Source organism: Apus apus, chromosome 25, assembly GCF_020740795.1.
Source record: "Apus apus isolate bApuApu2 chromosome 25, bApuApu2.pri.cur, whole genome shotgun sequence".
NCBI classification, from domain to species: Eukaryota; Metazoa; Chordata; class Aves; order Apodiformes; family Apodidae; genus Apus; species Apus apus.
This window is the reverse complement of record NC_067306.1, coordinates 830,037-890,915: the sequence shown is the minus strand read 5'-3', so window position 1 is coordinate 890,915 and position 60,879 is coordinate 830,037. Positions and strand designations below refer to the sequence as shown.

The following is a 60,879-nucleotide window of genomic DNA, read 5'->3' as shown; positions in this document are numbered from 1 at the left end:
TTTACTGGCTCTTCTACCTATTCTCTCTGCTTCAATAATAGCACCCAGACTGTGGTTTAGCAGTTATATATGCTAGATTTTCTTTTCTGCTCTTTCTAAAATGGCTTCATTAATTTTGTATCTACATTATCAAGGCAGGCAGTAAGCAAAAATTTTGCGTTCTACAGAAATGTCTCATTCATAAATAAGGAAGAAACCTGCCAACGTGTGGCCACATCACCAGAAAGAATGTGTAATGAATCACACACGCCGTGACTGCATTACCTCACTGCAAACTTCTTCCAGAGGATCAACAATGCACTTACCAAAGCTGCCTATTGTAATAAGCCTTAATAGGTTTTTTCATTTCTACAAGTGAAATGAGCTGTGACTCATACACGTTCTGGAGTGCATTCAAATCTGTTATAAATCACGTTGGAGGATTATTTAGCGCAGGACTTCCTTAAATGGCAGGTGAAACTGCAAGGAGTGATATGTGAGTGCTGGTGGTTTCAGCCTCCTTTTATAGATGGTGAGTTCCTGTCCTTGTTAGTTTGCAAAACCATTGTTACATCATTCGCTTAGACTTAGAAATTACATTCTCTCCTATTGGTGTTATTCTGCTATCCTATTCCATTTATGGGAAACAGAAAATACTCATTTTGAGTGTGTTAATTTTTATGATACTTCAATTTTTTAAATTGCAGTTTCTCTGGGCCTCAGTCAGGCACTACCTTAATATTGACACAGCACTTCTGTATGTATTTAATACTGAAGTAGAATGAATTCCAGCTAGCAGAGTTTGAGCAGTTTTAATACAAGGAATTAACAAAATAATTTTTCAAGCAATGCAGTGTCACACTCCTCAAGATTTCCTTCCCTTCCAGAAACTGAGCGAGACTAACAGAAAGCAGCATGTCCACCATCTCTTTTTTTCGAAATTCCCAAATACTGCAAAATCACCAGAAACACCCAGGCCTTGTGTTCTGTACAAGACCCATTTTAGTAGGGCTACCGGCACATGTAAACTGAAGAACATCATCCAAGTATGTGCAGGGTCCTGACTAGCAGCACACACTTGAAATGAATCAATCCAATTTTCTCTTCAGAGCCATCAGACACACAGTGTTGCTGTCACCAGAGTGGCTCTTGGCAGGAGTTGGGTTATCTAATGGCTGGAGTAAGTGGAAGCTGTGAAGTGACGAGTTCTAATGTAGTCACTACCAGTGACTTTCTTTGCAGCCTTGAGCAAGTTGCATCATCTCTTCTTCCCATTTCTCAAGGAATAAAATGGGAATGATAATACTACCCCTGTTCATTATCTCCCTAAATTCATTTCTCTCCATGTTATGAGAATATAATGTTACCAGTGCATGCAAGTGGTAAATATTAGTATTATTGGTTTAGGGTGCAGGCCTACCCTATACACAGTTAGACATACATGGCTTATTTACCAGAACAGAAGTTCAGAAATAATGGATAACCAATATACATGAGGCAACAAATGGCTGGTGATGCAGTGTCACAAGCTGTTCAACAAATAGCAGATTTGCAATTATATATAGTATTCTAAACCCATGAAAATTATCCAGAAAAAAGCTGTTTCTGCTGTAGAATATTTGCTTTAACTTAGAGAACAGAATGTAGTGTAGCTAATATTTACATGTTTAAGGACCAGTTGGTTTACTTATTAAAAGACAGCAACTGGAATGGCTGTGTTAGAGCCACTGAGTGTGAGGATGTTAGTGAACTGGGAGGTCAGTGTTGAGAGTTGCACTGGTCTAACCCTTACAGAATGCAATGACACAGCTGGAGGATGAGGTTCGAATCATCAGAGCCATAGAGTACAATGGGAATTCCTTACATCTGAGCCAGAACCAATTGGACCATGGCTGAGAGGAGCACAGGGAGTGCATCTTTCACCTCTGCGTGAGGGGACCCTGGGACATTGCTCAAGAATGTGAAACGAGGACAGGTGTGTTCTGTAAAGCACTTCAATTTTTTGTGCCTTCTTCTTTCCTCATAGCAAAGCACAGCCAAAACCTAGATCTGTTCCTTCAATGTAGTAATAAAGGGCTACTTAGAAGTTTTTACAAACTATTTGTATCACAGCAATGTGCTTATGTTCTGTACATTTGGTAAATAAAAACAGCTTTAAATAACACAGGAGATTGTTCAAGAAAATCTAGGCGTGTTTTGTACAGATGCTACAAACACCAGGTCTGGCTTGCTGGATCTGGTGTGCCAAAAGGAAGGACATTGTTCATTAGCCAAGAGTTACGAATCCTGTGTTACAAGTTTTACCCAGTTTAAAGAAACAATTAGGTAATCCGTTCAATGCTTTTGGGATCTTTGTGCAACAAGGGTGGAGAGTTGGGGGGGCAAAGGGGAATCATGAACTAGTCCTAACATGCCAGTAAGAAAACATTGTATCATGGAGATGGACCTTGTTTATTTTAAATCTGCATTTTCTTTGAAATTTTCACTTTCTTTTGTGAGCCTTGTTTCAAGGCAAAGCAGGTAACAGGAACCCTTTATGAACATCCCTTATGAGTAGGTATGAAGGAGCACAATGACAATTTTGCTCATGCATGTGAGACTGCCCTGAACTCCCTGTTTTATATGCAGACATTGACTTAGGAATGCAAATCCTTGCAGACACTCATTATGCTCCGTTTTGTCGTTCTTCATTCTGCTTTACAGTCTGCCTCATCTGAACACTCCTAATAATAGTTTTCTTGCTCAGTTTTCAGCATCACATATTGCTGGAAATTTTCCTTTTGCTTTTGGGGCTTCCTGCTGAGTGGGTGATTGGGCTGATGTGAGAAGGGCGAAGAAGCTTGGATTTGGCTGAAAACCTTGGGCCTCTCCCTTTACGTTAGCATGCATTGCATGTACCAGTCTCTCCTGACTGCAGAACACATCAACAAAACCAGTGAGCATTAATATAAAAGCAAATAACTGAAATGTTTTTTTGAATTAAATGGGTCACTGAGAAAGAATGAGAGTATCTGGAGAAGTACTTAGAATCTTATATAAGTGTGTACATATATAAGTGTGTAAAGACAGTTAAAGAAAATTTCTCTAAAGCTGAAGAATAAAGAAATGTTTCTAGAGTGACTATTTTAGTAATACTAATAATGCTGTTTTACATGGTGACGTTAAAAAGTTGTATATAGGGAAGTCTAATAGTCTTGCTTATGTAAATGTCACCTGTAAACTTGTGTCACCTCTTTTCTTCTTTTTTGGGTCCTTCCAGTTTTATACCTCCTGAAACAATGAGGCTTTTGCAGTCTTGACCTATGTCAGGAGCACTGCCAGGGCTGGTGCATATGTAAGAAAGAGCAAAATCAGAAATTCCAACGACTAGAACAAGTAATGGAAAAGAATTTATTTGCTGCAGTGAAGTTTATGATGAGAGACATAAGATCAAGAGAAAAGCTGAAAGATTATTCACTTTAAATTATAGTTAATTTGCAGAGCAATAAATGAATCACAGATGGAGATTCATGCCCCAGTGAGATGTGCATAATACATATATTACCAGCTCAGCCAGTAATTTTCATTAAATAGCTTTTCTTTGGTGCTTTTATGACTAAAAGCTCTTTAAACTAACAGTATCAGCTATAGCTAGCTCTGTGTGCCACTTTTCATTATTAGGCTGCAAATCATTTGAGGAGAGAGTTCACTATAGTATCCCTGCTTTACAGACAGGGAGACTAACATAGAGCACTTGGTGGCACATAAGGGTTGTCAGTGCTGAGCCCACGGGAAAGCCAGGAGTTGGCAGAACGTTTCACTTCATGCTTGCTGGTGGATCTCGTTGATGGTGGAGGAGACCACCTGCCCATTCACACTGTCATGGACTATTGCTTTGATCTTTCGGCTGGTCAGTTCTGAAAGACAAAGAAAGGTTAATTAGACAAGAAGCAGTGCTGAGGCAAGATGATGCAGGGAAAGCTTCATTTACAGTAATTTACCAGCTACTGATTTATCTTTACATGTTTCCATTTAAGTTAATACTTGTTGCTCTTTGTGAAATGCACTGCCAGAAAGTCACCCAGGTCAGGGCAAATGAATAATACAGCAACATCCCAGCCAATGCAAATCTGACTTCAGAGCAGATGAACCTAAATGTCTGTAAGTCATGTTCATGCCAGAATAGGAGTTTCCAGACATGCAGATTTTCTGTTTGCTTTCCAGCCCTAACACTTTTTTAGTCACCAAATGGAGTCTCTATGACTCTTCATATACCATGAACCTTTAGTCTTGGGTCTGAGCTTTGCACAACGTGTTTGTCTAACCAGGGCCAGTCTGAAGACAGTCCATGAGTGGGCAGATGCAGCAGAGTGTACTCTGAAGAGCAGCTCTTCACAAGACTGATGAATCACTGAAATTATTCTCAAGTATGGCCACGAGAATTAACTGCCATGCAAATCTCTCATAGTTCATTCATGTAAGGTTAAGACTCTCAGTAAAATTTTACTGAAAATGGCAATAATTAAGAGTCACTATAGAGGACAAAATAAGGGACTTTTACCTTTGGCTGTTGATTCAGATTTTTGTGCTACCCTGCAGAGATAATAAAACAGAGAAAAAATAATAATTGTACTAATTTCAGTAAGTTATCAATCCCATTCTTCTAACTGATTCTAAGGAGACCTCATACTACTATGAACAGAGATTAAAAAAATAAAATAAAATAAAATGGTTCTATACCATGAGAACTCTTCCTCTTCAGTAGTCACAGGTACAGATAGCCCCACCTTCACCTGTCCCCGTGTACATTCATTATTCCTCCACTGTGGACAGCTGCATTGTCTCTCCTGTGTTCTGTGTTACTCAACTTGATCCCATTTTGGCTTCTGACAAGTAACCCCATACTTGGTGCTACACTGTCCTGCCAAACTGTCCTTAGAAAGACTCTTCCTTTTTCTGATTTTGTACAAATAACACATACTCTGTATATAAGATGAGAGGATTAGGAATAGAGAGGCCCAAAAGTTTCTGAATGCAGAGATTTCAGACAAGGCAGTGATGGGGAAACCAAACAACCCATCAGCAGAGGGGCACGCTGTACGGACCTCATGTGCTGCAGAGTCTGGCCAGAAAAGATCTAAACTTGTCTCCAGGCTCCTTTTGATCTAGAACTTGTTTTGAAGATTGGAAGTTACTATTAATTTTACTGAAATAGGCATTTTTTCCTATGCTGAGGTAGGCATGCTGTGGGAATGCAGAATTATTTTTTTTAATAAAAAGTTATATTAATTTAGGTAATCCAAATTACATGGGTGCAAGTTTCTCTGTATACTAAGTGGCTCAAGCTTTTTATTACGATCCATCACATTAAAATGCCAGCCCTTGATGTAGTATGGAACTCACAAGCTTTGATTAAGCATAAACAAACAAATAAATAGCCCGAATATGAGAACTCTCTTCTCATCTATTCCAGTCAGGGCAGCTTTGCCTTACCTGTCAACATTCCCCTCCAGCAGCAGGCGGTAAGTGGAAATTTCCTTCTCCAGGCGAGTTTTGATCCCAAGAAGCACCTTGTATTGGTTGTTTTGCTGCTTAATGTCATGACGAACCTGGCTTAGCTCTTCCTCACATTTGGAGATGATCTGTTGCATATTTTGAAGTGCAACAGCGTAGTAATTCCGAGCGTCAGCCAGGGTGTCTTCCAGCATGTGTTTCTGACAGAGCAAAGAATACCAATACTATGATTAGTGTTCATATGCAGCTTTGGTCTCTAGCTAGAAGATTACAAGATTAAGACTGTGGAAATTTAAGCACTTATGCATTTGCCTGACGATTCATGTGAAGACAGCAGAATCGTGAAGCTGTGTTGTGTGAACATAATGAGAGGCAAAAACTGAGTCATTTATCCGTGCCATATTAATCCTGCCCCAAAGCTGTGCTCCTCTTAACAGTTGGCTCTTCTGTCAGTTCTGCGTTTGCTGGCCAGAACTGCTCCGCAGTCTCCAAGTCATGTATATGTGAGCTTTAACTACAAGAGCTGAGTAATATTTTTGAAGATTCCCCACCAACATTTTTCACAGTTCAAGTATTTCATGCATTATAATAGGAGAGACAATAGTATTTTTACTTCTTGGTGATAGTTGCTGAATCTATTTTGCATATTCTGGCATGGTCAAAATCCCAGTTTCTCTGATACGATAATAACTACAATGAAGTAGGGATTTAAATTAAGAATTGGTCCACTGCAATCTCTGAGAACAAGTGAAGTAACAGTGACCAACCAGAGATGCCTACAGTAGCTACCTTAGTCATCTGTGCCTGAAGCTCGATGTCCAGGGACTGTAAAGTGCGTCTGAGATCCTTGATCTCGTTCTCGTTGCGCTGGATCTGTTCTGGATTGGGGACTGCTGCAAGAGACGTGGTTGTGCTCTGGAGAGCAAGAGGGAGAGAAAAGCTTAGGAATGCTGGCCACCCATGTGCAGCAACAGGGATCTTTGCAGTGAGCAGAAAATAGCTGTTACCTGTTCTTTGTACCAACTGTCAAGGCTTTGACGATTCTTCTCAATTATGGCTTCATAATCCTCTCTTATTCCTGCTAGAATCTTGGCCAGGTCCTCGGGAGGTGCTGCGTTTACTTTTACATTAACTTTGAAGTCTTGTGATGAGCGATTTGCTTCCATATCCTGTTCATACATGACCAGAGGAAACAAGCAAACTTGTTTATGAAAGTAGAAATGTTTTCATGCCTGTCTTGTCTACTTCAGTTCTATCCTCTCACAATACACAGAATATTTTTTTCATCGTGGCAGGTTAATTGTTATATATTCAGTTAAAACTATTTGGAAATTTTATATATGGATAATACTATATTGTGACTTAAACCAGTGATTTACATCTGCTTCTGTGGCAGAACTGTGCTAGAGAACTCAATCAAAAACATGAAAAGATCTTTTTGTATAATGTTTCTGGAAGATAAATACTTAATGAAGAAGCAGGGACATTTTTCATTCCTTTATCTGTTAGGAACCCAAAACCTTTGTTGAAAATCTAACAGTCCTTTCATCTTTCTTACCATGTATGTTAATATTTATGGAACTATAACTAAGTTTACAAGAGAGTAATGTAAAAGTTCTATGCAATTGTTAAAGGAATAGTTGGATTAAAGCATATAATTACTGTGTAAACAACATAATTACAGGGCAAGTCAAGCAGGTGGGGTAACATTCCTTTCGGTGTAGCACCATCTCTGTGCTAGGTACCATTTTCAGAAGTGGGCAAAGCAGCATTTCAGGGAATGACATCATGGCTTCCAAAATGCAGATCAACTGGACATACTGATGTCTCTGTTGGTTGTCCTTCTTCCAAGAACTATTTTATCAGAGCTGTTCAGTAGTATCCTTGGCTATCAGAGGATCAGCCAAAGACAGCCTCACCGGCTGCTATGGAACCCTTACGTTTCTGTTCTCCTTGTTAATAATCCACAGATACTGAGTAGGATGTTTGGTTCTGTGTTAGGTAATAACTGAAAACAACATCAGATCAAGCAAAATGAAAGCAGCCTGTTGTCAAGCAGTGATATTATGTATGTGGGAATCACAGAGACCACGTGGTATAGCTCTGTAAGAATTCAGGGCAGGATGGACTTTTGACCATTATTACGTATTACCTAATTATTGTGCTTAGGGTTTGGCAAGAGGAAGTACTTTAATTGACTTCACCAACCACTCTTTTTAATTTTGATCCTTCAAGAGTTCAAGATCTGCTCAGTTTGGGTTAGCCTGCTCCAGGTGACCCTGCTTTAGCAGGAAGGGTGGACAAAGTGACCTCAAGAGATCCCTTCCAACGTCAACCACTCTGTGCTTCTGTGATTCTGTTATGTGATATATTCAGAATCGAGGGGAAAGTCTGTGATCAGTAAAATCCAACAGCAACCAGTGATGTTTGCTGTTTGCTTGAAATCTCTGTGTATTTATACCTAAGTATTTTTGAGAACATTTCTGTTGAATATGTAAGTTACTGTTAGCTATGTATGGCAGATGGGCATGTGACTAAGAGTTTGGAAGAAAATACAGCAATTTGTTATGCTTTCTGAAATCCCAATTTAACTGGTAAAGTAGTACACAAACTTTGAGCCTCATCTAACTCTCATTGGCTTCTTCTGAAACACAATTAGGTTCTGAATCATCAATCCCATTTATAGATTGTGGATCTTATGCAAAGTTAATTATACGGTAGTGAAGATTTGTGTGATGGGGTATTACCAAGTGGAACTTTTTCTACCTCCTCATGGTCTTTCCTCCTGAGGATGTGCTCTTCTCTCAAGCCTTCAATTTCCATTTCCAGATCTGTTGTAATAATGGTCAGGCCATCGAGTTCCTTACGCAGGTTCTCAACATCAAGCTGCACTCCCTGCCTGCGAGACTTCTCTGCTTCATACCTTTACCAGAAAAGAGAAGATAAGGTGTGATGGTTGAGAACAGGCTGCTTCCAGCTTCTCGAGTGAGTCGTAGCAAAGAGAAGTTGCTTAAGTTGGTTGTAGTGAGACTGTATCTTCCCATGGGCATATGAAGCAGTTCTACCCCTCAGAATCTGTCCCTTCATTTTTGAGGGCTCTGTCAAGGTTTCTACATTCAATCCATCAGACTCATTCTGTGATTCCCGTCTCTCAAAGTAGTCCCTTTTTATGACACTATGGAATGATAAAGAAGTAAAGGCAAGGCTGAGCAAGGCCTGCAGTGTTCAGAGCCTTTAAGTTTGTTAGAGTATTGCCAAAAGCTGAGCGCTTTTTTAAATAGCTGATCATCACCTGTTGAAAATAAGATAAACCTTCATGATTCCCAAGAAATCTGACTTACAGAAAGGTAAATTCCTTTCCTTCGCAAACATCTGCCTGGAAGTTTTTCATCCAAACATTTTTGCTTTTTATTTGGTGTGAGAACCATCTTTCTAAAGTTTACTGAAAAACTGTGTACTGGTAGCCAAGGAAGCACTGGCCCATTTATTGTGGCAAAACTTAGGAGACTCCAAAGCAGAAGATACAGAAGGAGGGGTATTTCTTGCAGAGCTGGACAGGAGAGGTGCTAAGTACAGGAAATAGGTTTGGGCTGGACTGGGGAAGTGCAGTGCAGAGAAGGGTTAATTTGTATTCCCAGATGACAGTTTTAAATGCCTTTTGTCACAAGTATCAAGCATCTGCTGTAAAACCTGCTCTTCAGGACCTGAACTAAGTATCATAAACAGGGTGACTCAAGACTGTTCAGCAATCATTTGTGGTTTTTACATCCTTTTTATCCTTTTAATATTTTTTTGTTGTTGTTGTGGGTTTTTTTTCCCTGTTTTACATTGGTTTTATTTATCCAGTATCAGCAGAAAACATCAGTAAAATCAGTTTCATATTGGATTATCAAGAAAAAGCAATGTTTTGCTTAATTCTCTTTCCAACTTAATCAGGAAACCAAAGAAGAGCTTACTTGAGCCTGAAGTCTTCTGATGCCATGTTAGCGTTATCAATTTGTAAAAGGATACTGGCATTGGTGATCTTGCCATCCTCAATCTGGAAAACAGAGAATCCAACAGGAGACTCAGTGTTGCCATATGGTGAATAACCTTGCTGGTTTAGACTCCCTGCTGCTTGTAGGAAGCATCTAAATAGTCGAAGTCCCATGGTTAGGAGAGTACATGAATATAAGCAGCTTAGTTTCCTGATTCACTGAGTAATTTCTGAATTTTCATCCACAATTTTAACTTCTCTTTTTGTCTTACTTATGTTGATGTGAACTAGGAGGAGTAATTCCTGGCCAGGTAGAGGATATGAATAATATTACACAAACTTCATGGTGTATTGCAGAATAGCAGAGACTGCCTTCCTCTTTGTGAACTGATTTTGACTCTTTAACGTTGCTGGAAAGGTAGCCTTGGTCATCTTTAGGACTAATTTCAGTAGGAACCATTAAGCTGTGTCTGAGTACAATCAAAATACTGTAATTAAACAGATGCTAAAAAGTAATCATGTGTCAATAAACACCTTGCTGAATCAGTGTGCTGATGCAGAGGCATAACCACGATGGGAGCAGCAACTCCTGAGCAGGAACCCTCAAGTCTACCATGTGTCTCTGTCTGGAGTCACGTGGATTGTCATTTTGAGACTAACCCTGGCATCTAGTTACTGTGGCTGATAAAGTTGTTTGTCTTTAACCTTACTGAATTGTCCAGTAGCCTGGAGTAAGTAATTAGTGTTTCTGATTTTGCTTTGGGATGTTGAAAATTGCCTTAAAAGGTGCAGGAGAAAGTGGACCACATAATTCCTTTAGTGTACTCAGCATGCACTGAAAAATGTGATATGTCCCTGTTGATATGAAATAGCTCTGAGCTGTAGAGCTAAATATGAGAAGCTCAGTATCCCATTCCAAATCTTTGGAAGAATTCTAGCAGGAACTCATACATAATTAACAGGAATGAATAATTGTGGGACAGCACGTGCTTTTCTAACAAAGAGGGAAAAGAAGCGCGGATGCAGCTCCAACAGCAGCCTTCACTCAACACTTACATAGCAAAACAAGGTGCATTCTGGCTGTAAATAAATCATTAGCCATTTACAGAGCTCTCAGCACCTTCAAGTAAAGCTTCCCACACCTAAATGAATCACAAAGAAACAAGGAAATGACAAAATTGACCTGAAGTGTCAGAGTTTACCTCTCATAATAAAAAAGAAGGTGCCTGTGGAATCTTACAACTAATCTGTTAAAGACTGTACCTTCTTGAGTGATTAGCAGCACACCTTGGATGCTGCCCTGGGACATGATCAAGGCTAGCTGAAGAAGTGTAACAATAACCTCAATATGTCACTGCCTGGAATGTGTTGTCAGAGAAGAGACAATTCTTGAATCCATCCTTAGAGAATGGTAGATTTTACTATGGAAGGTAGTAAGGCAATGAGAAAGGAGAACATGAGTTCTTCAACTTTGTGCCATTTTATAATCATGCGAAAGAGCAGCACATTTCTATAAAAGCTTTGTGACTCTTTCTTTGCAGTCTGAACAATCGTCAGGGTTTTGCTAGCTGCTGGATGATACTGCTTGCTGTGCCAGTCAGTAGTGCTTGTCAGCTGTGGACATTTGTCTGCTTGGGATTATACAGAGTTCTTCATTACATCCATCAGGAATATGGGTGTATCACTAATATCAATCCACAAACTTACAGGTAGCTGAGTTCAGAACACATACATTTATAGATGAAGAATAAACTCAAACTCCTGCTCAAAACAGATATATTCCAGAAGGCTTCCTGCACTCAATTCTTCCTCAGCCTGTCTTGCCTCCTTTGTCCAACAGCATTGATGCTGTCTCCTTGACTGCTCTGTGAATCAGCTTGCTTATTTAGTGGTGCAAGATGTTTCAGTGAGACATTTACCTGAAGAGCTGGTGCTGTTTTAGTTTGTATCCAAGTTAGAATGCAGTCAGGCTGGGGCAAGGCAAGGTGCTGCTCCCACTGGCATGTTCCTCCAGAATTCAGGCATCCAGGGAAGAGTGTAGTCCCAAGTATAGGGCCCAGATTGTTGTATGCCTCCAAGTTTAGACAGAGAGTACACAGACTTTCTGGGTAGCTGCATAAAGGATCCTAAATTTTGTCTAAATTTCATTTTAGATGCTAAACTCGTTTCACCTTTTTAATTTATGGTTAATTAATTTCATTAGGGTTAATAATTATATGCTATATTTTCACTCATTTTACTGGCAGTCACGGTGCTAATTGCAATTATTTCTAAAGTAAAAGTTCTAGGTTAAATGACTGAATTGTAAATAATCCTTTAGTAGCCCTTCCTCCCGTGTGAGCAGCACATCCAGCCCCTGCTGCCTGAGGCAGCCATTAGTCTGGCAGGTGCCTGCAGGGGTTGCTGTGTAAGTGGCAAGTTTTAAAAATAGATGTTTTGGGCACAACCTGTTCAAAAGTGAGGGCTTTACCTAATCAGTTATACGGTTTTAGTCTTACTGTCTTCCTAAATCTTTCTGATTGATTAATTCCAAATCAGTGTGAACACATTATATTCTTCATTAACAAGTTTTAATCTCTGGATCAGTTAAAAAAAAAAAAAAAAGCTCAAGTGATAACTCTGGAGACAGATGGCCTTTCTTTATCCTTAAAACAGAAACAGGTGATGACAATTCTGGCTCTCCTTCCACATCTGCTGTGGTTGGAGTGCCTCATCTTCTGCCTGGAGGCAACACATTTAACAGTGAGCAGGGAGTTTGATTAAGTCCTTGGCCTCAGTCAGCAAAGATGTGGGATAAAGCCATTTCCAAGCCCTTTTGAAAAAATTTCTCAGAGGCTTCAGAATGCCAAGTAACCTTATTATAAAAAGTGGACGGAAAACTACATCACATTTGGAATAACTCTGGGTTCTGCCCCATATGGCCATGTAAAGTTAATTACACTGATAAGTCACATGGATGGTTACAGTGCTAAGTATGCCTGAAGTTGAAGACACGTGAGTTTGGGAGATGGAAAGAGTTACTGTTGAATGTTAATATTAACTACTGGCAGGAACCAGAAATTCTCCCTTTAATTACAGTGAAAACATCCACAAGGAATTTGTCACTGCTATTTTCTTAATTACCATGAAGTATTTTTTCATCTGATTACATAAGCTCATTGGACCCAAAACTCCTGTAGTTTCATTGTCTGCTACCACGGGAATCAAAGAAATGAAATGCACTGGTCTGTCTACAGACAGCATGCATGGAAGGAGGCAGTCTCTTCAGCTTGTGTGCTTTGTGATTTGCTGGCACACGTGCAGTCAAAAAGACAGAATTCTGCCAGACATAGTTACTCAAACCACAGTTTCATATACAGAAACGAACACTTGGCAGCAGACAGATCTCTCTATACTACTAGTCTTTGCAGAATCCCCTTGTCTCCTTCCAGCCTTTCTTTCTTGTACCCCATTCTCCTCCTTGTAAACACAAGGAATGTTTATGCCCCGGTCCTGTAACCACTTCCATTAGTATTTCTAACATTTGAGAAGTTTTATTTAACTTTTTCTAAAGGAAAGCCATCAGCACAAATGAGTACCCAGGTTCCTTAACAGAAGAATGACAGTCACTTAGAGCTCTGACTTACCTGTCTTTGCATGTCAGTGACGTTTTGCTCGTACTGGTTGAAGTCATGCCTCTTTCCATGAGACTTTGTCTTGTGCCACTCTCGGATGCAGCTTTCCAGCTGAGCATTGGCTGCCTCCAAGGAACGGACCTTGTCCAGATAAGCAGCCAAACGGTCATTCAGGTTTTGCATAGTCTGTTTCTCATTCCCACCCAGGAAGATGCTTTCCCCATGGTGCTCACCGGAGTCTCCCCAAGGTGCCCCTCCTCCAGCAGCCAGCCAGAGGGGTCTGGCAGAGGGGAGAGAGGTATGTGTGCTGCTGGCACCACCATCTGCACTTGAAGGTCTGCAAGAAGTTCCTTGCTGGACCAAACCACACCCTGAACTACCCCTGAGGGACCCAGAAAAAATCTGAAAAGGGCCTTGGCTGGTGCTCATGTTTAGCTCTGTTGTGAATCTAACCCAATGTTTGACTAGCACTGAGCAGCTTCTTAGCCTTCCCTAAGCAGCTTTATGCCTTTTCCTGTGGGAGTTTCCCTTCGATGAATGACTACAGCAACAAGATTGTGTCATCAAGAATCGTGCTTCCCCTTGGTCAATTCTGAAGCATTTAAAAGCCTGCACACACTGTTGTTGTTTGGGCTCACAGCTGCATACCGGATCGCTTTCCTTTTGGTTGGTTTTGGTTTTTTCTTTTCTTTATTTTTTTTTCCCTTTCTTTTCATATTATAATAGTGAGGTGTGGCTAAAATCAGTAGGTGTGGAACAGGATCAGCTCTGCCTCAGACTTCAGTATAACCCTGTAAGTTAGTATGTTATGCTTTCCTCCTTATGAGGGGGAGAGTATCGTCCATTGCAGAATAAATGGAGACCTGGGGAAGGGGTGGGTTTCTGGAGACGCTTTCTGTTCTAATTCTCAGGCTTTAGAATCACAGCAGTCTGTGTGTCCTGAAACGTGGCGTGTCCTATCAAGCTGTCATTAACGCACCAAACAGCTTCAGCCTGTGTGAGACATGAAGCTTTAATGAAATTATCCAGCCTCTGTCATTGAACTAAAACTCCAGTCCAAAGTGACCAAGGGCCAGCTATTCGGCTGCCCATTTACAGTTGAAATACATGAAAATTAGGTACTTAACAAGCTTTTCTTATTATTTTTTCATTATTTGAGGTGCAGTCATGTTTCAAGTCTTGTTGAAATAGAAATTAATGCAAGAATGTCTTGCTGTTAATAGTATTAATACTATTAAGATATTTCTATGTTTAGCTATAGAAAATATTTAGAAAATTAATTTGTAACAGCATTCGAAAAATTCAAGTGGTTATTTAAAACTACTAGCCCTAAATGAGCTGGCTATCATGCAAAAATAGTCTCAAAAGTTTCAGTAACCTTCTGTCAAACTTCTATCAAAACCAGAACGAGCAAGTCTGGCTTCGGGAAAGATTTTCTTATTCCTTACACTGATAAACAGGCCATAAATTGTGAAGTGTTCCCATGGCAACACTGGGTTATTGGGTTTGCCTTGTCTTTCTGAGTAGTTCTAGACCCCGATTAGGAAGAAGACTTGGGAAGTGGTGGAGAGGTGGCTGGGCCTGGGCTGCCCAAAATGGGGCAGTTGCTTTTCCTTGCAGCAGTTGAAGGCTCAGCTCTCTAACAAGATCTTATTTGGCCCTGTCACTCATTCTGAACGGTGGGGCTGGAGGGACTGCACAAAGCAGAATTACATTGTCCTAGAAGAAAGCTTAAGGAATCCTTTTTTCTCTGTTCCATTTGAAATTTGTAAGCAACAAGGAATTGCTGCACCTCATCCTTTCCGGAGTTGCCTCCTCGGCACCATTTGCTGCACAGGGCAGGTTTTGAGCTCCCCCTCGTGGCTCTTGCCAGCTCTACTCAGCACCCGATGATTTTCTTCTTACCAGTTAGATTTCCATCGAGTACATATTCCTTCTTATTCTTTATACCCTTCATTGTATGGAAATAGTAACATTTTAAATTATTTTGGGAAATTAATCATCGAAGATGCGGTTTTCCAATGGCCATCACAATATATTCTGATAAGAATGACTAGTAGATAGTTGAAGTTTGGTATCAGCCCTGCTGCTTAAGCGTGAGGAGAGCTTGAAGCACCAGACAAAAAACCGAAGGCCTAACTTGTAAAAAACAAATCCCAAATTGTAATAGAAGCAGTAAGATCCTGCTGCTCAGTTCATCTCACCAGAGATTAATTTGAGATTGAATTTTCTAACCTGGCACTTCAGCAAGCTAATATTCTATGAAATGTTACATTGAAATATAAATACACATGATGTATGTTACATTATGTGAAACAGAATTAATCTTTGTTTTGTGTGAAATTCCTGGTGAGATTCTCAGACTGGCTCGCTGCGAGGCTGCCGGTTTGTGAGGCAGCGCGAGGCAGTTTTCATTGGCACGTGGTGAGGGGCCATGGAAAAGACCAGAAGACTTGCTTCAAAACCACACACGGCTCTATTGTGTCAGGCTGGCACTTCAAGACTTGTTTTCAGTCAACTACAGAATTCAAAGTACAGAGTGAAAGCAAGGATCCAAGCGAGCAAATGAGCCCTGGGCAGCAGATGGCACCATCAGACAGTGGGTGCTCAGCCTGGGCTGGGAACCGGGGTTTTACTTGGGAATCGTTCGTTTTACCCAACTGGAAGGTGAAAAGCAAACTGAACTGAATTTGTGGGCTGCAGTTTAAGTATAGACAGAGTATTTGGGCACCTACAGCATACAGGTAAGTATCCTGTGATCATCACATGTTGGTTAAACTCCTCTGACGTACAGCTGGTAGCTGCCTGTGGCTGTGGAATTTTTCTCTCTTGCTCTTTAAGTGATGTATACAATAGTCACCTGATTTCTAGATGAGGGAAAAAAACAAACAGTTGTACTATTTGCTTTTTCTTTTCTGCTGGACTATGATGTTGCTTTGCTGAAGTTTGCGAGAACCTCTTCTCAGTTCATTTCAGTGAGAACTCCAGCAGGATGTATATCTTAGCAGTGGGATATGAATGATCCTGCGGCCTCTCCTTCCTGGCTGAGCTGTGGGGCTGGTCATAGGAGGGCAGATTTATTTTATTTTATTTTTTTTTTCAATATCAGAAAATAGAAGAGAGAAAATTAGTGGCCCTAAGTAGGGTGGGAGGAAAATAAACTAGATAATTCTAGCAATCATATAGTTTTTGTAGATACAATTATTTGGATTTCAGTACTCAGCAATGAGGCTAACAAAATACAGCGTCTTAAAAATGTTTTATATGCTTCTGAAGTTGGGATATACTGACCTCTTAAGTCTTCAAAGAGTCTCCCCCCAGTTCCACTGCTGTAGATTTGCAGACTAACTGCTGACAAAAGGCAGTGTTGCTAATACAGCAGCTGCAATGATGGCACAGGCTGGTGGGCTTCTGCCCAGGTATGGAAACAAACAGTCACAGTGAACTCTGCTTGAGTGGTTCATTTCACCTGGGCCTTGCCTAGTGCTCTCTCAAGAGCTAAGGGGAATGTGCCTTTTTGCTGAAGAAAGTGCAGGAACATAAATATATATATGTATGTGGAAAGGTATGATTTTTTTTTCCAGAGATGCATTTTATTTGTTCATGAATTGTAGTCATGTTGTGCCTTCAAATTCAGAACAAAGAGCTTAAGGATTTTTTGAATTATCTTTTCAATTTTTTACTGATACTAGCTTCAGATTTGTGGGAGAATCTGATGGCACTTTATATCTGTCCGTTAACCTATTATTATTGTTATTATTAAAGTTGTGATTGTTGTTGTTACCCACTGAGCACCTCTTGCTTTGGGTTCCAGGAAGCAGTGTTCAGGGAGGCACATGGCAATTCCATACTGACTTAAAAAAAAACATTAGACTGGATAGATTTGCAAAAGCAGAACAGAAACTTTATTGTGTATGTTCTTTGGTACAGAAACTATTTAGCTACTGACAGAAAACAAGCTCATCATCTCTGACCCACAGAGCTAAATGATTGTGGAAAAAGGGAGAGCAAATCTAAGGAAAGACATCAAGCTGTTGCACATTCCTGGATTACATTCTTGTGGTCTGGCAAAGTAAAAGGGTGTTTGTTAGCACAGGCCAGCGTGCAGGCTGTGCTGGGTTTGTGTGGTGACATCTGCAGCAGGGGTTTGGTTCCTTATCAGAATCTCCTGTCACGAGGTTTTCCATCTTCTTCTATGACAACTCTTCTGCTCAGAGATCCTGCTGTAGGAGGAAAAACAAATCAATTAGGGAAAAAAACACACAGAAGAGCTGTGCAATGGGGTTTTTTTGTTTGTTTCCTCCCAAGATCTTAAGACTAGAGTGCACATTTGAATGTATCTTGTATGTTGTATGAATCAAAAGCGGAATTTAGCAATCTTTGGGAGATTTCTGAATTCTAGAATCCATGAGGAGTTCATGCAATCATTTTGGCAAGCTACTGGTTTCAAAAGTGCACATAATATAAGATAAAGTATTATATTTTTGTCTCTAATTGATAATGAATGTGGTCATAGCAGAGGAATGTAATCTGTTAGTATGAGGAAATCTGAAGCAAAAAAAGTTTATTTACTCCTATTTTGTCAATTAATCTTTAAATAAAATTTTTTCTTACCATCCTTAGGGGCCAATCCTGACAAGCTGTAGAAAAGAAGAAAAGTTTGATTAATGACCTTTGCTGACCCTGTCCCCTTAGGAACCACTGCCTGTGGATGCCCTGGTTTCCCACTGCTGGCAGTCGGCTGTTGCTCAGTGGGGTTGTTACTAGTGTTACTGCTCAAGTGCTTTCTGCTTTGGAGGCCACTACTATGTACTGGGAAGGAAATGTGAACAGCAGTCAGACCAGTTCCTGGTCCTGATATATTTCTATGTACCTCTCCTCAAACTGTCATAATCTAGAAGCAATATAAGGAGCTGATTCCTCCTCAGAAATCAAAAGTAATTCCGTCTGTACATCAGATACAAGAAATGGGCACTAAAAGGTGTATTTTACTAAAGCAAGCCATGGTCTGTGCCAAGTTCTTGGCTAGTTGGGAGTACTGGTATATGATGGTGAGTACTTTCACCTCTGTGCACTACTGTAGAAAACCAAGAGCTAAAGAAATACTGAGAGCACGTTTTTGTAGGTGTTTTTAGATTGAAGGCTGTTATTCCGGTGCAACAAGAGGATCATATAAGACATACGGATGGTACCTGGTGACTTCTATAGATCATTGTATTCAAACTGGTTGCATTAGGTTTTCAAATCTCCACCACGGTTGGTCTGGACATTTAGCTTGAATTCTAGCAATGCCTGGGACTTTGCATCTGCAAACAGGCATCTGTTTTGCCAGTGCTCCAAGGGCTGCAGATGCAGTGAGTTGGATTTAGTAACTTGGAGTCAGCTTAGCAAGCACCAATTACTGCTTTACAATGTGTCATGTCATTAACCTTATCTAATCATCATAGGATTTGTATGTAGTAACGTACTGAGCGTCCTGGCCCTCCAGCAGCTGGCGGTACGTGGCGATCTCCTGCTCCAGGCGACTCTTGATGTCCATGAGCATTTTGTACTCCTGGTTCTGACGCTCCATGTCGCACCGGAGTTCACTCAGCTGCTCCTCCACGCTGGTGATGAGGGCCTGAATCTGGGCCAGCTGTGCGCAGTAACGTGCCTCCGTATCTCGCAGGTTGGCTTCCAGCCCAGCTTTCTAAAGCAGAATAACAGCAGAATGGGTTGCTGTGCAGATTTTCCCCACAGAGGAGGAGGCTACGAAGAGGCAAGACAGAGAGGGAGGAAGGGGAGAAATGTGCTGGCAGTGAGCTGTGTTGTGCTTGGACGGGTCTGTACCATGCTGAGCTGCGACTGGAGCTCGATCTCCAGGCCCTGGACCGTGCGTCTCAGTTCTGTGATCTCTGATTTGCTGGTCTGGATCAGTTCTGTGTGAGAGGCGACTTCACGGTTCAGTTCTTCAGTCTGAAGGAAAAAAAACAACTGTAAAATCACATACATATTCTGCAGAAAATGTCAATTATTTTGAGAAAGGGAGGGCCCAGCCCATCTGCTGGGGCACTAACAATGAGGTGATGCAGCAGTTTGCTCTTCACTGGTATAACTATACCTGAGTGAAGAACCAGGCCTCAGCATCTTTACGGTTCTTTTCAGCCAGAGCCTCATACTGTTCCCTCATCTCAGCGAGAATTCTGGTCAGGTCAATGCCAGGAGCCGCATCCATTTCCACGTTGACTGTTCCACTCAGCTGATTGGAATACTCCTTCATTTCCTGCGTGGGCAGAAGGCAAAGGACGCAAAAAAGATTAGGCTGTCAGTTCTCACACACTAGTTGCCATCAGCAATGCCTGCAGTGTTGTGCATTACTTAAGTCATCAAGTACCATAGGTGGAATATGCATAAAAACTTCTATCAAATTTTATCGTTGCACGTGCTTTTCTGCTCTCTGTATACTCACACATTTGCATGTACCTCATACATATGTATGTTTCTTTTGCTCAGCTTAACTATCTCAGTGACCTGTCATGTGCTTATGAAATGTCAAACTGCAGCTAATATGTCTGAACAGGTTAGAATCAGACAAATGCTTCTGAGGACACACTTTGGATTCTTCTGATATTACTAAACTGTAATGTTTTCATTTTGTTGTTTTTTTTATTTGCATTTCCTCCTCCCCACCCGAGAGGCATACATTCCAAAGGAAAGTAATTTCCTCTCTGCACTGTTACGGACTCTCACCTCCTCATGGTTCTTCTTTAGATAAGCCAGCTCCTCCTTCAGTGTTTCAATCTGCATCTCCAGGTCAGCTCTGGACAGGGTCAGCTCGTCCAGGACCCTGCGCAGGCCGTTGATGTCGGACTCTACGCTCTGGCGCAGGAACAACTCGTTCTCATACCTGCAGTTTAAAAAAGAAACAATCACTGGGATGTGCACAAGTTTGTATCCTGTAGAGCTATAAAACTATGACATTTTATATTGGATGTAGGAGGAACAGTGGGCTCTTAAATGAAAACATATATTGAAAAGAAGTATAAAGGCAGTAAAGCACTTTTTTTCCCGACATCCTACTGTGACATATGAAAGCACGTGTTGCCATCTGATTGTACTTCACTGTGCAGACCCTAATAATTATTAGCATCAATAGAAATTATTAGCATAAACAGAAGAGTTGTCACACAGGACAGTCCACTGCCAGTGTCCTCACAAACTTGGTGTGGACAGCACAGTTTGCCCAGTTCTGCCTAGGACACTAGAGAAGAAATGATAAACCTGCAGGTGCATCACTGCAAGAGGAATCAGTTGCCCAAGTGCCTTTGTCATCTTTTCAGCAGTGTCTGATGCACTGCTGAGGCCATGAGCTGGATAAGCTCCAAATTACTTTTTGTCTTTCTTGTCTAAAAGACAGAACTGAGAAAACTGCAGCCAAACAGTGATCTGTTCAAGCCAATGTTCCTTCCAAGTGAAAATCCCAACCTCTTCCTGTTTTCTGCTGTGATTTAGACTAGTAAAAAATAGTTGGGAGCATCACTAAAACATTAAGACATCAATTACAATGTATTATGTCAACAGCTCAGTGATCCGGATACTGTGTTCAGTCAGATTTATATTCCAAACTGATCCTTCATCACATTGATTCAGTTTGCCAGGGTTTTTTTCATCAGAAGTTATCAGGGAAAAAGACCTATCGGTAATTTCCAAATGTGTCCTTCAGGACTGAACAACATTAATTTCTGAAAAAAAGGAATACTAAACTTCAGAAAACTGTTGTGAGAGAGACAAGGAGAGAGAAGACAGATGTGCTCCAGGTAAACTTACTTCAGTCTGAAGTCATCTGCAGCCAGCCTGGCATTGTCAATCTCCAAAATGACTCTGGAATTGTCAATAGTAGCTGCAAGAATCTGACAATTAAGAAATAGAAAAAAGTTCCTGTGAATAATAGTGAAATATCATGGTCCTGAGTTCATAGCTGAGATATCCTCGTGTCAAACAAATCAGAAACATACCTACAAAATACATGTGTACAACACCTGATCTTATCTGTAGCCTGGAGAATTATTTTTTCAGCTTTTGAGGCCTACCTATCACATTCTTTACTTTTTCAATTCTGAATAGATATATTGAGAATTCTAAACACATTTTGCCATGTTTTGCTAACTCAGTCACATTTTCAGGATAACACATTTGCTTTTTAAATGAAGAAAAACTATTCTGCTAGAATGCTCCTAAGCACAATATATTTGTGTTTGAGGAATTCAATACTTATCTTATAATTTTTTTAGCTAATTTTAAAGAAATTGAATATGCAGTTCCAGAATTCTAATGCACCCTTATAACTTCTCTCTCTGTGAGTGTCATACCTTGTCTCGGAGATCTTCAATTATCTTGTAGTAATTGCTGTAGTCCCGGGCGGGGCTGCTGGGAGCTTGCTTCTGATACCAGTCTCGAATTTTAACTTCTAAATCTGAATTTGCCTCTTCCAGAGCTCGTACCTTGTCCAGGTACGCAGCCAGACGGTCATTCAGGTTCTGCATGGTTATCTTTTCATTGCCAGAGAGCAGGCCATCACCACCGCAGACTTCAAAACCTCCACCAAAGCCAGCTCCTCCACCAAAGCCACAGGCTGCACCACCTCCAAAGCCACTGTAGCCTCCTCCAAAACCACTGCCAAAGCCAGAACACAAGCCACCACCATATCCACCTCCTACAGAGGAGACATACCTAGCTGAAGAGACAGAGACACCCCTGCCACCAGATCCTCCATGGATGCTTGGGGCTCGGTAGGTGCCTCCTGTTCGGACAGAGGAGAGGCGGGTGCTGCTGCTTCCAGCACCCCCTAAGCCACCACCATAGGTAGAAGAAGAGCTGTGCACGAAGGAAGTTGCCATAGCTGCAGCACAAGAAGGTGCTAAGGTCAGTTATTCAGCTTGGTGCAGAAGAGGATAGGATGTGTCTTCGGTGCCCTGGTGCTTCTTTTATATCCTCAAGATAGGGTGTTGGGAGACAAACCCATCCTGCAGCCCTCCCTCCAAAAATTCTCCTCCCTAGAGGTGAGGCCAATTGTGATGACATTCCTCACAAAGAGAGCTGGCTGTACATCTCAGGGGCTAGGGCTTGGGTTTTCTTTTTCAATTAAACAAAAGGGATGATTCAGATGAGTGTTTTTTCTTTGGGCTATAGTTCTGAAACTTGGGGTTTACTTCTCTGACATTTAAGAATGGAAAAACAAAGTGGGTTCAACCACACCCACTTATCCATTTACAACCATCACCGTGGTTATTTTAAGAACATAAATTTTTTCTAAAAGTGAAGTGTAAGTAAAATTATCCTTTCATTGAAAAATGTACAGTCATCCACTTGTCTCAGCACTATTTCTTCTTTTCCATTAGCAGTTTTTCCCATTAAAAATTTGGAATTGATTTTGATATGTTCTTCTTCCTGTTCTTTGCTTGGAACTAATATTTAGGTTTTGGAGTCTGCATTTTTAGTGCAAAAAGTATATAATTATAGAACTGAATGAGGAGTAACTGACATCCAGCAGTGTGCAAGGAAGAGTTCATTTGCTAATGCTTGTGAAATAGTCAAGTAATACAAGATGGAAATAATTCAATTAAAAGAAATACAGGAGAACTAAGTTCTATCCTGGCTCTAACCAGGACACAGTTACTTTTGGAAAATGTAAACAAGGTTGGTTTTACATGAAACAGTTTAGATAGCAATTAATGTGTCTGAAGCCAACATGTACTATGGAATTAAGTCATTCTTGAAAATAAGATTTGAGAAGCCCTTAGAAGAGTCATCTTAATCCTTCATTTAGAGTACGAGTCAGAAACACCAGTATACATCCAATCTAATAATTTGCTAATGAAGTTCATATTCAATACTGCAAAAATATGGTAAACTAGATTTAAGAGATTTTGAAGGAAGTATTAGCTGCTTATTTACCCTGCTGGGGTGCAGAGTGTGGCAATAGTGCGGAATTCAAAGAAAGAATCCAGTTCCCTTTGCACAATAAGGTCCCTTTCTTCAGGTGACAGTCACAAGTTGCACTTGAAGAAGTAGGGGCATCATGGTGTGACAATAAATAGGTACTGAGGGGCATGGTGTTTTAGGGAACCTGAGGGCTGAGAGGAGGGAGACAAGCCAGGGACAAAGGAAAGATGGGAGGAACTTTCTCTGGCCACTAGTTCAGAACCACCAAAATTATTTTAAAATAAAGAAGAAAAATGCCAGGTTTGCTAACAACAACAATAATAAGGAGAGTGTTGTTTTAGCAGAGCTTTTGACAGTACCTATCAACAGAAAGTGACCTTAGAATTTAGGGTGGGTGATTTCAGATTAAGTGATGAGGCTCATACCCCATTGCTGGAATAAACGGAAGGATTTTCTGAAATTTCCAGGTGAGACTTTTAACGCAGCCTGAGGGAAACGCACAGTCTGTGTGCTGGGAAAGATGTGTACTTGGGGGAAAGGCATACCAAAAATCTGGCTGAGATAGGCAGCTAAAGAGCCTGGTTCTGAGAATGTCCACTCACTCTTCAGCTAATTAGCAAAGACAGGGTGTTTCATAGTTGTGGAAACATGTTTCAAACTGAACCTGGACCTTTGCCACAGCAGTTCAGTTTTGCTGTTGGGCAGATTAATGGTTCTGTGGAGTTTGCCAGATCTGTGTATCTCCCAGACTTGGTATCACAGGAAACAAGTTTAGACAAACTCTGCTAAAGATAAAAATGTCTTTAAGGCCCCTGTAATGTAAATATCCTGAGGTGTGTGTGCTGCTGGGGTCTGTTTAACTCTTGAGTGATCCCACAATCTGCAAGATGAAATTCTATTGAAAAAAAACCCAGCAAAATTACTCCTAGAAAACACCGTAAACTTTAACAGGAAAATTTGGGGATTTTTCATTCAGTCTTTCACTCAGTCTGTGTAACTTCTTTAGAAGCTTGCTGGTGAAATACACTTTATAGCTTTTTGGGGAAAATAAAAATAAATCAAGCAGTTAATACAGCATATGAAGATACTTCAGAAAACCACAGTCCTGGGGATCCTCTGGCCCTTTCCATGTTCTGTAACCATCAAGCTCAGATCCTTAGACTGTGTCCCCTGTGTTCACAAGCTTGTAAATGCAGAGTGCAACACTTGCAGCCCCGCAGCTTATCCCTGCCTTTATTTCTTTATATAGATTTTGTTTTCTTACTGTCTGTGAAGGTTTCTGTATCAGGATGTACACGCATTGCAGCATTTTACAACAGACTACATAAGACAAAGCTTGCTTTGCTGAAAAACTAGATCGGTGCAATGTCTGTACCAGGAGAGATTTCTGCAGCTGGAACATGAAGTTCAGTCTACAAAATTTTCTCCTTGCAGTCTATACAAGGAAGCTTAAGCCAATCACTTGCTGAAGTAAAAAAAACCCACCACCTATTTCAAGTTTGTGGCTCTATTCTCTTCTCACTATCTTAACTCTGAGGTTTATCCAACTCTTGACAGGCAATATTGTCCCTTGCTCATGCTCATGTTGTCCTGGAGGTGCACAAGCTCCTTGGTTTGTCATGCTTCGACAGGACTTCTCTGGAAGACATTCCCTGACATGTCTGTGCTGGGCAAACTCTTTTATTACTTCTGTTCCGGGATTAACAGAGCTGACACACTTTAGCCTCTCCTTTCAAGAGGACAGAGAGTTCAATTCAAGAAGCAGATTGTTTATCATCTCAGTCATTGCTGATAAAACCATCACTCAGGCATGACATGCCTTTAGAAAACAGGGTTTTTTTTCCTGAACCGAATGTTAAAATTATAGTATCTGAGTGATTTTATATTAAAGATTTCACCAGAAATCCTTAATTACCCTACTAATACGGGGCAAAGTCAATTAAATTATACATTAAAATTCAACTTGGGCTATAAAACCAAGAATTCTAACCTTTTCAAAGTTGTTTCAAGTCTCTGAAGTCCTCAATTTCTTTAGCATGGTTTATGAATTTATTCAACTCTTGGCACTTTTGATCTCATAAACACTTTTAATAGTTCACCTTTTAAACTTTTTTTTTCTTTTTTTTTTCTTTTCTTTTTTCCCCAAACATGCATTTAATTCAGTCTTTGAGAATAAAAGTTTTTGGTCAAAATAAACATTTGCAAAGTGTCTGTATAACTTACAAATTGCAGTCTTGGAGCATGAGAATTTCTTGTCAGACTTCCACATTAGCAGCTATATGACACAAGAAATCTGCACCAGCAGTCTCATACTCTGATGGGTTTGTCACAAGATCTTGTTCTCAGGGAACAGGATTTGTTAAGATTAAAAAACATATCTGAAGTTCTTTGTTCTTTCATCTGGGAGGGATTCCAGGTCTAACTATTGTAGGTAATACATCTGATACGAAGCATTTATGAGCAAGTGTATCAGCACTCAGGATCAGCCCCTTCTGAAGCAGGTCATGCAAAGAGCTTTCCTCTCCTTGCTCTTCCACAATGGACACCAGAAGACTTGGGGAGCTCCTGGAGAATCAACTACTTGCATCTCCTCTACGCTGGTGCTCTTCATGCCACTGCTCCCTGTTGGTTCTGCCCTTGTTTCCACCAGAGCATCGTAGTCCTCCTCTTCTTAGTCCCCTCTTCTCTATCTCTCTTTGCTGACTCTTACTTTTTGTGACTCTTTTTCTTTCCTGTCATAGTTTTTCCCTGTCCTAGTGAAGCCACTGACTAATGCTGTCATGCTCGATTTCCAGAGGCTAAGCCTCTGATGTTGACAGGTCACCTGAGTCACTGCTGAACCAAGACCAAGCACCAGCACCTCTTGATTGAAGAGGACAGCCCAGCCTCGACAGTAGATCCACAGCTTTGGGAGGCTCCTGACTGTGCAAAAACTTTATTAATCTGTTATGAACATCTAGATATGAACAGGGTTGAAATAATTATTCCCTGCCAAGTCCAAGAAGAGAAGTGCTGAAGGATTTGGTGATGTCTGCCTGAAGCACAGGTTGTGAGATGATACGCTCAGTGGGGGTGCAGTATTGGGGTGCTTTCAGTCTGAGCACAGTGTTGTTTCACTGTCACCCTTGGTTGAGGAGCTCACTTTGTGTCCTCTGCAACAGTGGGAGGTGGGATGTGATTGTTGAGCTGTAGCCATGATTTTTTTTAGCACAAATCCTGAGAAGTTTTAATGGCTGTAAGCTTGCAAAGGGATGGCTGGAAATGAAGTTACTGATTTCTGGGGGACTGAACTAAAATTGGTAGCATGTGGAATTTCAACTGGGATAATATCCTTCCAATGCCATGAGAATGAAAGTGGCGAAAATCAGTGCTAAAGGGTTTTTTAGCCTCTAAATGAACTGGGAAAGTGTGTGAGGAAATCTCGCAACTGTTTCTCACTCCTCTTTGTTTCTGGAGAAGCTCTTCAAGCCATTTAGCAACTTTAGTTTTTACATTTTACCCTAACAAAATATCTCCCAGCCCCTGCTTCTTACCAGTCACGTAACATCTGATGGCTGCTGTTCTCCAGAGCACACGGCCGCTGTAGGTAGGAACAGCTCACTCAGGTATTCCCCACTCGGAGAGGCTGGGGCTTTTGGAGCTCCTGCCATCAGAGGTGGAGCTGCAGCCACCACCCACAGGCACTGTGAGCCTTCACCTCTCCAGGAGGCTGGTGAAGTCTTTCCTGACCAGTTAAAGCCAAACTTCAGTAACAGAATCACAATAACTCAAAGGAGGTTAAGATTGCAAGATCGTCTTTATTAGAGTACACACAGCAATTCAGTGCATGAAAGAACTAGAAATAGTTGAAAAGCTAACTCAGTTAGCTAATTAATCACCACTAAGTGGATGAATCTACCTAAATTTTGTGTGGCCAAGAATTTTCTGTGCTTTAAGATAGTAATTTCCAGCAGTTCAGAGTGATTCAGTTTCAGTTCCTGTGTGTTGTCTGCTTTTTCTCATTTTGAAGATGCCATTGGAAGCACTTTCAGCACTATTTTCCATCTGCCAGCTTGTCTCTTTTGTCTACAATCATACAGAGACAAGAACAGCAATTACTTCAGCATAACACACATGAGACCATTCTGCAGTGGGCACTGGGCTGAATTTATGTCTTGTCTCTCATTCCCTTCTCTCAGAACTTCTCTTCTTCCTAGCATTGATTTAAATTATACATCACTGTTACAACACAGCTGACCTTTAAAAGCTCAAGGCAAGTTTTACTTGCATGTTCACACAACTCTCCTCTCAGCTCTCCTGAGCTGGCCAAGCTTAAATTTCTTGTATTCTTTCATGTGGGAGGATGATCAAACATTTTGTGCTTTACTTAACCTTTATGGTAGCATAGTATGAGATTTTTTCTCATGTCTCACATCTTTTAATGACTGATATTTTCTAAGTTCTAGCCAGAGTTGTCATTTGTTACTTATTTGGTTTTTTTCTGTGACACAAACCAGTGCAGCAGACCAGTCTCTAGAATGGACACAACCACCATAATGTTGGGTACTCCCTTTTAGAAAATAAGACTTCTTGGACTCCTAAAGTTTTTCTGAAAGAGAAAGTATTCTTACCAGTGGTTGCAGAGAGGGATCCAAACATGCTGTAGAACAAAGAGATCAGAGTTAAAAGGAGAGGTAGTACATCGAATGGTGTGTGAGATGAGAAACTATGAAAGCAAGTTCTCTCTCAATCAGCTACGTTTTGTATATAGTTAGAGAAGAGATTATCCTCTTCCTTTCCCTCTCAGCTCTGGAGAGGGAATTGTTGTAGGAAATTATTTTTAAACAACTGCAGTGGTAAAAGACAATTATGGAAAAGAAGGAATAGAGGAAATCAAAACCTTTCAACTCTTACCTAATTTTTTTATTCCAGGCTATGAAGTATTTTCCTCCGTGTGGCTGTATGGGAACCAACATGGGAGGTGTGCTCCCATGGGGGAGGTCCATTTGATGGCTCTCTGAAAATAGCTAGCCTATCTGCCTCCACTGCTCTTCAGAGTATTTTCTTCTGCACTGATTCCTATGAGGCAAGACCTATTTAACTGGTAGCAGGAAGTTTATGGGAATTTGGTGCTAATCCCTATATTCTGTAACACGACTTACTGCACAGTCTTTCCTGAATGTCAAGCAGCTAATGATCAGTTATCACTTTTATTTGTACTTCAGCTCTTGTGCTGCCCTTTGCTTAGAAACTCTCTGAAGTACTTGATGTAAATGGGAATTTTAACATTCCTGGCTCTACCGTGGTCCAGAAAAATGAATTTGTTAAGAATTTTAACAGACCAGAAGTATTTGAAGTTGTCTCTCCTGTGGTACTGCTGCCAGTGAGCACCACGGCCTGGTCCCTTGTGATGAGGCTAAGTGAGAAGGTTTTCTGCAGGGAGCTGTTACTTACTGGGACTCCTGGCCCTCCAGGAGCTGTCGGTAAGTGGCGATCTCTTGCTCCAGTCGAGTCTTGATATCCATGAGGAGCTTGTACTCGCCGTTCTGGCGCTCCATCTCAGCTCGGAGCTCAGCCAGCTGTGCCTCTAAGCTGCCGATCAGGCCCTGGATCTGCGCCAGCTGCGCCCCGTACCGCGCCTCCGTGTCCGCCAGCGTGCCCTCCAGCGCCGCTTTCTGCCAAGTGGGTGGGGTGGGAACCACAGAAGGGTTGGTGCCAGGTGCCAGACTCCTTGCAGGGAGGGGAATATGGACCCACTGCAGTGAGGGGGGTTCCTGCCGTGCAAGGTTTAACGTACCATGCTGAGCTGGGACTGAAGTTCTATTTCCAGCCCTTGGAGGGTGCGTCTCAGGTCGGTGACTTCGGACTTGCTGCTCTGCAGTTGTTCGGTGTTCACAGCTACTTCACGGTTCAGCTCTTCAGTCTGAAATATTACATGAGAAGTAAAGGGCCTCTAAGTAGAGGTCATAAGGCTTTCACAGCAGTTTTCTGAGAGTTTTAATAATTATTTTGTTTCTTTCATGGATTTTTTTTTGTTTGTATTTGTATAGTATGAAATTTTTTCTACCTTGTTGTGGAACCAGGCCTCAGCATCCTTCCTGTTCTTCTCAGCCATGTGTTCATACTGGTCTCTCATATCAGCAAGTATCTTGGTCAGGTCAATGCCTGGAGCAGAGTCCAGTTCAACATTGACTTGTCCAGCTACTTGTCCTCTCAGGGCACTCATTTCCTACATGGAGATGACAGACAAATGAGGGTACAATCATAAACTGAAAACATGTTGAACCTTCTGTTCTTTCTTCAAGGGCTAAGGTCTGACTGACTCCCCTTTAGTACTTGCAGGGGTATTTCAGGTTTCCCAATCTACACAGAAATCTTTTCTTCACTGTTGGGAGGCTTGGGGCAATCATGAGGGACTCCACATTTCCATGTGCTGTTTTTCTAATGTTGCTTTCAAATGTGTTTCTTGGGGTTTTTTTTACCTCCTCATGATTTTTCTTGAGGTAGGCCAGCTCCTCCTTCAAGTTTTCAATCTGCAGCTCCAGGTCAGTCCTGGCCAGGGTCAGCTCATCCAGGACCTTGCGCAGGCCGTTGATGTCGGCCTCCACGCTCATGCGAAGAGCTTGCTCTGTCTCAAACCTTTAAAAAGCAAAACGAAGCTATTCAGGTTAGCTGATTAAGACAGCCCACCATGAAACTTTTCATCACATGATTTATATGATGTAGAATTTTCCATGGTGCTTTCAGTAAATATAGAAAGGGCGGAACTGCAACAGCAGGATCATGCCGGTGTTCACTGAGATGTTTTATAGGCATTCCTTTTTTCACAGCCACTGCCCTTTGGGTCAAAAAGGATTTGTGCCTGTTCAAGAGACCTTTTTCCTTTCAGAAATTACTCACTTGGTTTTGAAGTCGTCAGCAGCCAGCCTGGCATTGTCAATCTGCAAGACTATCTTGGAGTTGTCAATAGTGGCATCAAGGATCTACAAACAATGAGAGTTCATTGCTGAGGCTGAAACAACTACATTATCATCTTTCCTGATCTGAAGATAAAAAAGTTAAGATTTCATCAATAGCTACACCACATAAAAGTGTATTTTATTTGGTCTTGGTAGGAAAGTATCAATGATCTGTAGCAAATCTGTAGCACTTATTTATTGCAGTACTCTTGCCATGATGGTCAGTTATGGGTAGGTCCCCTTGCTCTTGTCTGGCATATGAAGTGGCTGAGGCAAGGGACCTATTTCCTGGAGAGATGCAAAGGAAGCAAAGGCTGCAGACCCTCTTGGCAGAGTTTGTTCTCAGTAAGCATTTTCTTAACAGTGGAAAGTGATTACAAGGGCTGTATGATTTTAAATTAAATTACATGTTTGTGTTTCATAAACAAGTTGGGTGCATATTGCATTTGTATAGTCTTTTAACACATTTTTATGTCCTAGGATATCAAGGAGAGTTTATTGATTTTTCTAATGCATCATGAAAGCCTCTAAAGGAAATTTAGTTTATTTAGGCATAACCCGTGTTCATTTTTACCTACAAAACATACCTTTTTTTGCCTGCCACTTTTAAAACTCAAAACGTCATTCACAAAAACAGCTGGATTAACATTTTCTCTCTCCTAACTGAGAGGAGTAAAGGACAGGAGGGAAAAGTATGCTAGAAGGAGAAAATCTGATCGCCAGTCCTGCCCTTACTGGAGCTCAGAGTTTGAAATTGGTGGAGAATGTGAATGGGCTGAAGCAAGGAGGAAGAAAACTGTGTGGGAACGGTCATGAACTGCAAGCTGAGCTATGAAAACTAAACCTCAAGATTTCTTCCATTTATTTACATAGCTTAATCAGCTGCTACCTGTGTTTTATGGGTGTGTATTATCTCAAAGTAATCTGGTATCAGGTACCCATGGGCTATTGGGGCAAATCCTGCATTTATATCTGCAATTGGTTACTTCATGCCTGCTGTTTCCTTTTTCCATAAGCCAAGTGTTTCAGCACTCTATTTCAATTCCAACCTTAAGTAAGTGAAATGGGAAAGAAAAATAAATGTATGATGATTAAATCTCTAGCTGCTATCTCACATTTACAAAATAATACTTAACCAATTTTTATCTTACTGCTCAAGCAGTGTGTCAGTGCCTGTGGAGTTTTCCAAGCTACATGGCAGGTAGCAGGCTACAGAGATAGGCAGGTTGCTGTCATTTTTTTTTCTCTCTGTATATTTATCAGTATATATATGGTCATATATATATTAACTGGTCATATATGTGTATATGGCCAGCATGTGGTTTATATATGCGTGTGTGTGTATGTATATGCATTGTTAAAAGCAAACATTATCAGAGAATTAAGTACAATGGCATCTCTGATTCTTTGGTACCTTCTTTTGGCTAACATTTAAAAAAGCAGACAATTCCATACTGATACTTTTCTTTATCGACATCACCTGATCATTGCATATCAGTTTCATCATCCTCTCCTCTCAGAATGCAGTGCCTTCTGGGTGTTTTCCTAGTGAAGTTTTTCTCTTTGGGTTTTTATGCTTCCTTCTTAAGTGCAAATCTAAGATGATTTTTAATAAATATTAACACCTACCTTGTCTCGAAGATCTTCAATAGTCTTGTAATACAGACTGTAGTCCCGAGCTGGACCTGGTCCTTGTTTTTGGTACCAGTCTCGGATTTTAGTCTCAAGATCAGAGTTTGCCTCTTCCAGTGCACGCACTTTGTCCAGGTAGGAGGCAAGACGTTCGTTCAGGCTTTGCATGGTTGCCTTTTCATTTCCTGAGAGGAGGCCATCACTGCTACCCAGACCATAACCACTGCTAAAGCTGCTGCTGAAACTACTTCCATACCCACCACCCAGGCCACTTCCTAGGCCAGAAGAGACAAATCTAGCAGAAGAGACTGACACACTCCTGCCACCAGATCCCCCATGTATGCTTGGAGCCCTAAAGCCACCTGCACCGAAGCGGATTGTGGAGCCACCGGGTCCCCCTGCCACAGAAGAGGTAGTTTGCCTGAAGCTGTAAGTGGCCATAGTGAGAAATACCAAGGACCTAACACGAGCTGCAGATCACGCAGCTTGTGATCCTAGGGCAGGAGTGTGTGCTCTGGTCCCCCACCCCACCTCTTTTATGCCTGTGACAATGGGAGTTGTCTCCAGAATGTGTTATCTGAGACCCGTGGAATTTATCTGCCCTAAACCTTCTGCCAACACGGCAATTCCTCTTATTGGTCAGTTGCTATGAAATGGGCTGTGTTTCTTTCCCAAATACCTTCATGTACAGGAGCTGATTCCCTCCCCCTGGCCATTTCCTCTTGAAGCAAAAGGTGGGATTCAGAGGAGGCGTCACCCTGCCGAGGGAGAGCTCAGAGATCTCCTTGGAGTTCACCTCCGTGGGAACAAAGGGGCTGGGAGTGCCCAGCCCAGCCGCGCTGTGTCCGCAGCAAAGTCACACAATGACTTTCTTCATGTAATCTCAGGAAGGAGTTTTAAAAGAGTGAGCAAGTTAGTATGTGGTAGATTGATAACAGGGCTTGAAAGGAGCCCAAGTGGAGAACAATGTGTGGGCCTTGACAAAAGAGGTTCCCACTCCTCTCTTCTCCTTATTTCCCTTGAGAAAAAGTCTTCTTTCAGAAGTATAATTTTCACTGTTTCTTTCTTTCCTCTCAGTTCCATTTGTGCTGACAGCAGAAGAGAGGGTCTGACAGAGAACATGTGCTGTCCAAAAGAGTCTGGTTTTCTATAGAGACAAGAATCCTCTTCAAGGAACCATAGCTGTGTTTGTAGCAGAGATAAACATTAAACTTCCCTGAATACCTGGGGAGTGAGCAACACCGGAAACATCTGCCTAATTATACATTTAGTCCTTTCATTGCTACTGAAAGAGGGAAGTGAACAGAAGAAACATAATCCCTTTATCTTCTTATCTTTGAGACTGATGAAAATGAAAATTTCTAAAATGTGTAAGTCCTCTGCTATCCAGGATGCATTTTCAAAAGCAGCGTTGCTCTTTTTATTGCAAGCTCCTCCAGGAGCATCCGTAACATACAAGAAGATACATCTTTTCTTCCCTCCTCTTTCTTTCACTTGCCACCCATTACCCCCTCCAAAACTCTGGGACTCCCCAGAACTGCTTTAAAGCATGAAGGAGGGAGCTGGCAGCTTTCTGGGAGCAAATTCTGCCTGGGCAGAAACTCTGCCACCTACAAATGCTTCCGCTAAACAGAACCTTTGGAGCACCAGATGCATGCTGTGATGTTTTGGTGAGAAATCCATTTAATACCAAACCAAAGAATTAAAGATAAGCCAGATGAATAGCATACTCAGTGTGAGGGCCTGTCTAGTCCTTCTATACCAATAATAAATGCCTCAAGTATTTCAGACCACACGTTAGGGCTGTGCTCACTTTCTGCAAAGAGGAATGTCAAACTGCAGGGCAGCCATAGGGAGGGGGAAAGAACAAATATTCAAGCTGGCAGCTGGCCAAGGCACCTGTATCAACAGCCCCACTGGTCTGTGTCTAACCATGAAGCTGTATCAGAAAGCGGAATTCTCAGTGACTCAGGCACAGAATTCATCCCTTCACAGACAGTATGTGCTGTACATTCCCTGAGGGTGCAGCCCAGGGGCATCACAGCTGAGCTCCTGTCTTCCTGTAGAGACTGCTGCACTCACAAGGCTCTCCAGCTTGCACAGGAAAGCTGAACAGCCTTTCCTAGGAGACACAGAGGACATGTGTCTGCCAAAGACCCCATAGCTGTCCCTCCTGTAGATCTGAATGTCCTGTTCACCCTCAGTAGGAAAAACCTGCCCAGCAGGTAATAGTTCCAAGTCCTGTGAATAGGTGAAATAGCACCAGACAGAAAGCAAGCTGCAGAGGAACTGTTACGGTATTGTTGCTAAATATTAAGTCCATAGTCAGAGCATAAGGAATGTAAATCTGTGTGCTTTTCTTCACTGAACAGAAATGCAAGAGCCTAAAAGAACAAAACCCAATATATTCTGATTTCTCTCCTGCTCCAAGGAGAGAGGAACATCCTTCTCTCCTTCATCATTCCCTAGCTCCCATGGAAGGTCCTCAAAGCCGTGTATTTTGGAGTTTAGAAAAAAAAAAAAAAAAAGCACATTTATGATTCTGCATAATATTTATGATCCAATTAATGAAAATTGGGGTCTCGCAGGCTTCTTTGTTCCTCTTGAAACTCTCTGAAACCCTTGGGTAAAAGCAGCAATCGCCGTGCATTATCCTGTTAGAATGCTGATAATGTCCTGCAAGCAGGTTAGGTTTGCTTCAGTGTACGGGGAAGAATTTCCCAAAGAATGAACCATAATTCTTTCTGGCACTTTGGATGTGTATCTGAAAATGTCAGGAGAGGAAGAGCTTGGCAGACACTTTCAAATGAAGTAGCCGTTTAACCTTCCTGTAAGCTTCTAAGTTGAAAATCAGGGCCTTGCATGGCATTTTTACCAAAACTGCATACTAAGTTTCCCAAAAGGTTTTGATTTTCCTTTAACTTTACAAGTCTCTTTTACCTCAGCTGCTGCATGTGTTTGTTTTTGCTGAGACTCCCTTTAGGTGACAACATGTACTTTATATGCTTGAAAAAAATTTTGCTCAAGATGTGCTCTACCATTCTGTGTAGGTCTTTTTATCTCCCACTACAATCAACTTAATTTATTGTAGGGATAGCTTTTCCCTAAGGAAAATACAAGGAATGGCCAACAAAGGGAATTTCCTTTATTTGCAATTTATCTGAGGGTAAAGGAGGCAGCAAGTGAAGTCACCCAGCGGGCTGGTGGAGACAGCCACTGCCCAAGGTCCTGGCTGAGACCTGGTTCCGCTTCGCTTTTATCTACTCTGCTTTACTAATCACTATGCTTTGTAACATTGTTCATCTTGTTTCAGGATATTTTATTAAGTCTCTTGTAAACATCTTCTGCTCTCTTGAGTGACACTTCTCAGATCCTGCTAAATTTGCTTCCAAGCATTGATCATGCAATTACAAGTAAATTAACTCAGTGAACATTTTAACCTGCTTTATTGGTGTCTGCACTTGTGTCTGTGTATTTATTTGTGTCTGCACTCCACAGATGAGGAAAGTCAGGCTATTACTGTAATTTACCTTCTAAATCTTTAAGCATTTGTCCCTTCTGATAATTCTCCCTTTCTACATCTGCCTCCATCCTGTTTTGGATGTGCATTTTTGGCCTTCATCTCTTCTCTTGGTCATCTGAACTGGCCACCCTACCCAACTGATCATGTCATATGCCCTCTTAAAATCAAAACTTTTTGTGTTGTTCTCTCCTGTTGAGATCATAGGCATGAAGCATTTGAATCTTTTAAATTGAAATACAAAATATTATATTTTTTTCTTTAAACTTCTTTGTGGGAAGAACCAACAGTAAAAAGAACTGATCTGCAGCTGTTACTGAAATGACTGTGTTGGCTGTCTGCTTCAGATGCAATTCTTAGCTTTCTTGCTTTTATATCCCATCATTAATAATTTTTTTTTATCCTCTCAAACATCCCATTGTGGCATATTTACTGAATGTGCCAGCAGATTCAAAGACAAGAATGTTTACATGCTGCAAAGGCAGGTCCTAGCACGTGCACACACAGCTTTTAGCAGTTTAAAAAGAGGGTAAGAGCAGAGAGCACCACTGTCCGCTTGCCCAAAATTACTAGTTTTGTAAAGTAGAGGGAATGTGATTTAGTGAAATGTACGTGGGTGCCCTTTTTTCTACATTGGAAGAAATGAGAAATAAGTCATGTAAGGGTTCAGTTTTCAAAGAAATTTTGAGAGTAAGGCACAGGACAATCATTTGTATCCAGGGGTTAATTCTTTCATGGCATAAAAGAGACAAAGATTCAGTGATTCGAGCTGAATTGAAAGATACAGGTTCCTGTTGAGCTCCAGGCTTCTTTAGGGATATCGGGACATATAATTTATTTTCTTAATGTTTGTAATGTATATAATATTTTAATAGATTAATATGAGGAAAATATATAAAAGATGAAGTCCAGCACTTCGATAACTGAGAGCAATGTAAATACGAGGCAGGTACTTGAAACTGGATGTGGTGTGTACTTTTGCCAACACCTCAGTAGTGCCTCTGTTGCCCTAGCAACGTAAATAGCTTTTAACTCTTGACCTGTCTATCAATCCAGGACTACAATGATAATGCATATCTGGGGGTGAAGTACCTGAGATAGGAAAATAAATGGATTTTCTTCCAGAATTATTAAAAAATGTGTGGAAGAAAGGATCGGTTAGGACACCAAACCCTGATGAGTGAAAGATAAGTTACTGGATGTATTTTTACACTTCCTTTAAGTTGTATCTGGTTGGTAAATCTCAACAAGGTATGAATAGAGTTGGAAACTATTATTAAGATTCCAACATCCAACTGACAAGAGGATGCGTTCCAAAAGTCAGGTTTCTGCAGGCAGCAGCAATGAGCCCCTTAGAGGCAACTGCCAAAACCAAATAGATTAAACCCATCGGGGCCTCAGAGCAGCTGAGCTGCCTGCTGTGAGGCCAGCAGCTGCCCCGCCCTCCTGGGGCTGGAGGAGGCCTAGAACGATTCACAGGGCCTCTCCCCACAGGCCACGTGGAAAATTCCTGCTAAAAAAAATAAATTATCCCAGACTTTGTAGAATCAGAGTAGGTGGGTTTCATAGCACAGGGAGGGATGAGCTGTTTCATTCTGTGCATGTCTGTAAAACATTTGGAGAGCATATTTGTATCTGTACTGTTTATGTGCTTTTAAATTTGTATTTATAGGCATATATTTATATTTATTTACGTCTATATTATTATTTCTCTTCCTAATGTTATAAGAATATGTTCTCATCATAGTGGCAAGCCAGTTTGCCTATGGGCAGAGGTTTTACTGTGCAAGTAGTAAATAGATATTCTTCATCAAATCAGAAAACACGGAGCTCTCTTTGTAGCCTGCTTTCCTGATCCTACAGGTGGTTTCATACTGGTTTTTGCCTGAGATAAATTCTCAGAGGCTCCAGAGATCTGTTAGGCTCAGTGAGAAAACTGAACTCTCCATTGAGGGCAAGTCCTGCAGGCACTAGTTGTAAGAGCTCCTGCCAGGGAGGCGTTTGGAAAACAGCTTCATCTCCTGGCAACAATCAGCTCATAGGGAACAGGTTCTGCAACCCTGGTTGTGTCTGCTCAGCATGGCTGCACACCTTTAGGGAAGGAAAAGGGTTATTTCTAATTACTCCAACAGTTTGCTCCCTTTGAAAATAGTAGTTTATAGGCAAATGTCACACTATCTGTGTGGATCAGGTAGGTCACCTTCCTGGACAGTCCTGACCATCAGCTCTAGCTGAGAACCATAGCTTTGCTTTGGCCTCTGACACTTGTATTCAGCTTTAAATCTTCTTTTCATTAAACACTAAGGTCTGCACCAACTGTTCCACCACCAAAACAACTGACTGAAATACTTGCTGACTGCCTTTTGATTCTTCTCTAATGGATTCAGGTTTCATAACTGATAAAACCTGTAAGATTCTGGTGACATGATTTCTAACAGCATTTTCAACAGAAAGGAGTTGTCAGCATTTGTTTAAAATATTTGCTTGTATGTAATCACTAGGAACATTTTGGTACTGCCTTCGTTTGTGACAGTCTGACATGTGGTTGTGGCAAAGAACTGAACTGAGATTAGAAATGTATGAAAATGGTGATTGCCAAGGCAGTAGGTGCCTCTGATCCACAGTCGTGCTCCTGCTGCCAGGGCTGGGTGAGCACAGGAGTGTATGCCAGGGGAAAGGTGTTCCCTGCAGCCAGTCTTTGCAATGCATCTCTGAGCGTGGGCTCCTAACTAGTGGGTTATTAGGAGTAATTGCAGGGTGCATAAACTTCTCTTTAGGCAGTGCTAAAAAAGTGATGAAAGTCAGCTCTGGTGCGCCTGAAATGGTATGTTCACTGTCCCAGCCACGAGACAGCATTTGCCCTTAGGGTCTGTCACAGTGTGAGAATTCTAAAGAAATTTGGAAGTTTGTTGGCATTACCACTCCAAAATGTTATTACATGAAACTTAATAGAAATGTGTTACTTGAAACACAGAAAGAAAAGCTTTTCCTGCAAGAATGTTTGTACTTACTTAACTTGACTGCTAGTATTTCTCGTGATTATGGTAGGCTAGTAAATGTGAGACATGTCACAAAAGTAGCTTCCTGTCATCTGATTTCTTACCAGAAACAGTGAATGACAGGTTTTCTTTTTCATTCCTCAAGACAATGGTGGGGCCAAGAGGGAAGCCTGCCTTGCAGGGGCCGTCTGAAGTGCTGGGGCATGGCTCAGCAAAGCCATTTCCTTGTAGCCAGGAGTGCAAGAGACTTGGAAGGAGTGTGCACAGAGCTGCAGGGTTAGCAGCGAGGGGCTGTTGTACCTGTCCAGACCCAGCAGCTGCCTTTGCAAACAAAAACATTTGCTGCAAGTCCAGATCCCCCATGTCCATGGTGGTCATGATCCAGCATGAAGCCCCGCAGAGAATTCAGTCCACTGATTTCTGGTTCTTGTTTTGTGTTCTTGTCTATACAGCTGTTTCCCCCCTCTCATCTTCCCCCTTGCTGAAAATGTTATATTGTGTGGTGGAAATTCTTTATTTTCAGCATTATGAAACTTAAACACACCCAAAGATGATAATGCACAGCACCACCAGTTGCCTTTGGAAACAGTCACAGTACAAACTGTTGGTATCTCCACAGTCCCCCCTACAGGCCTGGTTTTTAAACACATTCGGTTGCACCGCATTCTTGGTACAATTCTTGCCTTCACTTGGTAGTACCTGCCTCCCTGTCTGTCTGTCTGTGTGTCTGTGGCAGCCGCTGTTGATACTAAATGAATACTAAATGACAAAAAAACTTCAGTGCTAGTGAAACGTGTGCAAGAATAATCCCAGAGGTTTTTATTTAATCTGAATTTGCTGATTTCAGATGGAATTGCCTAAAAGCATTCAGGCAGAATTATGTGAAACAAATGCTTCATTGCTTTTTCTTCACTGTCCTTCGTGATGAATTAATTGCTAACCTTTTGCTGTCTGTTAATTCAGTTTGTTACCCCATGTGGTATCACAATGTCACCCCTGTGAAAAATGTATCTGTTTCATTATTATTTAAGCTGTTCTGGCCTTGGCTTAACCATTACCAAGTTCGAAGGCTTGAATTTAGTGTTGAGACAGTTTTGAGCCATTTCTGTCACAAATGCTATTGTGTGTTTTCTGGCCTGGCCGCTGGAGGCTGTGCCAAGCACCCGCTGTGCGGGGTCCGGAAAATCCGTCCCTGGAGCCGAGCTCTGGGACTCGGTTGTGCTGGGTGGTTGGCCAGAGGAACACAAAATAGTTTCTCTGACTTGTTTATTTTTTCTGCTGTGCTGAGAATTCAGCATTGGATTGTAACATGGAGCCAATTTGAGGCCTTTTAAAATCAGTCATTGGTAGCAAAAAAGATGATCCTGTGCCTGACCTGCAAACCAAAATGCAAGTGCAAAGCTGCTTGACGGAACCAAAACTGTTGGTGATGTATTTGCTGTTCAGAGAACAATGAGGGCCTGTGAGACCCACCCTGCTTTTTTACAGGCACAGCTGAATCACTCACTGGGCATGTGGCAGACCCTGTTCAGCTGCTTTCTCAGCCCATGGCAAATCAGAGGCTCAAATACAGATTTGTAAGTTTTAAATGCATGAGACATTTCTCCATTTTTAATTCCTCTCTTTATTGTGTTACGTGGAGCGGAGCAGTTCTAGTAAGAAGGACTGAACCTTGCCCCCACCCCTCCATCCCAGAGACCTGTGCAGCTGTGCAGCTACAGTCTTGTGAAATAAAAGACCTGAACCCAGATCTTCCGACATGTCAGGAGGAGTAATCCTAACACTTGAACTTTGTGTTATAAGGAGAACTTCTTTGCGTACTCATCACTCGTTTCCTGATCTAATCCCTTGCTTTAGTTGAACAAGATTAGATAGAGCCCTAATCTAAAAGGGGAGAGAGTGCTGCCTGAATGTGGCTGATTTCTCATTCAGTGACCTGAAGGAAAATGTTTTTGATTTGCCAAAATTTTCATGATGTGTTAGGGTTAATTATTGTTTCAGGTCAGCTGCTGAACTAGCAAATGGGCTACGTGCACATCCCTTGCAATCTCTGACAAAGAGTTTCACCGCCCATCCCTGTAGGTGTCACTCGAGTTCATGTGAACACATTGGTCCATCTCCAGTCATCTTCTGATGAAGTGAGGATGAACAATTCTCTTTGGGGCCATATCATATAAAATACCTAACCTTAGCTTTTCTGTGAAGGTGTATCTCGTTTGTTCCACCTTAATTTAAATACAATATTAATATACCAAATAGGTTGTTGGACACGGTTTCCTTTGCATTGCAGAAAGTTTTATTAGATGCATTATCAGCTGAAAGTAGATAACCAGTTGCACGCAGAGAAGTGTAGGTAGATACAGTGATTGCAGGTGAACAATATAAAAAGGAAGCAGCAGATAATTTCAGGAGAGTGCTGGGAATTATTCATCCTGACTTTGTAAGCAACATTTGCAGAGCAACCTGGGCAGGCACACGGGGTTTGCTGTGGGTGTCACTGCGCTGCGGGCCGGGCTGCTCAGGGGTAGATCAGGGAGGATCGATCTTAACACACTCTTGATTGCCCTGTGGAATGAAGGAAGAAAGCATTACTCTGATGGGGAAATCAAGAGTCTCTTGCAGCACTGATCTTTCAGAAGTGCCCATTATTTAAACGTCCATTGGTGTTAGCAAAAGTGTGGGAAAGGGCTTAGCCTGTTTCTGTAACTGAAGCTGACACCTTGAAATTAAGAGATTTGACTGTGAATGGTTTAATCCCTGTTCAGTTGCAAATGTGAAAGTCATAACACAAGAAATAGTATTAACAGAAAAAGACATCAAACACAAAACATGTTAGTCACAGGGACAGGATAAAAGAGGATTCTCTTTGGAAGATGTTTCTTACCTGTCTTGTCACCAGATGAACCATGAGAGTAGGAAGTAGAAGAATAAGAGTGGGAGGTTAATCCCCCACCTTGGAGAGCTCCTTGAGATGTTCTGTGCAAGAAAAAGGGTTTTAATGAAGACAATGATAAATGCATTCATAGAGAGGCATGCTGTGATATAATATGCAGTGCATGTCACAGTTTGGCTTGGCCTGTGCCTTGCAAACTTTTCTTTATATATATTTTTTTATTTCCTTCCCTTCAGCTGTGTTTTCTTAGAAAGTTGTAGATTCATAAATAGAAAAAAAAAATTAAAAGTGTAATTCTTCTACTCTCACAGTCCAGCTGTGATTGCCCATCTGCTGACTGAAGGCAGTGTAGTACACTTCAGGTGTACATGGAGATTAATGAAATTCATTCTACACAAACAGGCAAAGAGGAACTGATTAATGCAAGTATTCAGGAGTTATGAGCTCTATGTTTCTCTCTGTGTTTGATGTGCTTATTACATTGATGATACAAACATTTCAATGCAAATGCTGACAAAAAAATCTGCTGCATTTAGATTTCAACTGTGAACTTGGAAAACATTCAAGTCCCCAAACAAGTCCCAATAGAGAAAAGATTGTCACTGAGATTATTCCGTTATTTGCAACCAGAATACATACATGTCCTGCTGTCCCTCCTGCAGCAGGGCCCGGTACTGAGCAATCTCCTGCTCCAGGCGGGTCTTGATGCCCAGGAGCATCTTGTACTCCTGGTTCTGACTCTCCATCTCACAGCGGATACTGGCCAGCTCCTCCTCCACAGAGTTAATCTGCCCTTGGATTTGTTGCAGCAGGAAGCCGTAGCGGGAATCCGTTTCTGCCAGAGAGTTCTCCAGAGAGGTTTTCTGGAAGTGGAAGTGCAGGAGCTCAGGGCCAGAGCTCTCGCCGTCCCTGCCCAAGGCGGGAGTTTGCCTCTGGGGGAGGGAAGGGCCCCAACCCCTGCCCCACGTACTGTGCTGAGCTGCGCCTGCAGTTCGATCTCCAGGTTCTGCATTTCACGTCTCAGTTCCGTGAGCTGGTGGCTGCTGGTCTGGATGTCCTGGCTGCTGGAGGTGACCTGGCGGTTGACTTCTTCAATCTGCAGGAGCCAAGCCCCAAACACACAGTTTGTGAGTGAGAAAATCCCGTGAGGATCAGGTGTGCTGACTGAGAGCTGAGATAGCCAGGCAGCCTGTCCCTCTCATCCCGACCTCATGGAGGACAGCCTAGTCATTGCTCCATGGATCCTGAAGTTCCACCCAGGTCTGTGTATCAGCCCTGGCCTGCTTCCCTTCTGCCACTGCAGTCATCCCGCAGCACTTCCTCCTTCCCATTCCCCAGCTGTGGAAGGGAGGTGCAGGTGAGCAGCCTTCCCCTTTCAGCCGAGGGCATTGCATGGCCAGTGCCAGGGTGTCTGGGCTTCCCCACAGAAGGAGACTCCGCTTGGCGCGTCACTACGTACCTTGACTTCGTACCACTGCTCCACCTCTCTGCGGTTCTTCTCAATGATCTGCTCGTATTCGTTTCTCAGGTCGTTCAGTACCTTTGTCAAGTCTTCTCCAGGGGCAGCATTGACCTCCACACTCACGTCGCCACCAGTTTGAGACTGCAGCATCCTGATCTCCTGCAGAGAGTCCCAAGAGAGAAACAAAGAGCAAGGTCATTTCTGGTGTGGGGACAGTGGGTAAAGCAACGTGAAGGCACAAAGGAATGACAGTCAGTGGACACAAGGCTGAGTTGACTGGATGTGTGTCTTTGGGAACCCTGAACAATCAAAGCACTATCTATGGTTTTACCTTTCTTTTTGGATCATACCTCATCATGGTTTTTCTTAAGAGCGATCAGCTCATCCTTCAGGGACTCTAGCTCCGATTCCAGTGAAGATCGAGTGCAAGTGAGCTCATCCAGAAGATTTCTCAAGCCATTAATATCAGCCTCCACAGTCTGACGGATGACCAGCTCATTCTCATACCTGCACCACAGAGAAGAGAGACAGAGAAATGGGGATATGAGATTATGATGGTCAATACCTAGCTCAGTATCCCAATAAAACATGAAGACTCAGTAACACCACTCTGGGAAGTGCTGCCTTGTCTGCTGTGGTTATGAGGAAGATTTGAAAGACATGTAAGGTTCACCAGAGGTACTCACTTCATTCTGAAGTCATCAGCAGTCATCTTGCTGTTATCGATGTCCAGAAGCAGTCTGTTATTGTCCACAGTGGCAGAAATGATCTGTAAAAGGGAAGGTGGAGAGGAGTCTTTTTGTGTTCAAGACACCTTGCACAATGTGAAAGAAGACCCAAAGCTTTGTGAGAGCTTTGTGGTGGCTCTTGGAATTGTGTCCTGCAGTAATGCTGGGGCCATAAGCTAATGTTCCAAATGTACTTGTCAAGAAAACTTTGGATAGCACAGTCATCCTCCCACATCCTTACTGTTTACTTCTTTTGCACTAGTTAGAGAAGGTTCTCCATGTGTCCCGAGGAACATGTTCAGCCCTTTTCCTGCAATGGGCTTTTTCCCAGTTGGTTTACTCTGTTTTCTTGATACCAGTGTAAGCTGATTGTGAGGGAAGGCCTTGGACCTTCCAGCTGGCACATGGAGGAGAGTGCAGAGACAAAGGGAGTTCAGCTCTCGCAGTCCAGGTGCTTTGGCTCTGCACTGCATCCAGCTGAAGTGAGTGGGAGCAGAGGGAAGGAATGAAAACCACATAAGCCTGGTTTGGAGCCACCTGGACAACGTGGGATTTCAGTTGCATGTGCCAGCATGATTGGGGCTGGTGGAGCACTCCTTGGTGCCTCAGCCCATGTCCCAGAGCACATCCCTTTCACTTGTGGGGTGGTGTGGGGCTTTGCTCACCCAAGAGACGGGAGGTTTCTGCCTGTGGTAGCACCAGCAAGGCCACTCAGTAGCTCCGTCCCAGCCCTCAGAGCCAGTGCCAGAGTGAAGGAGGACATCCTTGCAAGTGGGAGTAGTGCGTGGGAGACAGAGGCAAGCTATCTGGGGCTGCCCTACCTGGTTCTGGAGTTGTTCGATGGTCTGGTAGTAGGAGGTGTAGTCCTTGGAGACGCTGGGAGCTTGTTTCCTGTACCACTCCCGGATGTGGTGCTCCAGCTGAGCATTTTCTTCTTCCAGCTGTCGCACCTTGTCCAGGTACGCAGCCAGGCGGTCATTGAGGTTCTGCATGGTGACCTTCTCATTGCCACTCAGAAGGACATCCCCCCCGGCAACAAGGCCTCCTGCAAAGCCACCACCAAAGCCACCAGCAAGGCTGCCTGCGCTCATGCCCCCTCCGTAGCCCATGCTGCACGCTGCCCCACCGTAGCTTCCACCACCCACCACCGAGGAGGCGTAGCGCCTGCAGGAGACAGAGGAGCTCCTGCTGCCACTGCCGCCACCACAGACACCTCCACCTCCACCGCTCCTGAAGGAGGTACTGGAAGTTCTCTTGATGCTGCAGCTCATGGTGGAAGCAACCAGATGTCCAGCCCCAGACGCAAAGCCCCTGCACAGCTCGATAGAGCAAACCAGACTGCAGCCTGCTGGCCTGGCTGGTGGCTCTTTATAGCGTGCGGGGTGGGTGTCACCTGCCAGGCAGTCCAGCTTCCCATGAAGTTTCCCAGCCCCAGTGCTCATGCCAAAAATGATGTGCTAAGGGGAATTTCTTTTGGGGCTTGGGACAGCCCTCCCCACAGGTGTTGTGTTTGCATGCTGATTCACATAAAGCCTGCACTATAATTTCGGGTGGGTGGCTGTGTGTTAGATTTTGTTTCAGATACCATGCTGCTGGCTACTTAGTGAGTGAGACTCATTTTAGTAGTTCCTCTTTGTTCTTTGTAGCAATTTTTCATTCTGAAAACAGGTGATGAAAGCACCGTCTGGTTTTAATTTCTGAGTTGGTGAAATATGAACTCAGGTACCCTGTGCTTGAATTTTGTTGCATTTTGCCTCTGAAATGCCAGTAAAATTACACTCTAAGAATTTTGAGCCTTCCCTACAAAGAAGGCTCCGTGTGTGTACTGCCTCTCGGAGTGGTCAGTAGTGAATCTCAGTAGAATAACCTCTAAACAGGCAATGCCGTCTCTGTTTTCACCAAACTCTTGCTCTGTCCCTTCCAAGTAATAATCCCAAGTTTTGCACAGAGCAGTGGACACATAGTGATGTCATTTTAAAGTTGTGGTTTTAATTTTGTGCTAATTTCCAGTCACTCAAAGATAATTTAAACTGAAATAGATGTGTAGAATCTATAAGGCATCACTGACTCTGTCTTGGGAGAGGAGGGCTAAAGGATTCAGCTTTTCAACTTAGCAAAATGGAGGCTAAGGTGATTATCACCTTGCTCTCGAGGAAGGTGCTACCAGGGCTGTTTGAAACAAAGTACAATCCTGTTGACCACACAGGAAAGGGCATAATCTGGTTTTGAGTGTGTTTAGGCTGGAAACTAAGGACAGCTTTTTATCTATGGGAGGCGAAAGGGTCTGGAAAGTGCTTCCATTGCAGCATCTGTGGATGAAAAAGAGGGACAGTTTTGAGACTGACCTTGATCAACTGATGGTAGGGATTTTATCCTGTAGTAGTGTCAGCTGTGATGACCCTTTAGATCTCCCTTGCCTTCTACCTTTGGTCTCTCTAACAGTGCTGCACAATTGCAGTATTTCTGTAAGAGAACAGCATGTGATGAACCCTTCTTTGGAAATGAAATTTTGCCTTTACATCACTTCTGAAAAACAGAAATTTTAAGCCTGAAAGACAAGGGGCCTCTTTACGTGATAGTTAAACTCTGATGAGAATTCATCTCCCTTTGGAAGTAAAAAATTTCCACTTGATTGCACTGTTATTTTACTCCTTTACCATCCTGCTTCTGCACAACTTGCAGTTTTCTCTGCAAGCCGTGTAGCCACCAGGGATTATGAGAGCCACCAACGTTAGTATGGCATGGCTGACTGGAGAGTCACTGAAAGCCTTTTACCCGCTTTCTTGATACCCACATTTTCATAGACATGCTGAAGATAATGTAATACTTTGATCTTCATAATTATGATTGTTCTTTTATTGGTAGCTCTCTAATTACCTGCACGTCAGAACCAGTTGCTTTGCATATGTTACTGAGACTGAGTCATCATTATTAAAAAATAAAAATTATTTTCTCACAGGGTGTGATTCCTTACTCATGTTTTCCTCATTAGGTTGTTGAAATTCACCTTTCTTCTTCCCTATGAGATGTTTATTGCTGATTGGCATTAATGCCAGAGGTGTTGATTTTATACCTCCTTCTCATCTGTGTTGCATCATAACATGTAACCCAACAATTTCAAACATTTCCCAATGCTGTAATTTTATCCCATCAACAGGTACCTTTTCACTGTCTCTCTGTCCTACTCTTTTAATAGCTGAATCTACTCTCCTCACTGCTGTAGCTCCGTCACAAAAACTTTAGACTCTATTCTGTAACTCATGGTTATTTCCATGTCTCCTGTGCATTTTTGGTCCACCATCCTGTGGACACAGCCCTTTGGCCTGAGATGTCTCTTGTGAGGCAATTTGAACGTATGGGTTTACTTCACAAGCCAGAAGAGCCAGAGCTCTTAAAGTGCCATTAACATTCATAACCCTTGTGATGGCAGAAAAAGGTCAGGCATTTTCTATTGTAGAGGGTATAGAGGCTTCTCAGCTGTTTGAAGAGACTGTTAGAGCTTTGAAATCATGTCTTCCCCTGAAGACTTTTTGCTCACAATGCACCATATGAACCTCTGTAAATCAGAAACGTTTGTTTGAAGTTACGGAGTTTTGAAGCCTTCCCAAGTGCTGTTTGCCCACTGGTGAAGTTGGATGCAAAGCCACAGATACTCTCAGTTGGCAAAAGAACCCAAAGCAGTCAGTGGTTTTCTCAGAAGTTGTGATTCCATTACTGGGGATATGTCTTTAGTCACACAAGAGGGAGAGGACAACCTCAGAAAAAATTACTGGTAAGTAATTGCTCTACAGCAAATGAGTCAACTGTGGTCTTGGTAAGCAGATTGCTACACCCTGAGTTTCCCCAGAAACTCCAGCTGTTTATTCCCCATCACCCTGCAGCATCACTCACTGTGTGGTGCTTCAGTTTGTCCACAGGTGATTGGTTCCCACAGCACCAGATTCTGTTCTTACTTTTCTCTTATGTGGCTCCCTGGGAGGGATCCTTATACCTTGCCCATGTGTGGACCTACAGAGAATCCTAACAATGTGAGCTATTTGAATTCTACAGTCTAAGTTGTTATTCCATAGTCCTTCCTACCACTGAAAACGGAGAAGTTTATCAGTAATTCCCAAGAGAAATTAAGCTGTTCCAGGAGCGCCATCCTTGCCTCTTCGCTTTGCCTCTACCTGCTGGGGTGATGTATTCCACAAAGACCTCACACTCAGAGTAGTTGAGAAATGGGGAAAGACACGCAGCTCTGATGTTCCCTTGAGTTCTCTGGATGTAGAGGGCTGTATTTTGATCTTTCTGATACTTCTCTGTGCTTCTGGAAGATTAGAAGGAAGCAAAACAACCTTTCAGTGCTTATTTATATTCACCAACTGCAGTTCAAGTTTCCATAATCCTGCCTCAAAAAAGTATCTTCTGAAGCTGCTTTGGCTGTGTTAAGTACAGCTGGGATGTGAATGATTTCTGCCAGCCTTTGAGATGAAAGTCATGCTTGCATTGGCTTTGCATCCCTTTCTCTACTGTTAAGACCTGAAATGAGCTGGTTTTCCTTTGGAGAAGGGCTTTTGTTCATACAAATTCCTGATGTCAGACTGAAAAAAGCCAGTTTGGAAACTCAGCTTTTCAATGTGAATAGAAGGTGTCTCTTTGTGCACACAGGCTGCAGTTACCATGCAGTGATGGCAGAGCCAAGCCCCACGATTAGCCTCAACAGTACTTGTAAGCTGTTCATGAGAAAACCTTTTATGTCATTACCCTAAGAGAACATACCCTCAGTCTTAAACAAAACTGCAAATACCAGAGACCAGATTGGCTAGAAAAGGGAACAACAGGCACTTGTAACTGAATGAAATCTGGCTGCTTTTGTGACTCTGATCTACAGTTTTAGATTGAAAATGAGCTTTACTGGCATCTTCAGAAAGCAAAATATGTATAAATCAGCTGTTATAATTTAGTATTGCCCTCTCATCTCCAATTTTACTGCATATTTTATCTTCTTAAGGAGAAAAACCTGTATTTGGTTAGTTAGCTTGGTAAACACCTGCTTGGAGTTTGTTAAATTAAATTACCAGACACGTTTTTATTTGCATTGCAGAAGTAAAGTTTTATTAGAGGCAGAGTTATCAGCAGAATTTAACCCCTTTACCAATTGATAAAGACAAGTTGAGTAAGAGAAGCACTACAAAGTGAAAGAAGAGGTGTGGGGGCAGGTGCCCAGGCTCTCTGTCCTTCCAAGTTGTTTTGGCTCTGCCAGTGCTGCTGCAGGAGGGTTGGTACATGCTCAGTGTGTCCCAGTCGGAGGATACTGGTGTCACTGCTGTTGCTCCAGCACACTCCTGACTGTAAAGACAGAGCAAATAATTGCTTCAGGGGGAAATCTGGTCTTTCCTGCTAAACGGAATTCATACACCAAACATGTCAGCAAGAGAGCAGCTGGAGAAGCTCAGAGGCTCCAGGCATCTTCTCAGAACTCTTATTATTTTAACTCCAAAGAGCAAAGCATATCCCATCCTGTAAAGCTGATAATCTGTGTTTTATATTTAGCAGGAGGTTGGGGCAACACTTAGTATATTTTACTCCCTGATTCCTCCATGACAGAGTTAATGAGATTCTCTCACTCCTGGACTACTGGACCTGAGAATCGTGGACAGTAAAAAACACAACACAACACTTTTTTTCTGACAAAATATATTCTAGTCATTAAGACAGATGTAACCCACTTGTAAACATATCCTTACAAAGTGTTGTATTACCTGTCACATCATCACACTGGGAATGAGATTAGGAAGTAGAAGAGTATGCATGGGAGGATTTTCCACCTTGGAAAGCTCCTTGAGAGGCACTGTAAAAAAAGAGGAATTAATTCACAAAAAAATCCCTAAGCAGTAGACATTCAATCAAAAAGATGTTGATGTAGCTCCAGGGACAAGAGCTCCCTATTAGCAAGTGAATACACAAGGACTTATTTTTGTTAACTTGCTGTAATATGGAACACATACACAATGTCCTGGTGTCCCTCCTGCAGCAGGGCCCGGTACTGAGCGATCTCCTGCTCCAGGCGGGTCTTGATGCCCAGGAGCATCTTGTACTCCTGGTTCTGACTCTCCATCTCACAGCGGATACTGGCCAGCTCCTCCTCCACAGAGTTAATCTGCCCTTGGATTTGTTGCAGCAGGAAGCCGTAGCGGGAATCCGTTTCTGCCAGAGAGTTCTCCAGAGAGGTTTTCTGGAAGTGGAAGTGCAGGAGCTCAGGGCCAGAGCTCTCGCCGTCCCTGCCCAAGGCGGGAGTTTGCCTCTGGGGGAGGGAAGGGCCCCAACCCCTGCCCCACGTACTGTGCTGAGCTGCGCCTGCAGTTCGATCTCCAGGTTCTGCATTTCACGTCTCAGTTCCGTGAGCTGGTGGCTGCTGGTCTGGATGTCCTGGCTGCTGGAGGTGACCTGGCGGTTGACTTCTTCAATCTGCAGGAGCCAAGCCCCAAACACACAGTTTGTGAGTGAGAAAATCCCGTGAGGATCAGGTGTGCTGACTGAGAGCTGAGATAGCCAGGCAGCCTGTCCCTCTCATCCCGACCTCATGGAGGACAGCCTAGTCATTGCTCCATGGATCCTGAAGTTCCACCCAGGTCTGTGTATCAGCCCTGGCCTGCTTCCCTCTGCCACTGCAGTCATCCTGCAGCACTTCCTCCTTCCCATTCCCCAGCTGTGGAAGGGAGGTGCAGGTGAGCAGCCTCCCCCTTTCAGCCGAGGGCGTTGCATGGCCAGTGCCAGGGTGTCTGGGCTTCCCCACAGAAGGAGACTCCGCTTGGCGCGTCACTACGTACCTTGACTTCGTACCACTGCTCCACCTCTCTGCGGTTCTTCTCAATGATCTGCTCGTATTCGTTTCTCAGGTCGTTCAGTACCTTTGTCAAGTCTTCTCCAGGGGCAGCATTGACCTCCACACTCACGTCGCCACCAGTTTGAGACTGCAGCATCCTGATCTCCTGCAGAGAGTCCCAAGAGAGAAACAAAGAGCAAGGTCATTTCTGGTGTGGGGACAGTGGGTAAAGCAACGTGATGGCACAAAGGAATGACAGTCAGTGGACACAAGGCTGAGTTGACTGGATGTGTGTCTTTGGGAACCCTGAACAATCAAAGCACTATCTATGGTTTTACCTTTCTGTTTGGATCATACCTCATCATGGTTTTTCTTAAGAGCGATCAGCTCATCCTTCAGGGACTCTAGCTCCGATTCCAGTGAAGATCTAACCAGGGTCAAGTCATCCAGAAGATTTCTCAAGCCATTAATATCAGCCTCCACAGTCTGACGGATGACCAGCTCATTCTCATACCTGCACCACAGAGAAGAGAGACAGAGAAATGGGGATATGAGATTATGATGGTCAATACCTAGCTCAGTATCCCAATAAAACATGAAGACTCAGTAACACCACTCTGGGAAGTGCTGCCTTGTCTGCTGTGGTTATGAGGAAGATTTGAAAGACATGTAAGGTTCACCAGAGGTACTCACTTCATTCTGAAGTCATCAGCAGTCATCTTGCTGTTATCGATGTCCAGAAGCAGTCTGTTATTGTCCACAGTGGCAGAAATGATCTGTAAAAGGGAAGGTGGAGAGGAGTCTTTTTGTGTTCAAGACACCTTGCACAATGTGAAAGAAGACCCAAAGCTTTGTGAGAGCTTTGTGGTGGCTCTTGGAATTGTGTCCTGCAGTAATGCTGGGGCCATAAGCTAATGTTCCAAATGTACTTGTCAAGAAAACTTTGGATAGCACAGTCATCCTCCCACATCCTTACTGTTTACTTCTTTTGCACTAGTTAGAGAAGGTTCTCCATGTGTCCCGAGGAACATGTTCAGCCCTTTTCCTGCAATGGGCTTTTTCCCAGTTGGTTTACTCTGTTTTCTTGATACCAGTGTAAGCTGATTGTGAGGGAAGGCCTTGGACCTTCCAGCTGGCACATGGAGGAGAGTGCAGAGACAAAGGGAGTTCAGCTCTCGCAGTCCAGGTGCTTTGGCTCTGCACTGCATCCAGCTGAAGTGAGTGGGAGCAGAGGGAAGGAATGAAAACCACATAAGCCTGGTTTGGAGCCACCTGGACAACGTGGGATTTCAGTTGTATGTGCCAGCATGATTGGGGCTGGTGGAGCACTCCTTGGTGCCTCAGCCCATGTCCCAGAGCACATCCCTTTCACTTGTGGGGTGGTGTGGGGCTTTGCTCACCCAAGAGACGGGAGGTTTCTGCCTGTGGTAGCACCAGCAAGGCCACTCAGTAGCTCCGTCCCAGCCCTCAGAGCCAGTGCCAGAGTGAAGGAGGACATCCTTGCAAGTGGGAGTAGTGCGTGGGAGACAGAGGCAAGCTATCTGGGGCTGCCCTACCTGGTTCTGGAGTTGTTCGATGGTCTGGTAGTAGGAGGTGTAGTCCTTGGAGACGCTGGGAGCTTGTTTCCTGTACCACTCCCGGATGTGGTGCTCCAGCTGAGCATTTTCTTCTTCCAGCTGTCGCACCTTGTCCAGGTACGCAGCCAGGCGGTCATTGAGGTTCTGCATGGTGACCTTCTCATTGCCACTCAGAAGGACATCCCCCCCGGCAACAAGGCCTCCTGCAAAGCCACCACCAAAGCCACCAGCAAGGCTGCCTGCGCTCATGCCCCCTCCGTAGCCCATGCTGCACGCTGCCCCACCGTAGCTTCCACCACCCACCACCGAGGAGGCGTAGCGCCTGCAGGAGACAGAGGAGCTCCTGCTGCCACTGCCGCCACCACAGACACCTCCACCTCCACCGCTCCTGAAGGAGGTACTGGAAGTTCTCTTGATGCTGCAGCTCATGGTGGAAGCAACCAGATGTCCAGCCCCAGACGCAAAGCCCCTGCACAGCTCGATAGAGCAAACCAGACTGCAGCCTGCTGGCCTGGCTGGTGGCTCTTTATAGCGTGCGGGGTGGGTGTCACCTGCCAGGCAGTCCAGCTTCCCATGAAGTTTCCCAGCCCCAGTGCTCATGCCAAAAATGATGTGCTAAGGGAATTTTGTCTGAGGTACGAAACAGGCATTACCATCTCCTTCAAGTATGTCTGTGTTGATTCACACAAAACCTGCACTATAATTTTCTGTGGGTGGCTCTTTGTTGGCTGTATTGTTGGATAATATAATATCTCACTGCTTCTCTTCAACTGACAATGTATAACTAGGAATAGGTGTTCATGAAGATTCCACCTTGGCTGTCTGTCTCCTTCAGTCTTCTCTGTCATGAAACTCAGTATTTCAGCTCTTGCCTTCCTCCTGTGATGCCAAGTAGTGATCTGTAGGACCAGCAGCCTCCAAGGGACTCTTCAGTCCTTAATTTATTTGAAATTTACACTTGCTATTTAGAAATCTGTTTTTATTTACTGAAAGCAATTACTACATTTTTAAAAGGCATTTCCAGCTCTGTTATTGAATTGAACTTTACTCTGAATTTTTTACTCCCCTCGCTGCTTATATTGCGTTAGGTCCTGCTGGTATTTAACTTCTGAAAGTGTAGGGTGGTGATTGCATTCATTTTTCTTGTTGAACAAAACTGAATGATGGCCACAGAAGTAGTATTTTGCAAGGGAAAATATATTAAATATTTTCATATCAAACAAACTTTATTTTAGCTGTTTTAAATGGACTCAGAGGAAATTAAGAGGAGAAATGTTCAATATTTCACATCTTCAAAATAATATTAAAACCAGCTATTTCTCAGCATTTGTCCTTGAGTTGTATAATGCAGTAAAAAATAAATTTGATTAAATGGTACTGGGCCAAAGATTAGATCTGAAATGTTATAATAATTACCTGAATTTGTTGCAAGGAGTTTGCCAATGATGAGAGAAAATCTTGCAACAAAAAATACAGAGTAAGGAACAGTTGTGTATTTTTTTCCACTGCGTCTGCAATATGGGATGTTCAGTGAGTTCTTTTTTCCATCTTTACTGATCAGCCATGAAACTGAGAAAAGCCTTGAAGAGAAACAAAGGTTTCCAGCTCCTACAGAAGAGTCATTTGTCTTGTGCAAGCTAAGCACAAGGAGCTGGTGAAACCTGCTGGGAATCACACCCTCTAGGATACTATCCAGTGCACATGCAAAAGTCTTTTCTATACCTTTTCCACCATTTCCTGAATCTTTTCCAGCTCTCTCATGTTATTTGTGAGACAAGGTCACCGAAGTCACAGCACTGAAATTGCAGCCCAGGGTATCCGTGTGCCCTAGACTGATATAGTGGAATTAATGACGTTCTTTGATCTTCTGTATATTGAACAGAGAATCATCTCTGTGGCCACAACCTTCCAGGGGACCCAGCCTTGTGCCTCGAGCTGTTTTATCTTTAATCCGTGGTGCCATCTCCTCTTGCACACAAACTACATTTTCTTGGGCAGATTATTCACCACTAGAGGCCACTTCCTGAGCACAGCCCTGTGCCAGCACCCGAGCCTGCAAGTCCATGTGCAGCTGGAATGCACCCTTCCTGGGTGCTGCCTCGGGGTCCTTTGACCCAGGATACTCTCCCTGCCTTTGGAGCTCAGGCTTTTTTTAATACTAGCATCTCTATACACATACATTGCTGTTGGCATTAACATTTTATAGAGGAGAACTTTGTAAGGATCCTGTGAATTATATTTCCTTTTAACTTCTTTTTCTTGTCTGTTCAAAACCTGATCCCTAGTCTGTGCATTTCCAGTTTAAACTGATGAATATCAGTTAAGATTTTGTGAGTCACAAATGGAAACTTTCATTTTACAATCATGACTCTGTAGTAATTTGTGTTTCTTTGTGTCGGGCCTGGGTGGGCACTTAATTGATGCCAACTTCATTAGTGTTCATGTAGTGCTGTGATGCTGCACTCTGCTCCAGGCTGAAATTCAGCTGCTATCAGCTCTCAGAGCTCAGCTCCACAAGAGCATCTGGCATGTTATAAAAAACAACAGCACAGTCCAGGATGCTCCACAGCCCTGTATGCTCAGAAGTTGTGCCTTAACTCTAAATTTGACTATCAGCCGTTTTATGTATCATGGGCTTTTCTGCCTGGGGACATGTGTTGGCAGGGCTTTGTGTTTTCTTTTTAAGTGTGTACACCTACAGAATGGAAGAAAACCAACAGACAGGATCCTTGTTGCATCAGACAGAAATGAAGTTTTATTAGCAACCTTTTCCTGGTACAGAATGACCCAAGTGACAAAAAGGTTGAATCTGCAAAGCAAGTAGCTCAGGTGCCAGTGACTGAAGCCACCAGGCTTTGGGGCAGAGGTGCACAGGGCAGGGGTTCCATCTGAGAGCTCTGACAGGCCTTTTGGGTCAATGGCATCAGCGAGGCTGAGGAACTGTTAAGAGCATCTGTCTTTTCTTGGCAGCATGGGGAATGTAGAGGATTTGGGCCAATTTCTTTTTGAAAGGTCTTGTGCTGTAGGATCCTCAATGTATGTCCTTAGTCAAATGATTTTCTTCCATACCCTGTGCAAAAACAAAGCAAGCATTCATTTCCTCAGTACCAGCACTCAATCTCTGAGGCACCAGCATTAGCAGACAGAAAAGATAATGTCGTAAGTGACCATGGGCATTCCAAAAGCATGCAGGAAAACTTGAGCTGGTACAAAAGCACTGGGAGTTCTGCAAAGAATGGGAAAGGTGAAAAAACAGCAGAGGGTTTAACCACATGATTAGCTGATGGTACCCATGAAACTGAATAGAAATTGTGTTTTTTTTAAGCCGAGTTGATCCTTTGCACACAAGTAGGAAAGAATTTTTAATAAAAGTAAATCTAACACTTTCCAGAAACTTTAGTTTATCCTTGGGATTGTTTAGCTCCAGAAGAGTATGTGGATGTAGTGTATAAATTAGCAAGGGTGGGGCTGAGAGAACATTGTGTCCATACAGCAATTCTCACCTTGGCTTTCACCACCGCTCCTGCAGGACTGAGACTGGGAAGATGAAGAGTAGGAGTGGGAACTGCTGATGCCTCCTGAGGTCCTTCCTCCTCCTCCAATACTACTGCATCCACCACCACTTCCCCCTCCCATTCCTCCTCCGCTACTTCCTCCTCCCATTCCTCCTCCGCTACTTCCTCCTCCCATTCCTCCTCCCATTCCTCCTCCCATTCCTCCTCCCATTCCACTGCCAGAGGAAATACTACCACCTCCATATCCACCACTCATGCTACCACCTCCTCCTCTTCCTCCTCCAGAGGAATAGCCACCACCTCCCATTCTACCACCTCCCATGCCTCCTCCTATTCCTCCTCCTGGGATTCTGCAAAGAGAGAGAAAGGAAAAATAAAGTTAATCAAATGCATTTTTTATCTCAGAAGGAAATCTATCTACAGAAGCTGCATGGGAGCCTGCACTGCTCTTGTCTGTACTATTTAGAACCTAGCACAGATCAGCGTGACAACGGATGCAGAGCCAAAACTCAGCCTCCCTTTCAATTTCAGCTTGAATGCATTCAGTGGGAAATTTGCTTTTCCCAAATTCTGCTCAGATGTTTCTTGCAAGATTTAGCATTGCTGCTTTATCAGTGTGCAGTGTCACTGTGCTCCAAACTGGAGAGGCAGAAAATGAAGCTTTAGCTGTTCTTGCAGCTAAAGAAAGAACCACTTACAAGGCAGGACCAAGCTCAGTGCTAAAGGGAAACCAAAGTAGCTTAAAATTTCAGAGAATTGTACACTGAGGCTTTTATGAAGGTTTGGATAACTATGGTCATTTTTCTGTTTACAGTCATTTCCAAGGTGATTTCTCTCCATTCAGTTCCTGGTCTTTTCAGGAACCAGGGTCATGGTAGGGCTCTGGTCCTGGGTATCCCTGTCCAGCTCCAAAAGAGGTAGTTTAGAATTTTTCCTCATGTGATTTGTATACTGAACTGGTTTGCCAAGAAATGAGTAGCACCTCAAACCTGGGAGGCAACTGCTCTAGACAGCTGAATTATCCTCAGTTCAGTCCAAAATTTGTTTGGCAAATCTAGACTGTTATTTCCTGTCCTTGTGACTAATGCAGCAGCCCTGGGCTCCACAGAGCTGTTCTTTCAGCAGTTTACATACACAAGGTCCTGCTGTCCCTCCTCCAGCAGGGCCCGGTACTGAGCGATCTCCTGCTCCAGGCGGGTCTTGATGCCCAGGAGCATCTTGTATTCCTCATTCTGACTCTCCATCTCGCAGCGGATACTGGCCAGCTCCTCCTCCAAGGGGCCAATCATGGCCTGGATCTGCTGCAGCTGCATGTTATAGCGACGCTCCGTGTCCTCCAGGTTGGATTGCAAAGAGTCTACCTGCAAATGGAAAACAAAATACAGTGTTTATGAAAATATGGTGAGTTTAACTAATTTTTGTGGGAAAACTGGAGATCTTCACAAACCAGGAAAGAGCATATCTTTGCAGATAAGTAATCTAGTATCCCATTCTTAACGGAGGATTTCTGGGTGTATCCATTCTAGTGGCACACACAGCCTCTGTGTCTGGTGAAGCAGAGGCAGATACCTTTACTTACCATACTGATTTGTGACTGCAGCTCAATTTCCAGGCTTTGATATTCACGTCTCAGCTCAGAGATCTGTTGGTTGCTTGATTGTATCTCCTGGCCGCTTGAGTGGACTTGTTGATTAACTTCTTCCATCTGAAGAAATTCACATACAAAATTGAGGCATTTTGGATAATAAGAAAACATTATGAGGTTATCGTAAAAGCCTGGAGAATGCAGTTCGTAAGAATGAGGGAAGATGTCGTGACTGAATTCCCCACATGCCACTCTAACTCCCTGAGGAATTCACCTTGCCACTGCAGGTCCGTTTCTACAGGCTTTACCACATACCCTTAATACTCCAGGACTGACCTGTTACTCTAAACTGCTTGAAGTCATTTAAAGTGAATGTCCCTTCAATAATACTTGGTAAGTTCACTTCCCTCTGCTGGATGTAAATAGGTCCAGTTCTTTGTGAAAGATTTAGTAACCAAAACCTCCAGTGCTTTACCTTGGTTTCATACCAGCTTTCCACCTCTCTCCGGTTGTTCTCAATAAGCCGTTCATATTCAACACGCATTTCATTTAATTTTTCCATCAAGTTAATGCCAGGAGTAGCATTGACCTCCACACTGACATCACCACTAGATTGTGATTGCAGTCCTTTCATTTCCTGAAAAAAAAAAAAACACCACAAAAAATCCCACCAGGTTCTGAAAGGGTAAAGGTGAAGAGAAATGTCATCACTTCAAATACAGGCAAAGAGAGGGACACAAATCTTCACACAGCCCAGTTGCTCCTGCAAAGGTGCCCTCATCTCACCTTGTCATGAGAGGGAATAATTCTGCCATTCCTAAAGCAAACCTTGCAGTGACCAGTAGCCAGGCACCACACACACATTGACCCTGACATTTTCTCCTTGAGGTCATAAGGAATTTGATGCACCTTGCTCTTTGTGAAAATCCTTTTATGGATTTTTTTTATCCATGAGAAAAATAGTTGCAGGTAGTATAAATATTTTCTTTTGAGTCCTCCATATATTCTATCCAATTTTCCTTCCATGAGTTCATCAACAAAACCATGCATTGGACTGAAAGCCATGCATTTCACTGGTCTCTTTCTGCTACATGTTGACTTAGCTGTGTTTTTACATCAGCTGCAGCAGTGATGGATGCTACATACCCCTAAAAATAAAGCCAGATGGTATCATGAGATGATGAAAGCCAGTGGCCAAAATCTGGTTACTGTTAGTGGAAGAAATCCCCATGAAATTCTCTGAGTGTTGAGTTTTTGTTAGTTATTATTTTAAAGTATGGAGAAACTTACTTCTTCGTGGTTCTTCCTGAGATAGATCAATTCCTCTTTTAGAGATTCAAACTGTGTCTCCAAGTCAGATTTGGACAGAGTCAGTTGATCCAAAAGTGGACGTAATCCATTAATATCACTTGCCACACTCTGGTGGAGAGTGTATTCAGTTTCATACCTGAATGACAGACAGGAAAGGTGGTACAAGTGCTGCCAGACTTTTGTCATCCTGATTGTGACCAGTTCCCATCAGTACATTTTTGGTCTTTAATCCCATCACTTAATTCTTAAAAGAAGGGACCTAATTTTCTTTCCATCTCAAATAGGTTTGTTTAAGTAGAATTTATCTCTGTGACATTTATATGCTGAGGAGTACTCTTACAGCTCTACACGCAAGGGTGGAGAAACTGAAAATGTACTACTTTAAATAGCACACTTCAGTAACTTGCCTGGAGAAAAATAACAGTGAAAGGCTAACAAAGTCTTTTTCAGAATGCTTTTCCCAACGGTTTTATATTCTGTCATTGAGCCAGGAGGCTGCAGCATCTATGAAGAAAAACTGGCAAGATGAACTCATGGAGGGTGAAGGGAGGCAAGATGGACTGAGATGGGAAGGGGAAGACTCACTTCAATCTGAAGTCATCCACAGTCATTCTGGTGTTGTCAATGTCAAGGAGGATCTTGTTCAGTTCCACGTTTGCACCAACAATCTGAAAGGGAGAGGGCAGATCTTATTTGCTCAGATGTCTTTTCAGTCCAACATGCAGGCAGAGGGAAGAGATCCCTGTGCAGAAACACCTTTCAGAACAGCTCTGTGGTCATGTCAAGCCTAACTAGTCCTGCAGGAGCTAGAGAGGAGAGTTTATTGTCCAGCTAAAAGAAAGTGTCTTTGCTATGAATTTTGGTTTACAAATATCCATTAAAAACATAATACTTTTTGGAAAGAATAACAAAATAATCTCCGCATGTTCCAGAAACAGTGAGAGAACATAACTACCATTGCATTTGGCAGCAACCATAATCCTCTAGGAGATATGGAGCTATTAAATTGTTGATGGTTGGAATGAGACTAAATGCATGCTGGCTCCTCCTCTGTACTCACAAAAAGATGTAGTTAGTGTGGCCACCAGCAGCACAACACAAGTAAGCAGTAATTACATCTCCTGTGGAAGAGAGCATGGAACAAACAAGAGCACGGAGCACTGGACAGGTCCCCCAGGGGGTGCACCAGTAAAGATGTGCCATTGACCTGTGCCACAGGCAGGTGTGCCCCAGCACACACGTGGCCCACAGCAGAGAAGAGCTGGCCAGGCTGTGTCACCTCCTGCCTGTGTCCTGGCTACAGCAAAGGAGAGGACGTGTTGCCCCAAAGAGGGGAGCGTTGCTGCAGGAGGGAATGCCCTTCAAATGAGAATCTGTTCAGATTTAAGTAAATCACATCATACCTGGTTCTGCAGCTCTTCAATTGTTCTGTAATAATGGCTGTAGTCTCTGGTACCAGTGGGACCTTGATTTTTATACCACTCCCTGATCAGGTGTTCAAGGTGAGAATTTTCCTCCTCCAAGTGTCGGACTTTATCCAAGTATGAAGCCAGGCGATCATTAAGGTTCTGCATGGTCAGCTTTTCATTTGTGGAGAGCAAGCCACCATCTTCACCAAACCCCATTCCACCAAAACCACCTCCACCATAGCCACCACCACCAAAGCTGCCACCACCAAAGCCACCACTACCCCCAAAGCCACTAAATCCACTGTATCCACCACTGCCAAAACTACCTCCACCCATGCCAGCTCCATAACCACATCCCATTCCCCCAAAACCACCCCCACCTGATCCAAATCCTCCTCCCATACTTCCACAGCTCATTCCTCCTCCATAACTCCCACCACTCATCCTCCCACCGAAGCTACTGTGGCTAATCCTTCCACAGCTGCCGCTGCTAAAGCCCCCTCCATAGCTGCTCCTGGAAGCTCCTCCACCAAAGCTTCTCCCAGAAAAGCCTCCACTTCCCCCAGAAGAGGTGTATTTTCTGGTGGACACTGAGGAATATCCACCAGACTTCCGTACTCCAGAGCTGCCACCCCCTCCACCACCACCCCCACTGCTAATTCTAATGGTGCTAGATGAAGACTTAGTGCCACAGCTCATAGTGACAGCAGGTGAGAGTCTAACCGCAATCCCAAATTTAGGTGCACAGCCTGATAAGATTCAGGACTGTACATTTTCATCCCCAGCTCTCTCTATTTATACTTCTGACTGTGGGTGTCACCATCAGGGAGTTTCCTTCTCCCAGGGCATTTACCAATCTTGTTGTTTGTGCCAAGAATAATTTGCTGAACAATATTTTTGTGCTGTTATCTCAGGCAATCTAGCCCATTGGTGGGTTTGTGGTGTTTGCTTAAGACCGAACCTTTCATTTCTTCTGGGTGGCAGGCTGGCCATTTAGCTTTTTCTGGAATGGGATCTTCTGCCTCGTGCAGCCTGGAGCTGCTTTACGGTGGAAAAGTCACTTTGCACAGGATCTTGTTGAAATCATATATACCTGATGGAGCTCTACAGAGAAATTTTGTGCTCAGTTCCTCCCTAAAAGAAAAAAGATAAATCCCAAATCTCTCATGTTAGGCTGTGCATTTATTTCTTCAATTATGAATCTGCTTTCTTTGCTAAGGTTTCTGTAGCTGCTGTTACCAGACTGTTATTCTGTTTTGCTCTTTCATATTTTGTGAATTTAAGATCTTCTACAGTGCTGATGTCTTCTTGCTAAAAGTAACAGTGCAAGAGTTTTATTAAAATACTGTATTGTGTGTCTGTTTAGATTGTCCAACTTGTGTATCCCTGCCATCACTCAGAGAGTATCTTTATTTATATGAGAAGTCTGTTTCAAGCAAAAAATCCTTCCTTTGTGAAGGAGGTGATAGGACAGCACACTAGACTGTGAAGTCTGGATTTTTTTTCACCTAAGAGCTGT

The 60,879-nt window shown here is 42.9% G+C and overlaps 5 protein-coding genes across 5 annotated transcripts; all 5 read right to left on the bottom strand.

Annotated features, from left to right (window-relative positions):
• Window positions 1–3,780: 3,780 nt before the first annotated feature.
• LOC127394229 (keratin, type I cytoskeletal 9-like) lies at window positions 3,781–21,938 on the bottom strand. Its single transcript, XM_051640070.1, has 17 exons — window positions 21,411–21,938; window positions 20,869–20,951; window positions 19,792–19,948; window positions 19,163–19,324; window positions 18,892–19,017; window positions 18,531–18,751; window positions 17,677–17,702; window positions 17,224–17,285; window positions 17,116–17,126; window positions 13,075–13,510; window positions 9,429–9,511; window positions 8,239–8,395; window positions 6,480–6,641; window positions 6,262–6,387; window positions 5,452–5,672; window positions 4,520–4,551; window positions 3,781–3,875 (listed from the first exon to the last, which is right to left on the bottom strand). Exons 1-17 carry the CDS (start codon window positions 21,936–21,938, stop codon window positions 3,781–3,783), a joined length of 2,688 nt encoding a protein of 895 aa, XP_051496030.1.
• A 4,846-nt stretch (window positions 21,939–26,784) lies between these two features.
• LOC127394357 (keratin, type I cytoskeletal 19) lies at window positions 26,785–32,065 on the bottom strand. Its single transcript, XM_051640238.1, has 8 exons — window positions 31,551–32,065; window positions 29,863–29,945; window positions 29,445–29,601; window positions 29,030–29,191; window positions 28,760–28,885; window positions 28,417–28,637; window positions 27,594–27,622; window positions 26,785–27,048 (listed from the first exon to the last, which is right to left on the bottom strand). Exons 1-8 carry the CDS (start codon window positions 31,992–31,994, stop codon window positions 27,017–27,019), a joined length of 1,254 nt encoding a protein of 417 aa, XP_051496198.1. The 5' UTR covers window positions 31,995–32,065; the 3' UTR covers window positions 26,785–27,016.
• An 8,552-nt stretch (window positions 32,066–40,617) lies between these two features.
• Window positions 40,618–44,426, bottom strand: LOC127394359 (keratin, type I cytoskeletal 15-like). The gene is made up of 8 exons (XM_051640240.1): window positions 43,977–44,426; window positions 43,114–43,196; window positions 42,778–42,934; window positions 42,425–42,586; window positions 41,936–42,061; window positions 41,605–41,828; window positions 40,957–41,048; window positions 40,618–40,637 (listed from the first exon to the last, which is right to left on the bottom strand). The coding sequence occupies exons 1-8, from the start codon at window positions 44,424–44,426 to the stop codon at window positions 40,618–40,620; spliced, it is 1,314 nt and encodes a 437-aa protein (XP_051496200.1).
• A 4,491-nt stretch (window positions 44,427–48,917) lies between these two features.
• LOC127394358 (keratin, type I cytoskeletal 15-like) lies at window positions 48,918–51,969 on the bottom strand. Its single transcript, XM_051640239.1, has 7 exons — window positions 51,520–51,969; window positions 50,657–50,739; window positions 50,321–50,477; window positions 49,968–50,129; window positions 49,480–49,605; window positions 49,146–49,372; window positions 48,918–48,988 (listed from the first exon to the last, which is right to left on the bottom strand). The coding sequence occupies exons 1-7, from the start codon at window positions 51,967–51,969 to the stop codon at window positions 48,928–48,930; spliced, it is 1,266 nt and encodes a 421-aa protein (XP_051496199.1). The 3' UTR covers window positions 48,918–48,927.
• A 2,300-nt stretch (window positions 51,970–54,269) lies between these two features.
• On the bottom strand, window positions 54,270–60,059 carry LOC127394345 (keratin, type I cytoskeletal 13-like). The gene is made up of 8 exons (XM_051640218.1): window positions 59,355–60,059; window positions 58,537–58,619; window positions 57,931–58,087; window positions 57,116–57,277; window positions 56,635–56,760; window positions 56,190–56,416; window positions 55,044–55,405; window positions 54,270–54,610 (listed from the first exon to the last, which is right to left on the bottom strand). Exons 1-8 carry the CDS (start codon window positions 60,057–60,059, stop codon window positions 54,585–54,587), a joined length of 1,848 nt encoding a protein of 615 aa, XP_051496178.1. The 3' UTR covers window positions 54,270–54,584.
• Between the last annotated feature and the right edge of the window lie 820 nt (window positions 60,060–60,879).

Coding starts and splice junctions, on each gene's coding strand:
- LOC127394229 (XM_051640070.1), bottom strand. CDS start 21,938: ATGGCAACTTCCTTCGTGCACAGCTCTTCTTCTACCTATGGTGGTGGC. Junction 19,018..19,162: donor AGGCCTGGTTCTTCACTCAG/GTATAGTTATAC, acceptor TTTTTCCTTCAG/ACTGAAGAACTGAACCGTGA. Junction 3,876..4,519: donor ATCTGAATCAACAGCCAAAG/GTAAAAGTCCCT, acceptor TTTGTCTTTCAG/AACTGACCAGCCGAAAGATC.
- LOC127394357 (XM_051640238.1), bottom strand. CDS start 31,994: ATGGCCACTTACAGCTTCAGGCAAACTACCTCTTCTGTGGCAGGGGGA. Junction 29,192..29,444: donor TCAAGAAAAATCATGAGGAG/GTAAAAAAAACC, acceptor ATCTCCATGTAG/GAAATGAGTGCCCTGAGAGG. Junction 27,049..27,593: donor ATCCCTCTCTGCAACCACTG/GTAAGAATACTT, acceptor GTATGATTGTAG/ACAAAAGAGACAAGCTGGCA.
- LOC127394359 (XM_051640240.1), bottom strand. CDS start 44,426: ATGAGCTGCAGCATCAAGAGAACTTCCAGTACCTCCTTCAGGAGCGGT. Junction 42,587..42,777: donor TTAAGAAAAACCATGATGAG/GTATGATCCAAA, acceptor GACTCTCTGCAG/GAGATCAGGATGCTGCAGTC. Junction 40,638..40,956: donor TTCATCTGGTGACAAGACAG/GTAAGAAACATC, acceptor TTCATTCCACAG/GGCAATCAAGAGTGTGTTAA.
- LOC127394358 (XM_051640239.1), bottom strand. CDS start 51,969: ATGAGCTGCAGCATCAAGAGAACTTCCAGTACCTCCTTCAGGAGCGGT. Junction 50,740..51,519: donor TCGAACAACTCCAGAACCAG/GTAGGGCAGCCC, acceptor TCCCTTTTACAG/ATCATTTCTGCCACTGTGGA. Junction 50,130..50,320: donor TTAAGAAAAACCATGATGAG/GTATGATCCAAA, acceptor GACTCTCTGCAG/GAGATCAGGATGCTGCAGTC.
- LOC127394345 (XM_051640218.1), bottom strand. CDS start 60,059: ATGAGCTGTGGCACTAAGTCTTCATCTAGCACCATTAGAATTAGCAGT. Junction 56,761..57,115: donor AAAGCTGGTATGAAACCAAG/GTAAAGCACTGG, acceptor GAATTTCTTCAG/ATGGAAGAAGTTAATCAACA. Junction 55,406..56,189: donor GAGGGACAGCAGGACCTTGT/GTATGTAAACTG, acceptor CTCTCTTTGCAG/AATCCCAGGAGGAGGAATAG.